The following is a 72,089-nucleotide window of genomic DNA, read 5'->3' on the forward strand; positions in this document are numbered from 1 at the left end:
GAAGGTCCAAGGGAAACAGTAAACGTGCAGAGGTGCATTGGAATGTAAAACTGGTGACACAGGAAACGCTCAAATCATAGACAGTAAGAAGACTCAGATTTAATGTATTTAAATCGGCGTTGTGTCTCTTATATTTAATTCCGATGCAATTTCTGTGTTTCATCGGCAATGGGAAGGTCCAAGGGACACAGTATACCTGCAGAGGTGCATCGGAATGTAAAACTGGTGACACAGGAAACGCTCAAAGCATAGACAGTAGGAAGACTCAACCTTCCTGTACTTAAGTCGACATTGTGTCTCTTATATTTAATTCCGATGCAATTTCTGTGTTTCATCGTCACTGTGAAGGTCCAATGGATACAGTAAACCTGCAGAGGTGCATCGGAATGTAAAACTTGGGACACAGGAAACGCTCAAAACATAGACAGTAGGAAGACTCAGTCTTCCTGTTCTTAAGTCGGCATTGTGTCTCTTATTTTTAATTCCGATGCTATTTCTGTGTTTCATCGTCAATGGGATGGTCCAATGGATACAGTAAAACTGCAGAAGTGCATCGGAATGTAAAACTCGGACACAGGAAACGATAAAAAACATAGACAGTAGGAATACTCAGTCTTCCTGTACTTAAGTCGGCATTGTGTCTCTTATATTTAAATCCGATGCAATTTCTGTGTTTCGTTGTCAATGGGAAGGTCCAAGGGATACAGTAAACCTGCAGCGGTGCATCGGAATGTAAAGCTGCTGACACTAGAAGCGGTCAAATCATAGACGCTAAGAAGACTCAGTTTTCTTGTACTGAAGTCGGCATTGTGTCTCTTATATTTAATTTAGATGCAATTTCTGTGTTTCATCGTTACTGTGAAGGTCCAAGTGATACAGTAAACTTGCAGAGGTGCATCAAAATGTAAAACTGATGACACAGGAAACGCTCAAAACATAGACAGTAGGAAGACTCAGTCTTCCTGTTCCTAAGTCGGCATTGTGACTCTTATACTTAATTCCGATGCAATTTCTGTGTTTTTTCGTCAAGGTATACAGTAAACCTGCAGAGGGGCATTGGAATGTAAAACTGGTGACACAGGAAACGCTCAAACCATAGACCGTATGAAGACTCGGTTTTCTTGTACTGAAGTCGGCGTTGTGTCTCTTATATTTAATTGCGATGCAATTGTTGCGTTTCATCGTCAATGGGAAGGTCCAATGGATACAGTAAACCTGCAGAGGTGGATCAGAATGTAAAACTGGTGACAGAGGAATCGCTCAAAACATAGACAGTAGGAAGACTCATTTTTCCTGTACTTAAGTCGGCATTGTGTCTCTTATATTTAATTCCTATGCATTTTTTGTGTTTCATCGTCAATGGGAAGGTAGAATGGATACAGTAAACCTGCAGAAGGGCATCAGAATGTAAAACTGGTGACACAGGAAACGCTCAAATATAGACAGTAGGAAGACTCAGTCTTCCTGTACTTATGTCGACATTGTGTCTCTTATATTTAATTCCGATGCAATTTCTGTGTTTCATCGTCACTGTGAAGGTCCAATGGATACAGTAAACCTGCAGAGGTGCATCGGAATGTAAAACTTGGGACACAGGAAACGCTCAAAACATAGACAGTAGGAAGACTCAGTCTTCCTGTTCTTAAGTCGGCATTGTGTGTTTTTTATTTAATTCCGATGCAATTTCTGTGTTTCATCGTCAATGGGAAGGTCCAATGGACACAGTAAACCTGCAGAGGTGCATCGGAATGTAAAACTGATGACACAGGAAACGCTCAAAACATAGACAGTAGGAAGACTCAGTCTTCCTGTACTTAAGTCGGCATTGTGTCTCTTATATATAATTCCGATTCAATTTCTGTGTTTCATCGTCAATGGGAAAGTCGAAGGGAAACAGTATACCTGCAGAGGTGCATCGGAATGTAAAACTGGTGACACACGAAACGCTCGAAACATAGACAATAGAAAGACACACTCTTCCTGTACTTAAGTCGACCTTGTGTATCTCATATTTAAATCCGATGCAATTTCTGTGTTTCATTGTCAATGGGAAGGTGCAAGGGATACAGCAATCCAGCAGAGGTGCATTGGAATGTAAAACTGGTGACACAGGAAACGCTCAAAACATAGAGAGTAGGAAGACTCAGTCTTTCTGTACTTAAGTCGACATTGTGTCTCTTATATTTAATTCCGATGCAATTTCTGTGTTTCATCGTCACTATGAAGGTCCAAGGGATACTATGGACCTGCATAGATGCATCGGAATGTCAAACTGGTGACACAGGAAACGCTCAAAACATAGACAGTAGGAAGACTCAGTCCTTCTGTACTTAAGTCGGCATTGTGTCTCTTATATTTAATTCCGATGCAATTTCTGTGTTTCATCGTCAATGGGAAGGTCCAAGGGATACAGTAACCCTGCAGAGGTGCACCGGAATGTAAAACTGGTGACACAGGAGACGCTCACAACATAGACAGTAGGAAGACTCAGTCTTCCTGTACTTAAGTCGGCATTTTGTCTCTTATATTTAATTCCGACGCAATTTCTGTGTCTCTTCGTCACTGTGAAGGTCCAAGGGATACAGTAAACCTGCAGAGGTGTATCGGAATGTAAAACTAGAGACACAGGAAACGCTCAAAACATAGACACTAGGATGACTCAGTCTTCCTCTACTTAAGACGTCATTGTGTCTCTTATATTTAATTGCGGGTCAATTTCTGTGTTTCATCGCCAATGGGAAGGTCCAATGGATACAGTAAACCTGCAGAGGTGCATCGGAATGTAAAACTGGTGACACCCGAAACGCTCACAACATAGACAGTAGGAAGACTCAGTCTTCCTGTACTTAAGTCGGCATTTTGTCTCTTATATTTAATTCCGACGCAATTTCTGTGTCTCTTCGTCACTGTGAAGGTCCAAGGGATACAGTAAACCTGCAGAGGTGCATCGGAATGTAACACTGGTGACACTGGAAACGCTCAAAACATAGACCGTAAGAAGACTCAGTTTTCTTGTACGTAAGTCGGCGCTGTGCCTCTTATATTTAATTCCGATGTCATTTCTGTGTTTCATCGTCAATGGAAAGGTCCAATGGATACAGTAAACCTGCAGAGGTGCATCGGAATGTAAAACTGGTGACACCCGAAACGCTCAAAACATAGACAATAGGAAGACTCAATATTCCTGTACTTAAGTCGGCTTTGTGTCTCTTATATTTAATTCCGATAAAATTTCTGTATTTCATCGTCAATGGGAAGATCCAAGGGATACATTAATCCTGCAGATGTGCATCGGAATGTAAAACTGGTGACACAGGAAACGCTCAAATCATAGACAGTAGGAAGACTCAGCCTTCCTGTCCTTAAGTCGGCATTGTGTCGCTTATATTTAATTCCGATGCCATTTCTGTGTTTCATCGTCAATGGGAAGGTCCAATGGATACAGTAAACCCGCAGAGGTGCATCGGAATGTAAAACTGATGACACAGGAAACGCTCAAAACATAGACAGTAGGTAGACTCTGTCTTCCTGTACTTAAGTAGGCATTGTGTCTCTTATATATAATTCCGATTCAATTTTTGTGTTTCATCGTCAATGGGAAAGTCGAAGGGAAACTGTATACCTGCAGAGGTTCATCGGAATGTAAAACTGGTGACACACGAAACGCTCAAAACATAGACAATAGAAAGACACACTCTTCCTGTACTTAAGTCGACATTGTGTCTCTTATATTTTAATCCGATGCAATTTCTGTGTTTCATTGTCAATAGGAAGGTGCAAGGTATACAGCAATCCTTCAGAGGTGCATCGGAATGTAAAACTGGTGACACAGGAAACGCTCAAAACATAGACAGTAGGAAGACTCAGTCCTTGTGTACTTAAGTCGGCTTTGTGTTTCTTATATTTAATTCCGATGCAGTTTCTGTGTTTCATCGCCAATGGGAAGGTCCAAGGGACACAGTAAACCTGCAGTGGTGCATCGGAATGTAACACTGGTGACACTGGAAACGCTCAAAACATAGACAGTAGGAAGATTCAACCTTCCTGTACTTAAGTCGGCATTGTGTGTCTTATATTTAATTCCGATCCAATTTCTGTGTTTCATCGTCAATGGGAAGATCCATGGGCTACAGTAAACCTGCAGAGGTGAATCGGAATGTAAAACTGGTGGCACATGAAACGATCAAAACATAGACAGTAGGAATACTCAGTCTTCCTGAACTTAAGTCGGCATTGTGTCATATATTTAATTCCGATGCAATTTCTGTGTTTTTTCGTCAATGGGAAGGTCCAAGGGATACAGTAAACGTGCAGAGGTGCATTGGAATGTAAAACTGGTGACACAGGAAACGCTCAAATCATAGACAGTAAGAAGACTCAGATTTAATGTATTTAAATCGGCGTTGTGTCTCTTATATTTAATTCCGATGCAATTTCTGTGTTTCATCGGCAATGGGAAGGTCCAAGGGACACAGTATACCTGCAGAGGTGCATCGGAATGTAAAACTGGTGACACAGGAAACGCTCAAAGCATAGACAGTAGGAAGACTAAACCTTCCTGTACTTAAGTCGGCATTGTGACTCTTATTATTAATTCCGATGCAATTTCTGTGTTTCATCGTCAATGGGAAGATCCATGGGATACAGTAAACCTGCAGAGGTGAATCGGAATGTAAACCTGGGGACACAGGAAACGCTCAAATCATAGACAGTAGGAAGATTCAGCCTTCCTGTTCTTAAGTCGGCATTGTGTCTCTTAATTTAATTCCGATGCTATTTCTGTGTTTCATCGTCAATGGGAAGGTCCAATGGATACAGTAAAACTGCAGAGGTGCATCGGAATGTAAAACTCGGACACAGGAAACGATAAAAAACATAGACAGTAGGAATACTCAGTCTTCCTGTACTTAAGTCGGCATTGTGTCTCTTATATTTAAATCCGATGCAATTTCTGTGTTTCGTTGTCAATGGGAAGGTCCAAGGGATACAGTAAACCTGCAGAGGTGCATCGGAATGTAAAACTGCTGACACTAGACGCGGTCAAATCATAGACGCTAAGAAGACTCAGTTTTCTTGTACTGAAGTCGGCATTGTGTCTCTTATATTTAATTTAGATGCAATTTCTGTGTTTCATCGTTACTGTGAAGGTCCAAGTGATACAGTAAACTTGCAGAGGTGCATCAAAATGTAAAACTGATGACACAGGAAACGCTCAAAACATAGACAGTAGGAAGACTCAGTCTTCCTGTTCCTAAGTCGGCATTGTGACTCTTATACTTAATTCCGATGCAATTTCTGTGTTTTTTCGTCAAGGTATACAGTAAACCTGCAGAGGGGCATTGGAATGTAAAACTGGTGACACAGGAAACGCTCAAACCATAGACCGTATGAAGACTCGGTTTTCTTGTACTGAAGTCGGCGTTGTGTCTCTTATATTTAATTGCGATGCAATTGTTGCGTTTCATCGTCAATGGGAAGGTCCAATGGATACAGTAAACCTGCAGAGGTGGATCAGAATGTAAAACTGGTGACAGAGGAATCGCTCAAAACATAGTCAGTAGGAAGACTCATTTTTCCTGTACTTAAGTCGGCATTGTGTCTCTTATATTTAATTACTATGCATTTTTTGTGTTTCATCGTCAATGGGAAGGTAGAATGGATACAGTAAACCTGCAGAAGGGCATCAGAATGTAAAACTGGTGACACAGGAAACGCTCAAACATAGACAGTAGGAAGACTCAGTCTTCCTGTACTTATGTCGACATTGTGTCTCTTATATTTAATTCCGATGCAATTTCTGTGTTTCATCGTCACTGTGAAGGTCCAATGGATACAGTAAACCTGCAGAGGTGCATCGGAATGTAAAACTTGGGACACAGGAAACGCTCAAAACATAGACAGTAGGAAGACTCAGTCTTCCTGTTCTTAAGTCGGCATTGTGTCTTTTTTATTTAATTCCGATGCAATTTCTGTGTTTCATCGTCAATGGGAAGGTCCAATGGATACAGTAAACCTGCAGAGGTGCATCGGAATGCAAAACTGATGACACAGGAAACGCTCAAAACATAGACAGTAGGAAGACTCAGTCTTCCTGTACTTAAGTCGGCATTGTGTCTCTTATATATAATTCCGATTCAATTTCTGTGTTTCATCGTCAATGGGAAAGTCGAAGGGAAACAGTATACCTGCAGAGGTGCATCGGAATGTAAAACTGGTGACACACGAAACGCTCGAAACATAGACAATAGAAAGACACACTCTTCCTGTACTTAAGTCGACCTTGTGTATCTTATATTTAAATCCGATGCAATTTCTGTGTTTCATTGTCAATGGGAAGGTGCAAGGGATACAGCAATCCAGCAGAGGTGCATTGGAATGTAAAACTGGTGACACAGGAAGCGCTCAAAACATAGAGAGTAGGAAGACTCAGTCTTTCTGTACTTAAGTCGACATTGTGTCTCTTATATTTAATTCCGATGCAATTTCTGTGTTTCATCGTCACTATGAAGGTCCAAGGGATACTATAGACCTGCATAGATGCATCGGAATGTAAAACTGGTGACACAGGAAACGCTCAAAACATAGACAGTAGGAAGACTCAGTCCTTCTGTACTTAAGTCGGCATTGTGTCTCTTATATTTAATTCCGATGCAATTTCTGTGTTTCATCGTCAATGGGAAGGTCCAAGGGATACAGTAACCCTGCAGAGGTGCACCGGAATGTAAAACTGGTGACACAGGAGACGCTCACAACATAGACAGTAGGAAGACTCAGTCTTCCTGTACTTAAGTCGGCATTTTGTCTCTTATATTTAATTCCGACGCAATTTCTGTGTCTCTTCGTCACTGTGAAGGTCCAAGGGATACAGTAAACCTGCAGAGGTGTATCGGAATGTAAAACTAGAGACACAGGAAACGCTCAAAACATAGACAGTAGGATGACTCAGTCTTCCTCTACTTAAGACGTCATTGTGTCTCTTATATTTAATTGCGGGTCAATTTCTGTGTTTCATCGCCAATGGGAAGGTCCAAGGGACACAGTAAACCTGCAGAGGTGCATCGGAATGTAACACTGGTGACACTGGAAACGCTCAAAACATAGACCGTAAGAAGACTCAGTTTTCTTGTACGTAAGTCTGGCGCTGTGCCTCTTATATTTAATTCCGATGTCATTTCTGTGTTTCATCGTCAATGGAAAGGTCCAATGGATACAGTAAACCTGCAGAGGTGCATCGGAATGTAAAACTGGTGACACCCGAAACGCTCAAAGCATAGACAATAGGAAGACTCAATATTCCTGTACTTAAGTCGGCTTTGTGTCTCTTATATTTAATTCCGATAAAATTTCTGTATTTCATCGTCAATGGGAAGATCCAAGGGATACATTAATCCTGCAGATGTGCATCGGAATGTAAAACTGGTGACACAGGAAACGCTCAAATCATAGACAGTAGGAAGACTCAGCCTTCCTGTCCTTAAGTCGGCATTGTGTCGCTTATATTTAATTCCGATGCCATTTCTGTGTTTCATCGTCAATGGGAAGGTCCAATGGATACAGTAAACCCGCAGAGGTGCATCGGAATGTAAAACTGATGACACAGGAAACGCTCAAAACATAGACAGTAGGTAGACTCTGTCTTCCTGTACTTAAGTAGGCATTGTGTCTCTTATATATAATTCCGATTCAATTTTTGTGTTTCATCGTCAATGGGAAAGTCGAAGGGAAACAGTATACCTGCAGAGGTGCATCGGAATGTAAAACTGGTGACACACGAAACGATCAAAACATAGACAGTAGGAATACTCAGTCTTCCTGAACTTAAGTCGGCATTGTGTCATATATTTAATTCCGATGCAATTTCTGTGTTTTTTCGTCAATGGGAAGGTCCAAGGGAAACAGTAAACGTGCAGAGGTGCATTGGAATGTAAAACTGGTGACACAGGAAACGCTCAAATCATAGACAGTAAGAAGACTCAGATTTAATGTATTTAAATCGGCGTTGTGTCTCTTATATTTAATTCCGATGCAATTTCTGTGTTTCATCGGCAATGGGAAGGTCCAAGGGACACAGTATACCTGCAGAGGTGCATCGGAATGTAAAACTGGTGACACAGGAAACGCTCAAAGCATAGACAGTAGGAAGACTCAACCTTCCTGTACTTAAGTCGACATTGTGTCTCTTATATTTAATTCCGATGCAATTTCTGTGTTTCATCGTCACTGTGAAGGTCCAATGGATACAGTAAACCTGCAGAGGTGCATCGGAATGTAAAACTTGGGACACAGGAAACGCTCAAAACATAGACAGTAGGAAGACTCAGTCTTCCTGTTCTTAAGTCGGCATTGTGTCTCTTATTTTTAATTCCGATGCTATTTCTGTGTTTCATCGTCAATGGGATGGTCCAATGGATACAGTAAAACTGCAGAAGTGCATCGGAATGTAAAACTCGGACACAGGAAACGATAAAAAACATAGACAGTAGGAATACTCAGTCTTCCTGTACTTAAGTCGGCATTGTGTCTCTTATATTTAAATCCGATGCAATTTCTGTGTTTCGTTGTCAATGGGAAGGTCCAAGGGATACAGTAAACCTGCAGCGGTGCATCGGAATGTAAAGCTGCTGACACTAGAAGCGGTCAAATCATAGACGCTAAGAAGACTCAGTTTTCTTGTACTGAAGTCGGCATTGTGTCTCTTATATTTAATTTAGATGCAATTTCTGTGTTTCATCGTTACTGTGAAGGTCCAAGTGATACAGTAAACTTGCAGAGGTGCATCAAAATGTAATACTGATGACACAGGAAACGCTCAAAACATAGACAGTAGGAAGACTCAGTCTTCCTGTTCCTAAGTCGGCATTGTGACTCTTATACTTAATTCCGATGCAATTTCTGTGTTTTTTCGTCAAGGTATACAGTAAACCTGCAGAGGGGCATTGGAATGTAAAACTGGTGACACAGGAAACGCTCAAACCATAGACCGTATGAAGACTCGGTTTTCTTGTACTGAAGTCGGCGTTGTGTCTCTTATATTTAATTGCGATGCAATTGTTGCGTTTCATCGTCAATGGGAAGGTCCAATGGATACAGTAAACCTGCAGAGGTGGATCAGAATGTAAAACTGGTGACAGAGGAATCGCTCAAAACATAGACAGTAGGAAGACTCATTTTTCCTGTACTTAAGTCGGCATTGTGTCTCTTATATTTAATTCCTATGCATTTTTTGTGTTTCATCGTCAATGGGAAGGTAGAATGGATACAGTAAACCTGCAGAAGGGCATCAGAATGTAAAACTGGTGACACAGGAAACGCTCAAACATAGACAGTAGGAAGACTCAGTCTTCCTGTACTTATGTCGACATTGTGTCTCTTATATTTAATTCCGATGCAATTTCTGTGTTTCATCGTCACTGTGAAGGTCCAATGGATACAGTAAACCTGCAGAGGTGCATCGGAATGTAAAACTTGGGACACAGGAAACGCTCAAAACATAGACAGTAGGAAGACTCAGTCTTCCTGTTCTTAAGTCGGCATTGTGTGTTTTTTATTTAATTCCGATGCAATTTCTGTGTTTCATCGTCAATGGGAAGGTCCAATGGACACAGTAAACCTGCAGAGGTGCATCGGAATGTAAAACTGATGACACAGGAAACGCTCAAAACATAGACAGTAGGAAGACTCAGTCTTCCTGTACTTAAGTCGGCATTGTGTCTCTTATATATAATTCCGATTCAATTTCTGTGTTTCATCGTCAATGGGAAAGTCGAAGGGAAACAGTATACCTGCAGAGGTGCATCGGAATGTAAAACTGGTGACACACGAAACGCTCGAAACATAGACAATAGAAAGACACACTCTTCCTGTACTTAAGTCGACCTTGTGTATCTCATATTTAAATCCGATGCAATTTCTGTGTTTCATTGTCAATGGGAAGGTGCAAGGGATACAGCAATCCAGCAGAGGTGCATTGGAATGTAAAACTGGTGACACAGGAAACGCTCAAAACATAGAGAGTAGGAAGACTCAGTCTTTCTGTACTTAAGTCGACATTGTGTCTCTTATATTTAATTCCGATGCAATTTCTGTGTTTCATCGTCACTATGAAGGTCCAAGGGATACTATAGACCTGCATAGATGCATCGGAATGTAAAACTGGTGACACAGGAAACGCTCAAAACATAGACAGTAGGAAGACTCAGTCCTTCTGTACTTAAGTCGGCATTGTGTCTCTTATATTTAATTCCGATGCAATTTCTGTGTTTCATCGTCAATGGGAAGGTCCAAGGGATACAGTAACCCTGCAGAGGTGCACCGGAATGTAAAACTGGTGACACAGGAGACGCTCACAACATAGACAGTAGGAAGACTCAGTCTTCCTGTACTTAAGTCGGCATTTTGTCTCTTATATTTAATTCGACGCAATTTCTGTGTCTCTTCGTCACTGTGAAGGTCCAAGGGATACAGTAAACCTGCAGAGGTGTATCGGAATGTAAAACTAGAGACACAGGAAACGCTCAAAACATAGACAGTAGGATGACTCAGTCTTCCTCTACTTAAGACGTCATTGTGTCTCTTATATTTAATTGCGGGTCAATTTCTGTGTTTCATCGCCAATGGGAAGGTCCAAGGGACACAGTAAACCTGCAGAGGTGCATCGGAATGTAACACTGGTGACACTGGAAACGCTCAAAACATAGACCGTAAGAAGACTCAGTTTTCTTGTACGTAAGTCGGCGTTGTGTCTCTTATATTTAATTCCGAAGTCATTTCTGTGTTTCATCGTCAATGGAAAGGTCCAATGGATACAGTAAACCTGCAGAGGTGCATCGGAATGTAAAACTGGTGACACAGGAAACGCTCACAACATAGACAATAGGAAGACTCAATATTCCTGTACTTAAGTCGGCTTTGTGTCTCTTATATTTAATTCCGATAAAATTTCTGTATTTCATCGTCAATGGGAAGATCCAAGGGATACATTAATCCTGCAGATGTGCATCGGAATGTAAAACTGGTGACACAGGAAACGCTCAAATCATAGACAGTAGGAAGACTCAGCCTTCCTGTCCTTAAGTCGGCATTGTGTCTCTTATATTTAATTCCGATGCCATTTCTGTGTTTCATCGTCAATGGGAAGGTCCAATGGATACAGAAACCCTGCAGAGGTGCATTGGAATGTAAAACTGGTGACACAGGAAGCGGTCAAAACATAGACCCTAAGAAGAGTCAGTTTTTTTGTACTGAAGTCGGCATTGTGCCGCTTATATTTAATTTAGATGCAATATCTGTGTTTCATCGTCACTATGAATGTCCAAGGGATACAGTAAACCTGCCGAGGTGCATCAAAATGTAAAACTGATGACATAGGAAACGCTTAAAACATAGACAGTAGGAAGACTCAGTCTTCCTGTACTTAAGTCGGCATTGTGTCTCTTATATTTAATTCCGATGCATTTTCTGTGTTTCATCGTCAATGGGAAGGTTCAATGGATACAGTAAACCTACAGATGTGCATCGGAATGTAAAACTGTTGACAAAGGAATCGCTCAAACATTGACAGTAGGAAGACTCAGTCTTCCTGTACTTAAGTCGGCATTGAGTCTCTTATATTTAATTCCGATGCAATTTCTGTGTTTCATCGTCAATGGGAAGGTCCAATGGATACAGTAAACCTGCAGAGGTGCATCGGAATGTAAAACTTGGGACACAGGAAACGCTCAAAACATAGACAGTAGGAAGACTCTGTCTTCCTGTTCTTAAGTCGGCATTGTGTCTTTTTTATTTAATTCCGATGCAATTTCTGTGTTTCATCGTCAATGGGAAGGTCCAATGGATACAGTAAACCTGCAGAGGTGCACCGGAATGTAAAACTGGTGACACAGGAGACGCTTACAACATAGACAGTAGGAAGACTCAGTCTTCCTGTACTTAAGTCGGCATTTTGTCTCTTTTATTTAATTCCAACGCAATTTCTGTGTCTCTTCGTCACTGTGAAGGTCCAAGGGATTCAGTAAACCTACAGATGTGTATCGGAATGTAAAACTAGAGACACAGGAAACGCTCAAAACATAGACAGTAGGAAGACTCAGTCTTCCTCTACTTAAGACGTCATTGTTGTCTCTTATATTTAATTGCGGGTCAATTTCTATGTTTCATCGCCAATGGGAAGGTCCAAGGGACACAGTAAACCTGCAGAGGTGCATCGGAATGTAAAACTGGTGACACTGGAAACTCTCAAACATAGACCGTAAGAAGACTCAGTTTTCTTGTACGTAAGTCGGCGTTGTGCCTCTTATATTTAATTCCGATGTCATTTCTGTGTTTCATCGTCAATGGAAAGGTCCAATGGATACAGTAAACCTGCAGAGGTGCATCGGAATGTAAAACTGGTGACACAGGAAACGCTCAAAACAGAGACAGTAGGAAGACTCAATATTCCTGTACTTAAGTCGGCTTTGTGTCTCTTATATTTAATTCCGATAAAATTTCTGTGTTTCATCGTCAATGGGAAGATCCAAGGGATACATTAATCCTGCAGATGTGCATCGGAATGTAAAACTGGTGACACAGGAAACGCTCATATCATAGACAGTAGGAAGACTCAGCCTTCCTGTCCATAAGTCGGCATTGTGTCGCTTATATTTAATACCGATGCCATTTCTGTGTTTCGTCGTCAATGGGAAGGTCCAATGGATACAGTAAACCTGCAGAGGTGCATCGGAATGTAAAACTGGTGACACAGGAAACGCTCAAATCATAGACAATAGAAAGAAACACTCTTCCTGTACTTAAGTCGACATTGTGTCTCTTTTATTTCATTCCGATGCAATTTCTGTGTTTCATCGTCAATAGGAAAGTCGAAGGGAAACAGTATTTCTGCAGAGCTGCATCGGAATGTAAAACTGGTGACACAGGAAATGCTCAAAACATAGACAGTAGGAAGACTCAGTCTTCCTGTACTTAAGTCGACATTGTGTCTCTTATATTTAATTCCGATGCAATTTCTCTGTTTCATCGTCAATGGGGGGGGGGGGGGGTCCAAGAGATACAGTAAACCTGCAGAGGTGCATCGGTATGTAACACTGGTGACACTGGAAACGCTCAAAACATAGACAGTAGGAAGACTCAGCATTCCTATTCTTATGTCGGCATTGTGTCTCTTATATTTAATTCCGATGCAATTTCTGTGTTTCACCGTCACTTTGAAGGTCCAAGGGATACAGGAAAACCTGTAGAGGTGCATGGGAATGTAAAATTGGTGACACAGGAAACGCTCAAAACATAGACAGTTGGAAGACTCTGTCTTCCTGTACTTAAGACGTCATTGTGTCCCTTATATTTAAATCCGATGCAATTTCTGTGTTTCATCGCAAATGGGAATGTCCAAGGGACACAGTAAACCTGCTGAGGTGCATCGGAATGTAAAACTGGTGAAGCAGGAAACGCTCAAAACATAGACAGTAGGAAGACTCAATGTTCCTGTACTTAAGTCGGCATTGTGTCTCTTATATTTAATTCCGATAAAATTTCGGTGTTTCATCGTCAATGGGAAGGTCCAATGGATACAGTAAACCTGCAGAGGTGCATCGGAATGTAAAATTGGTGACGCAGGAAACGCTCAAATCATAGACAGTAGGAAGACTCAATCTTCCTGTACTTAAGTCGACATTGTGTCTTTTATATTTAATTCCGATGCAATTTCTGTGTTTCATCGTCAATTGGAAGATCCAAGGGATACAGTAAACCTGCAGAGGTGCATCGGAATGTAAAACTGGTGACACAGGAAATGCTCAAAACATAGCCAGTAGGAAGACTCAGCATACCTGTTCTTATGTCGGCATTGTGCCTCTTATATTTAATTCCGATGCAATTTCTGTGTTTCATCGTCAATGGGAAGGTCCAATGGATACAGTAAACGTGCACAGGTGCATCGGAATGAAAAACTGGTGAACAAGAAACGATCAAAACATAGACAGTAGGAATACTCAGTCTTCTTGTACTTAAGTCGGCATTGTGTCTCTTACATTTAATTCCGATGCATTTTCTGTGTTTCATCGTCAATGGGAAGGTCCAATGGATACAGTAAACCTGCAGAGGTGCATCGGAATGTAAAACTGGTGACAGAGGAAACGCTCAAAGCATAGACAATAGAAAGACACGGTCTTCCTGTACTTAAGTCGACATTGTGTCTCTTTTATTTCATTCCGATGCAATTTCTGTGTTTCATCGTCACTGTGATGGTCCAATGGATACAGTAAACCTGCAGAGGTACATCGGAATGTAAAACTGGTGACACAGGAAACGCTCAAAACATAGACAGTAGAAAGACTCAGTCTTCCTGTACTTAAGTCGGCATTGTGTCTTTTATATTTAATTCCCATGCAATTTCTGTGTTTCATCGTCAATGGGGGGGGGGGGGGTCCAATGGATACAGTAAACCTGCAGAGGTGCATCGGAAAGTAGAACTGTTGACACAGGAAACGCTCAAAACATAGACAGTAGGAAGACTCAGTCTTCCTGTACTTAAGTCGGCATTGTGTCTCTTTTCCGATGCAATTTCTGTGTTTCATCGTCATTAGGAAAGTCGAAGGGAAACAGTATACCTGCAGAGCTGCATCGGAATGTAAAACTGGTGACACAGGAAAAGCTCAAAACATAGACAGTAGGAAGACTCAGTCTTCCTGTACTTAAGTCGGCATTGTGACTCTTATATTTAATTCCGATGCAATTTCTGTGTTTCATCGTCACTTTGAAGGTCCAAGGGATACAGGAAAACCTGCAGAGGTGCATGGGAATGTAAAACTGGTGACACAGGAAACGCTCAAAACGTAGACAGTTGGAAGACTCTGTCTTCCTGTACTTAAGACGTCATTGTGTCCCTTATATTTAATTCCGATGCAATTTCTGTGTTTCATCGCAAATCGGAAGGTCCAAGGGACACAGTAAACCTGCAGAGGTTCATCGGAATGTAAAACTGGTGACACTGGAAACGCTCAAAACGTAGACCGTAAGAAGACTCAGTTTTCTTGTACTTAAGTCAGCGTTGTGTCTCTTATATTTAATTCCGATGTAATTTCTGTGTTTCATTGTCAATGGGAATGTGCAACGGATACAGCAAACCTGCAGAGGTGCATCGGAATGTAAAACTGGTGACACAGGAAACGCTCAAAACATAGACAGTTGGAAGACTCTGTCTTCCTGTACTTAAGACGTCATTGAGTCCCTTATACTTAATTCCGATGCAATTTCTGTGTTTCATCGCAAATGGGAAGGTCCAAGGGACACAGTAAACCTGCAAAGGTGCATCGGAATGTAAAACTGGTGACAGAGGAAACGCTCAAAACATAGACAGTAGGAAGACTTAGCCTTCCTGTTCTTAAGTCGGCATTGTGTCTCTTATATTTAATTCCGATGCTATTTCTGTGTTTCATCGTCAATCGGACGGTCCAATGGATACAGTAAACCTGCAGAGGTGCATCGGAATGTTAAATTGGTGACGCAGGAAACGCTCAAAACATAGACAGTAGGAAGACTAAATCTTCCTGTACTTAAGTCGACATTGTGTCTCATATTTAATTCCGATGCAATTTCTGTGTTCCATCGTCAATTGGAAGATCCAAGGGATACAGTAAACCTGCAGAGGTGCATCGGAATGTAAAACAGGTGACACAGGAAATTCTCAAAACATAGACAGTAGGAAGACTCAGCATACCTGTTCTTATGTCGGCATTGTGTCTCTTATATTTAATTCCGATGCAATTTCTGTGTTTCATATCAATGGGAAGGTCCAATGGATAAATTAAACGTGCAGAGGTGCATCGGAATGAAAAACTGGTGACACAGGAAACGATCAAAACATAGACAGTAGGAATACTCAGTCTTCCTGTATTTAGTTCGGCATTTTGTCTCTTATATTTAAATCTGATGCAATTTCTGTGTTTCGTCGTCAATGGGAAGGTCCAAGGGATAGAGTAAACCTGCAGAGTTGCATCGGAATGTAAAACTGGTGACACAGGAAGCGGTCAAAACATAGACCCTAAGAAGACTCAGCTTTCTAGTACTGAAGTCGGCATTGTGTCTCTTATATTTAATGTAGATGTAATTTCTGTGTTTCATCGTCACTGTGAAGGTCCAAGGGATACAGTAAACCTGCAGAGGTGCATCAATATGTAAAACTGATGACACAGGAAACGCTCAAAACACAGGAAACGATCAAAACGTAGAGAGTAGGAATACTCAGTCTTCCTGTACTTAGTTCGGCATTTTGTCTCTTATATTTAAATCTGATGCAATATCTGTGTTTCGTCGTCAATGGGAAGGTCCAAGGGATAGAGTAAACCTGCAGAGGTGCATCGGAATGTAAAACTGGTGACACAGGAAGCGGTCAAAACATAGACCCTAAGGAGACTCAGCTTTCTAGTACTGAAGACGGCATTGTGTCTCTTATATTTAATGTAGATGTAATTTCTGTGTTTCATCGTCACTGTGAAGGTCCAAGGGATACAGTAAACCTGCAGAGGTGCATCAATATGTAAAACTGATGACACAGGAAACGCTCAAAACACAGACAGTACGAAGATTCAGTCTTCCTGTACCTCAGTCGGCATTGTATCTCTTACATTTAATTTCGATGCAATTTCATTGTTTTTTCGTCAATGGGAAGGTCCAAGGTATATAGTAAACCTGCAGAGGTGCATTGGAATGTAAAAATGGTGACACAGGAAACGCTCAAATCATAGACCGTGAGAAGACTCAGTTTTCTTGTACTTAAGTCGGCGTTGTGTCCCTTATATTTAATCCCGATGCAATTTCTGTGCTTCGTCGTCAAAGGGAAGGTCCAATGGATACAGTAAACCTGCAGAGGTGGATCGGAATGTAAAACTGGTGACACAGGAAACGCTCCAAACATAGACAGTAGGAAGACTCAGTCTTCCTGTTCTTAAGTCTGCATTGTGTTTTTTTTATTTAATACCGATGCAATTTCTGTGTTTCATCGTCAATGGGAAGGTCCAATGGATACAGTAAACCTGCAGAGGTGCATCGGAATGTAAAACTGGTGACACAGGAAACGCTCAAATCATAGACAATAGAAAGAAACACTCTTCCTGTACTTAAGTCGACATTGTGTTTCTTTTATTTCATGCCGATGCAATTTCTGTGTTTCATCGTCAATAGGAAAGTCGAAGGGAAACAGTATTTCTGCAGAGCTGCATCGGAATGTAAAACTGGTGACACAGGAAACGCTCAAAACATAGACAGTAGGAAGACTCAGTCTTCCTGTACTTAAGTCGGCATTGTGTCTCTTATATTTAATTCCGATGCAATTTCTGTGTTTCATCGTCAATGGGGGGGGTCCAAGAGATACAGTAAACCTGCAGAGGTGCATCGGTATGTAACACTGGTGACACTGGAAACGCTCAAAACATAGACAGTAGGAAGACTCAACCTTCCTGTACTTAAGTCGGCATTGTGTGTCTTATATTTAATTCCGATGCAATTTCTGTGTTTCATCGTCAATGGGAAGATCCATGGGCTACAGTAAACCTGCAGAGGTGAATCGGAATGTAAAACTGATGGCACATGAAACGATCAAAACATAGACAGTAGGAATACTTAGTCTTCCTGAACTTAAGTCGGCATTGTGTCTCTTATATTTAAATCCGATGCAATTTCTGTGTCTCGTCGTCAATGGGAAGGTCCAAGGGGTACAGTTAACCTGCAGAGGTGCATCAAAATGTAAAACTGGTGACACAGGAAACGCTCAAAACATAGACCGTAAGAAAACTCAGTTTTCTTGTACTGAAGTCGGCATTGTGTCATATATTTAATTCCGATGCTATTTATGTGTTTTTTCGTCAATGGGAAGGTCCAATGGATACAGTAAAACTGCAGAGGTGCATTGGAATGTAAAACTGGTGACACAGGAAACGCTCAAATGATAGACAGTAAGAAGACTCAGTGTTAAAGTTTTAAGTCGGCGTTGTGTCTCTAATATTTAATTCCGATGCAATTTCTGTGTTTCATCGCCAATGGGAAGGTCCAAGGGACACAGTATACGTGCAGAGGTGCATCGGAATGTAAACTGGTGACACAGGAAACGCTCAAAACATAGACAGTTGGAAGACTCAGTCTTCCTGTACTTAAGTCGGCATTGTGTCTCTTATATTTAATTCCGATGCAATTTCTGTGTTTCATCGTCAATGGGGGGGGGGGGGGTTCAAGAGATACAGTAAACCTGCAGAGGTGCATCGGAATGTAAAACTGGTGACAAAGGAAACGCTCAAGACATAGACAGTAGGAAGACTCAGTCTTCCTATACTTATGACGTCACTGTGTCTCTTATATTTAATGCCGATGCAATTTCTGTGTTTCATCGTCACTTTGAAGGTCCAAGTGATACAGTAACCTTGCAGAGGTGCATCAAAATGTAAAACTGATGACACAGGAAACGCTCAAAACATAGACAGTAGGAGGACTCAGTCTTCCTGTACCTAAGTCGGCATTGTGACTCTTATACTTAATTCCGATGCAATTTCTGTGTTTTTTCGTCAAGGTATACAGTAAACCTGCAGAGGTGCATTGGAATGTAAAACTGGTGACACAGGAAACGCTCAAACCATAGACCGTAAGAAGACTCGGTTTTCTAGTACTTAAGTCGGCGTTGTGTCTCTTATATTTAATTCCGATGCAATTTCTGCGTTTCATCGTCAATGGGAAGGTCCAATGGATACAGTAAACCTGCAGAGGTGGATCGGAATGTAAAACTGGTGACACAGGAAACGCTCAAAACATAGACAGTAGGAAGACTCATTTTTCCTGTACTTAAGTCGGCATTGTGTCTCTTATATTTAACTCCTATGCATTTTCTGTGTTTCATCGTCAATGGGCAGGTAGAATGGATCCAGTAAACCTGCAGAGGTGCATCAGAATGTAAACTGGTGACACAGGAAACGCTCAAACATAGACAGTAGGAAGACTCAGTCTTCCTGTACTTAAGTCGACATTGTGTCTCTTATATTTAATTCCGATGCAATTTCTGTGTTTCATCGTCACTCTGAAGGTCCAATGGATACAGTAAACCTGCAGAGGTGCATCGGAATGTAAAACTTGGGACACAGGAAACGCTCAAAACATAGACAGTAGGAAGACTCAGTCTTCCTGTTCTTAAGTCGGCATTGTGTCTTTTTTATTTGATTCCGATGCAATTTCTGTGTTTCATCGTCAATGGGAAGGTCCAATGGATACAGTAAATCTGCAGAGGTGCATCGGAATGTAAACCTGATGACACAGGAAACGCTCAAAACATAGACAGTAGGAAGACACAGTCTTCCTGAACTTAAGTCGGCATTGTGTCTCTTATATATAATTCCGATTCAATTTTTGTGTTTCATCGTCAATGGGAAAGTCGAAGGGAAACAGTATACCTGCAGAGGTGCATCGGAATGTAAAACTGGTGACACACGAAACGCTCAAAACATAGACAATAGAAAGACACACTCTTCCTGTACTTAAGTCGACATTGTGTCTCTTATATTTAATTCCGATGCAGTTTCTGAGTTTCATCGCCAATGGGAAGGTCCAAGGGACACAGTAAACCTGCAGTGCTGCATCGGAATGTAACACTGGTGACACTGGAAACGCTCAAAACATAGACAGTAGGAAGACTCAACTTTCCTGTACTTAAGTCGGCATTTTGTGTCTTATATTTAATTCCGATGCAATTTCTGTGTTTCATCGTCAATGGGAAGATCCATGGGCTACAGTAAACCTGCAGAGGTGAATCGCAATGTAAAACTGGTGGCACATGAAACGATCAAATCTTAGACAGTAGGAATACTCAGTCTTCCTGAACTTAAGTCGGCATTGTGTCTCTTATATTTAAATCCGATGCGATTTCTGTGTCTCGTCGCCAATGGGAAGGTCCAAGGGATACAGTTAACCTGCAGAGGTGCATCAAAATGTAAAACTGGTGACACAGGAAACGCTCAAAACATAGACCGTAAGAAAACTCAGTTTTCTTGTATTGAAGTCGACATTGTGTCATATATTTAATTCCGATGCAATTTCTGTGTTTTTTCGTCAATGGGAAGGTCCAAGGGATACAGTTAACCTGCAGAGGTGCATTGGAATGTAAAACTGGTGACACAGGAAACGCTCAAATCATAGACAGTAAGAAGACTCAGATTTAATGTATTTAAGTCGGCGTTGTGTCTCTTATATTTATTTCCGATGCAATTTCTGTGTTTCATCGTCCCTATGAAGGTCCAAGGGATACTATAGAACTGCATAGATGCATCGGAATGTAAAACTGGTGACACAGGAAACGCTCAAAACATAGACGGTAGGAAGACTCAGTCCTTCTGTACTTAAGTCGGCATTGTGTCTCTTATATTTAATTCCGACGCAATTTCTGTGTCTCTTCGTCACTGTGAAGGTCTAAGGGATACAGTAAACCTGCAGAGGTGTATCGGAATGTAAAACTAGAGACACAGGAAACGCTCAAAACATAGACAGTAGGAAGACTCAGTCTTCCTCTACTTAAGACGTCATTGTGTCTCATATTTAATTGCGGGTCAATTTCTGTGTTTCATCGCCAATGGGAGGGTCCAAGGGACACAGTAAACCTGCAGAGGTGCATCGGAATGTAACACTGGTGACACTGGAAACGCTCAAAACACAGACCGTAAGAAGACTCAGTTTTCTTGTACGTAAGTCGGCGTTGTGTCTCTTATATTTAATTCCGAAGCAATTTCTGTGTTTTTTCGTCAATGGGAAGGTCCAAGGTATATAGTAAACCTGCAGAGGTGCATTGGAATGTAAAAATGGTGACACAGGAAACGCTCAAATCATAGACCGTAAGAAGACTCAGTTTTCTTGTACTTAACTCGGCGTTGTGTCTCTTATATTTAATTCCGATGCAATTTCTGTGCTTCGTCGTCAAAGGGAAGGTTCAATGGATACAGTAAACCTGCAGAGGTGGATCGGAATGTAAAACTGGTGACACAGGAAACGCTCAAAACATAGACAGTACGAAGACTCAGTCTTCCTGTACTTAAGTCGGCATTGTGTCTCTTATATTTAATTCCGATGCATTTTCTGTGTTTCATCGTCAATGGGAAGGTTCAATGGATACAGTAAACCTACAGAGGTGCATCGGAATGTAAAACTGTTGACACAGGAATCGCTCAAACATTGACATTAGGAAGACTCAGTCTTCCTGTACTTAAGTCGTCATTGAGTCTCTTATATTTAATTCCGATGCAATTTCTGTGTTTCATCGTCAATTGGAAGGTCCAATCGATACAGTAAACCTGCATAGGTGCATCCGAATGTAAAACTGGTGACACAGGAAACGCTCAAACTATAGACAATAGAAAGACACACTCTTCCTGTACTTAAGTCGGCATTGTGTCTCTTATATTTAATTCCGATGCTATTTCTGTGTTTCATCGTCAATTGGAAGATCCAAGGGATACAGTAAACCTGCAGAGGTGCATCGGAATGTAAAACTGGTGACACAGGAAATGCTCAAAACATAGCCAGTAGGAAGACTCAGCATACCTGTTCTTATGTCGGCATTGTGCCTCTTATATTTAATTCCGATGCAATTTCTGTGTTTCATTGTCAATGGGAAGGTCCAATGGATACAGTAAACGTGCAGAGGTGCATCGGAATGAAAAACTGGTGAACAAGAAACGATCAAAACATAGACAGTAGAAAGACTCAGTCTTCCTGTACTTAAGTCGGCATTGTGTCTTTTATATTTAATTCCCATGCAAATTCTGTGTTTCATCGTCAATGGGGGGGTCCAATGGATACAGTAAACCTGCAGAGGTGCATCGGAATGTGGAACTGATGACACAGGAAACGCTCGAAACATAGACAGTAGGAAGACTCAGTCTTCCTGTACTTAAGTCAGCATTGTGTCCCTTATATTTAATTCCGATGCAATTTCTGTGTTTCATCGTCAATAGGAAAGTCGAACGGAAACAGTATACCTGCAGAGCTGCATCGGAATGTAAAACTGGTGACACAGGAAACGCTCAAAACGTAGACAGTTGGAAGACTCGGTCTTCCTGTACTTAAGACGTCATTGTGTCCCTTATATTTAATTCCGATGCAATTTCTGTGTTTCATCGCAAATCGGAAGGTCCAAGGGACACAGTAAAATTGCAGAGGTGCATCGGAATGTAAAACTGGTGACACAGGAAACGCTCAAAGCATAGACAATAGAAACACACACTCTTCCTGTACTTAAGTCGACATTGTGTCTCCTTTATTTCATTACGATGCAATTTCTGTGTTTCATCGCCACTATGAAGGTCCAAGGGATACTGTAGACCTGCATAGGTGCATCGGAATGTAAAACTGGTGACACTGGAAACGCTCAAAACATAGACAGTAGGAAGACTCAGTCTTCCTGTAATTAGGTCGGCATTGTGTCTTTTATATTTAATTCCGATGCAATTTCTGTGTTTCATCGTCAATGGGGGGGGGGGGGGCCAATGGATACAGTAAACCTGCAGAGGTGCATCGGAATGTAGAACTGATAACACAGGGAACGCTCAAAACATAGACAGTAGGAAGACTCAGTCTTTATGTACTTAAGTCGGCATTGTGTCCCTTATACTTAATTCCGATGCAATTTCTGTGTTTCATCGCAAATGGGAAGGTCCAAGGGACACAGTAAACCTGCAAAGGTGCATCGGAATGTAAAACTGGTGACAGAGGAAACGCTCAAAACATAGACAGTAGGAAGACTCAATCTTCCTGTACATAAGTCGACATTGTGTCTCATATTTAATTCCGATGCAATTTCTGTGTTTCATCGTCAATTGGAAGATCCAAGGGATACAGTAAACCTGCAGAGGTGCATCGGAATGTAAAACTGGTGACACAGGAAATGCTCAAAACATAGACAGTAAGAAGACTCAGCATACCTGTTCTAATGTCGGCATTGTGTCTCTTATATGTAATTCCGATGCAAATTCAGTGTTTCATATCAATGGGAAGGTCCTATGGATAAATTAAACGTGCAGAGGTGCATCGGAATGAAAAACTGGTGACACAGGAAACGATCAAAACATAGACAGTAGGAATACTCAGTCTTCCTGTACTTAGTTCGGCATTTTGTCTCTTATATTTAAATCTGATGCAATTTCTGTGTTTCGTCGTCAATGGGAAGGTCCAAGGGATAGAAAAAACCTGCAGAGGTGCATCGTAATGTAAAACTGGTGACACAGGAAGCGGTCAAAACATAGACCCTAAGAAGACTCAGCTTTCTAGTACTGAAGTCGGCATTGTGTCTCTTATATTTAATTTAGATCCAATTTCTGTGTTTCATCGTCACTGTGAAGGTCCAAGGGATACAGTAAACCTGCAGAGGTGCATCAAAATGTAAAACTGATGACACGGGAAACGCTCAAGACATAGACAGTAGGAAGATTCAGTCTTCCTGTACCTAAGTCGGCATTGTATCTCTTATATTTAATTTCGATGCAATTTCTGTGTTTTTTCGTCAATGGGATGGTCCAAGGTATATAGTAAACCTGCAGAGATGCATTGGAATGTAAAAATGGTCACACAGGAAACGCTCAAATCATAGACCGTGAGAAGACTCAGTTTTCTTGTACTTAAATCGGCATTGTGTCCCTTATATTTAATTCGGATGCAATTTCTGTGCTTCGTCGTCAAAGGGAAGGTCCAATGGGTACAGTAAACCTGCAGAGGTGGATCGGAATGTAAAACTGGTGACACAGGAAACGCTCAAAACATAGACAGTAGGAAGTCTCAGTCATCCTGTACTTAGGTCGGCATTGTGTCTCTTATATATAATTCCGATGCATTTTCTGTGTTTCATCGTCAATGGGAAAGTCCAATGGATACAGTAAACCTGCAGAGGTGCATCGGAATGTAAAACTGGCGACACAGGAAACGCTCAAAGCATAGACAATAGAAAGAAACACCCTTCCTGTACTTAAGACGACATTGTGTCTCTTTTATTTCATTCCGATGCAATTTCAGTGTTTCATCGTCAAAAGGGAAAGTCGAAGGGAAACAGTATTTCTGCAGAGCTGCATCGGAATGTAAAACTGATGACACAGGAAACGCTCAAAACATAGACAGTAGGAAGACTCAGTCTTCCTGTACTTAAGTCGGCATTGTGTCTCTTATATTTAATTCCGATGCAATTTCTGTGTTTCATCGTCAATGGGGGGGTCCAAGAGATACAGTAAACCTGCAGAGGTGCATCGGAATGTAGAACCGATGACACAGGAGACGCTCAAAACATAGACAGTAGGAAGACTCAGTCTTCCTGTACTTAGGTCGGCATTGTGTCTCTTATATTTAATTCCGATGCAATTTCTGTGTTTCATCGTCAATAGGAAAGTCGAAGGGAAACAGTATACCTGGAGAGCTGCATCGGAATGTAAAACTGGTGACACAGGTAACGCTCAAAACATAGACAGTAGGAAGTCTGAGTCTTCCTGTACTTAAGTCGGCATTGTGTCTCTTATATTTAATTCCGATGCAATTTCTGTGTTTCATCGTCACTTTGAAGGTCCAAGTGATACAGTAAACGTGCAGAGGTGTATCAAAATGTAAAACTGATGACACAGGAAACGCTCAAACCATAGACAGTAAGAAGACTCGGTTTTCTAGTACTTAAGTCGGCGTTGTGTCTCTTATATTTAATTCCGATGCAATTTCTGCGTTTCATCGTCAATGCGAAGGTCCAATGGATACAGTAAACCTGCAGAGGTGCATCGGAATGTAAAACTGATGACACAGGAATCGCTCAAAGCATAGACAGTAGGAAGACTCAGTCTTCCTGTACTGAAGTCGGCATTGTGTCTCTTATATATAATTCCGATTCAATTTATGTGTTTCATCGTCAATGGGAAAGTCGAAGGGAGACAGTATACCTGCAGAGGTGCATCGGAATGTAAAACTGGTGACACACGAAACGCTCAAAACATAGACAATAGAAAGACACACTCTTCCTGTACTTAAGTCGACATTGTGTCTCTTATATTAAATTCCGATGCAATTTCTGTGTTTCTTCGTCACTGTGAAGGTCCAAGGGATACAGTAAACCTGCAGAGGTGAATCGGAATGTAAAACGGGTGGCACATGAAACGATCAAAACATAGTCAGTAGGAATACTCAGTCTTCCTGAACTTAAGTCGGCATTGTGTCTCTTATATTTAAATCCGATGCAATTTCTGTGTTTCATCGTCAATGGGAAGATCCATGGGATACAGTAAACCTTCAGAGGTGAATCGGAATGTAAACCTGGTGACACAGGAAACGCTCAAATCATAGACAGTAGGAAAATTCAGCCTTCCTGTTCTTAAGTCGGCATTGTGTCTCTTATTTTTAATTCCGATGCAATTTCTGTGTTTTTTCGTTAGGTATACAGTAAACCTGCAGAGGGGCATTGGAATGTAAAACTGGTGACACAGGAAACGCTCAAACCATAGACCGTAAGAAGACTCGGTTTTCTTGTACTTCAGTCAGCGTTGTGTCTCTTATATTTAATTCCGATGCAATTTCTGCGTTTCATCGTCAATGGGAAGGTCCAATGGATACAGTAAACCTGCAGAGGTGGATCGGAATGTAAAACTGGTGACAGAGGAATCGCTCAAAGCATAGACAGTAGGAAGACTCATTTTTCCTGTACTTAAGTCGGCATTGTGTCTCTTATATTTAATTCCGATGCAATTTCTGTGTTTCATCGTCACTGTGAAGGTCCTATGGATACAGTAAACCTGCAGAGGTGCATCGGAATGTAAAACTTGGGACACAGGAAACGCTCAAAACATAGACAGTCGGAAGACTCAGTCTTCCTCTTCTTAAGTCGGCATTGTGTCTCTTATATATAATTCCGATTCTATTTCTGTGTTTCATCGTCAATGGGAAAGTCGAAGGGAAACAGTATACCTGCAGAGGTGCATCGGAATGTAAAACTGGTGACACACGAAACGCTCAAAACGTAGACAATAGAAAGACACACTCTTCCTGTACTTCAGTCGACCTTGTGTATCTTATATTTAAATCCGATGCAATTTCTGTGTTTCATTGTCAATGGGAAGGTCCAAGGGATACAGTAACCCTGCAGAGGTGCACCGGAATGTAAAACTGGTGACACAGGAGACGCTCAAAACATAGACAGTAGGAAGACTCAGTCTTCCTGTACTTAAGTCGGCATTTTGTCTCTTATATTTAATTCCGACGCAATTTCTGTGTCTCTTCGTCACTGTGAAGGTCCAAGGGATACAGTAAACCTGCAGAGGTGTATCGGAATGTAAAACTAGAGACACAGGCAACGCTCAAAACATAGACAGTAGGAAGACTCAGTCTTCCTCTACTTAAGACGTCATTGTGTCTCTTATATTTAATTGCGGGTCAATTTCTGTGTTTCATCGCCAATGGGAAGGTCCAAGGGACACAGTAAACCTGCAGAGGTGCATCGGAATGTAACACTGGTGACACTGGAAACGCTCAAAACATAGACCGTATGAAGACTCAGTTTTCTTGTACGTAAGTCGGCGTTGTGTCTCTTATATTTAATTCCGATGTCATTTCTGTGTTTCATCGTCAATGGAAAGGTCCAATGGATACAGTAAACCTGCAGAGGTGCATCGGAATGTAAAACTGGTGACACAGCAAACGCTCAAAACATAGACATTAGGAAGACTCAATATTCCTGTACTTAAGTCGGCATTGTGTCTCTTATATTTAATTCCTATAAAATTTCTGTGTTTCATCGCCAATGGGAAGATCCAAGGGATACATTAATCCTGCAGAGGTGCGTCGGAATGTAAAACTGGTGACACAGGAAACGCTCAAATCATAGACAGTAGGAAGACTCAGCCTTCCTGTCCTTAAGTCGGCATTGTGTCTCTTATATTTAATTCCGATGCCATTTCTGTGTTTCATCGTCAATGGGAAGGTCCAATGGATACAGAAACCCTGCAGAGCTGCATTGGAATGTAATAACTGGTGACACAGGAAGCGGTCAAAACATAGACCCTAACAAGAGTCAGTTTTTTTGTACTAAAGTCGGCATTGTGCCGCTTATATTTAATTTAGATGCAATATCTTTGTTTCATCGTCACTGTGAATGTCCAAGGGATACAGTAAACCTGCCGAGGTGCATCAAAATGTAAAACTGATGACATAGGAAACGCTCAAAACATAGACAGTAGGAAGACTCAGTCTTCCTGTACCTAAGTCGGCATTGCATCTCTTATATTTAATTCCGATGCAATTTCTGTGTTTTTTCGTCAATGGGAAGGTCCAAGGTATATAGTAAACCTGCAGAGGTGCATTGGAATGTAAAAATGGTGACACAGGAAACGCTCAAATCATAGACCGTAAGAAGACTCAGTTTTCTTGTACTTAACTCGACGTTGTGTCTCTTATATTTAATTCCGATGCAATAACTGTGCTTCCTCGTCAAAGGGAAGGTTCAATGGATACAGTAAACCTGCATAGGTGCATCGGAATGTAAAACTGGTGACACAGGAAACGCTCAAATGATAGACAATAGAAAGACACACTCTTCCTGTACTTAAGTCGGCATTGTGTCCCTTATATTTAATTCCGATGCTATTTCTGTGTTTCATCGCCAATGGGATGGTCCAAGGGACACAGTAAACCTGCAGAGGTGCATCGGAATGTAATACTGGTGACACTGGAATCGCTCAAACATAGACAGTAGGAAGACTCAGCATTCCTGTTCTTTTGTCGGCATTGTGTCTCTTATATTTAATTCCGATGCAATTTCTGTGTTTCACCGTCACTTTGAAGGTCCAAGGGATACAGGAAGACCTGCAGAGGTGCATGGGAATGTAAAATTGGTGACACAGGAAACGCTCAAGACATAGACAGTTGGAAGACTCTGTCTTCCTGTACTTAAGACGTCATTGTGTCCCTTATATTTAAATCCGATGCAATATCTGTGTTTCATCGCAAATGGGAAGGTCCAAGGGACACAGTAAACCTGCAGAGGTGCATCGGAATTTAAAACTGGTGACAGAGGAAACGCTCAAAGCATAGACAATAGAAAGACACACTCTTCCTGTACTTAAGTCGACATTGTGTCTCTTTTATTTCATTCCGATGCAATTTCTGTGTTTCATCGTCACTGTGATGGTCCAATGGATACAGTAAACCTGCAGAGGTGCATCGGAATGTAAAACTGGTGACACAGGAAACGCTCAAAACATAGACAGTATCAAGACTCAGTCTTCCTGTACTTAAGTCGGCTTTGTGTCTTTTATATTTAATTCCCATGCAATTTCTGTGTTTCATCGTCAATGGGGGGGTCCAATGGATACAGTAAACCTGCAGAGGTGCATCGGAATGTAGAACTGATGACACAGGAAACGCTCAAAACATAGACAGTAGGAAGACTCAGTCTTCCTGTACTTAAGTCGGCATTGTGTCTCTTATATTTAATGCCGATGCAATTTCTGTGTTTCATCGTCAATAGGAAAGTCGAAGGGAAACAGTATACCTGCAGAGCTGCATCGGAATGTAAAACTGGTGACACAGGAAAAGCTCAAAGCATAGACAGTAGGAAGACTCAGTCTTCCTGTACTTAAGTCGGCATTGTGTCTCTTATATTTAATTCCGATGCAATTTCTGTGTTTCATCGTCACTTTGAGGTCCAGGGGATACAGGAAAACCTGCAGAGGTGCATGGGAATGTAAAACTGGTGACACAGGAAACGCTCAAAACGTAGACAGTTGGAAGACTCTGTCTTCCTGTACTTAAGACGTCATTGTGTCCCTTATATTTAATTCCGATGCAATTTCTGTGTTTCATCGCAAATCGGAAGGTCCAAGGGACACAGTAAACCTGCAGAGGTGCATCGGAATGTAAAACTGGTGACACAGGAAACGCTCAAAACATAGACAGTAGAAAGACTCATTTTTCCTGTACTTAAATCGGCATTGTGTCTCTTATATTTAACTCCTCCGCATTTTCTGTGTTTCATCGTCAATGGGAAGGTAGAATGGATACAGTAAACCTGCAGAGGTGCATCAGAATGTAAAACTGGTGACACAGGAAACGCTCAAACATAGACAGTAGGAAGACTCAGTCTTCCTGTACTTAAGTCGGCGTTGTGTCTGTTATAATTAATTCCGATGTAATTTCTGTGTTTCATTGTCAATGGGAAGGTGCAAGGGATACAGCAAACCTGCAGAGGTGCATCGGAATGTTAAACTGGTGACACAGGAAACGCTCTAAGCATAGACAATAGAAAGACACACTCTTCCTGTACTTAAGTCGACATTGTGTCTCCTTTATTTCATTACGATGCAATTTCTGTGTTTCATCGTCACTATGAAGGTCCAAGGGATACTGTAGACCTGCATAGGTGCATCGGAATGTAAAACTGGTGACACTGGAAACGCTCAAAACATAGACAGTAGGAAGACTCAGTCTTCCTGTACTTAGGTCGGCATTGTGTCCCTTATATTTAATTCCGATGCAATTTCTGTGTTTCATCGCAAATCGGAAGGACCAAGGGACACAGTAAACCTGCAGAAGTGCATCGGAATGTAAAACTGGTGACACAGGAAATGCTCAAAACATAGTTAGTAGGAAGACTCATTTTTCCTGTACTTAAATCGGCATTGTGTCTCTTATATTTAACTCCTACGCATTTTCTGTGTTTCATCGTCAATGGGAAGGTAGAATGGATACAGTAAACCTGCAGAGGTGCATCGGAATGTAGAACTGATACCACAGGGAACGCTCAAAACATAGATAGTAGGAAGACTCAGTCTTTATGTACTTAAGTCGGCATTGTGTCTCTTATATTTAATTCCGATGCAATTTCTGTGTTTCCTCGTCAATGGGAAAGTCGAAGGGAAACTGTATTCCTGCAGAGGTGCATCGGAATGTAAAACTGGTGACACAGGAAACGCTCAAAACATAGGCAGTAGGAAGACTCAGTCTTCCTGTACTTAAGTCGGCACTGTGGATCTTATATTTAATTCCGATTCAATTTCTGTGTTTCATCGTCAATGGGAAGGTCCAAGGGATACAGGAAAACCTGCAGAGGGCATGGGAATGTAAAACTGGTGTCGCAGGAAACGCTAAAAACATAGACAGTAGTAAGACTTAGGCTTCCTGCACTTAAGTCGGCATTGTGTCTGTTATATTTAATTCCGATGTAATTTCTGTGTTTCATCGTCAATGGGAATGTGCAAGGGATACAGCAAACCTGCAGAGGTGCATCGGAATGTAAAACTGATGACACAGGAAACGCTCAAAACATAGACAGTTGGAAGACTCTGTCTTCCTGTACTTAAGACATCATTGTGTCTCTTACATTTAATTCCGATGCAATTTCTGTGTTTCATCGCAAATGGGAAGGTCCAAGGGACACAGTAAACCTGCAAAGGTGCATCGGAATGTAAAACTGGTGACAGAGGAAACGCTCAAAACATAGACAGTAGGAAGACTCAGCCTTCCTGTTCTTAAGTCGGCATTGTGTCTCTTATATTTAATTCCGATGCTATTTCTGTGTTTCATCGTCAATGGGACCGTCCAATGGATACAGTAAACCTGCAGAGGTGCATCGGAATGTAAAATTGGTGACGCAGGAAACGCTCAAAACAAAGACAGTAGGAAGACTCAATCTTCATGTACTTAAGTCGACATTGTGTCTCATATTTAATTCCGATGCAATTTCTGTGTTTCATCGTCAATTGGAAGATCCAAGGGATACAGAAAACCTGCAGAGGTGCATCGGAATGTAAAACTGGTGACACAGGAAATGCTCAAAACATAGACAGTAGGAAGACTCAGCTTACCTGTTCTTATGTCGGCATTGTGTCTCTTATATTTAATTCCGATGCAATTTATGTTTTTCATATCAATGGGAAGGTCCAATGGATAAATTAAACGTGCAGAGGTGCATCGGAATGAAAAACTGGTGACACAGGAAACGATCAAAACATAGACAGTAGGAATAATCAGTCTTCCTGTACTTAGTTCGGCATTTTGTCTCTTATATTTAAATCTGATGCAATTTCTGTGTTTCGTCGTCAATGGGAAGGTCCAAGGGGTAGAGTAAACCTGCAGAGGTGCATCGGAATGTAAAACTGGTGACACAGGAAGCGGTCAAAACATAGACCCTAAGAAGACTCAGCTTTCTAGTACTGAAGTCGGCATTGTGTCTCTTATATTTAATTTAGATGCAATTTCTGTGTTTCATCGTCACTGTGAAGGTACAAGGGATACAGTAAACCTGCAGAGGTGCATTAAAATATAAAACTGATGACACAGGAAACGCTCAAAACATAGACAGTAGGAAGATTCAGTCTTCCTGTACCTAAGTCGGCATTGTATCTCTTATATTTAATTTCGATGCAATTTCTGTGTTTTTTCGTCAATGGGAAGGTCCAAGGTATATAGTAAAACTGCAGAGGTGCATTGGAATGTAAAAATGGTGACACAGGAAACGCTCAAATGATAGACAATAGAAAGACACACTCTTCCTGTACTTAAGTCGGCATTGTGTCCCTTATATTTAATTCCGATGCTATTTCTGTGTTTCATCGCCAATGGGATGGTCCAAGGGACACAGTAAACCTGCAGAGGTGCATCGGAATGTAAAACTGGTGACACTGGAATCGCTCAAACATAGACAGTAGGAAGACTCAGCATTCCTGTTCTTTTGTCGGCATTGTGTCTCTTATATTTAATTCCGATGCAATTTCTGTGTTTCACCGTCACTTTGAAGGTCCAAGGGATACAGGAAGACCTGCAGAGGTGCATGGGAATGTAAAATTGGTGACACAGGAAACGCTCAAGACATAGACAGTTGGAAGACTCTGTCTTCCTGTACTTAAGACGTCATTGTGTCCCTTATATTTAAATCCGATGCAATATCTGTGTTTCATCGCAAATGGGAAGGTCCAAGGGACACAGTAAACCTGCAGAGGTGCATCGGAATTTAAAACTGGTGACAGAGGAAACGCTCAAAGCATAGACAATAGAAAGACACACTCTTCCTGTACTTAAGTCGACATTGTGTCTCTTTTATTTCATTCCGATGCAATTTCTGTGTTTCATCGTCACTGTGATGGTCCAATGGATACAGTAAACCTGCAGAGGTGCATCGGAATGTAAAACTGGTGACACAGGAAACGCTCAAAACATAGACAGTATCAAGACTCAGTCTTCCTGTACTTAAGTCGGCTTTGTGTCTTTTATATTTAATTCCCATGCAATTTCTGTGTTTCATCGTCAATGGGGGGGTCCAATGGATACAGTAAACCTGCAGAGGTGCATCGGAATGTAGAACTGATGACACAGGAAACGCTCAAAACATAGACAGTAGGAAGACTCAGTCTTCCTGTACTTAAGTCGGCATTGTGTCTCTTATATTTAATGCCGATGCAATTTCTGTGTTTCATCGTCAATAGGAAAGTCGAAGGGAAACAGTATACCTGCAGAGCTGCATCGGAATGTAAAACTGGTGACACAGGAAAAGCTCAAAGCATAGACAGTAGGAAGACTCAGTCTTCCTGTACTTAAGTCGGCATTGTGTCTCTTATATTTAATTCCGATGCAATTTCTGTGTTTCATCGTCACTTTGAGGTCCAGGGGATACAGGAAAACCTGCAGAGGTGCATGGGAATGTAAAACTGGTGACACAGGAAACGCTCAAAACGTAGACAGTTGGAAGACTCTGTCTTCCTGTACTTAAGACGTCATTGTGTCCCTTATATTTAATTCCGATGCAATTTCTGTGTTTCATCGCAAATCGGAAGGTCCAAGGGACACAGTAAACCTGCAGAGGTGCATCGGAATGTAAAACTGGTGACACAGGAAACGCTCAAAACATAGACAGTAGAAAGACTCATTTTTCCTGTACTTAAATCGGCATTGTGTCTCTTATATTTAACTCCTCCGCATTTTCTGTGTTTCATCGTCAATGGGAAGGTAGAATGGATACAGTAAACCTGCAGAGGTGCATCAGAATGTAAAACTGGTGACACAGGAAACGCTCAAACATAGACAGTAGGAAGACTCAGTCTTCCTGTACTTAAGTCGGCGTTGTGTCTGTTATAATTAATTCCGATGTAATTTCTGTGTTTCATTGTCAATGGGAAGGTGCAAGGGATACAGCAAACCTGCAGAGGTGCATCGGAATGTTAAACTGGTGACACAGGAAACGCTCTAAGCATAGACAATAGAAAGACACACTCTTCCTGTACTTAAGTCGACATTGTGTCTCCTTTATTTCATTACGATGCAATTTCTGTGTTTCATCGTCACTATGAAGGTCCAAGGGATACTGTAGACCTGCATAGGTGCATCGGAATGTAAAACTGGTGACACTGGAAACGCTCAAAACATAGACAGTAGGAAGACTCAGTCTTCCTGTACTTAGGTCGGCATTGTGTCCCTTATATTTAATTCCGATGCAATTTCTGTGTTTCATCGCAAATCGGAAGGACCAAGGGACACAGTAAACCTGCAGAGGTGCATCGGAATGTAAAACTGGTGACACAGGAAATGCTCAAAACATAGTTAGTAGGAAGACTCATTTTTCCTGTACTTAAATCGGCATTGTGTCTCTTATATTTAACTCCTACGCATTTTCTGTGTTTCATCGTCAATGGGAAGGTAGAATGGATACAGTAAACCTGCAGAGGTGCATCGGAATGTAGAACTGATACCACAGGGAACGCTCAAAACATAGATAGTAGGAAGACTCAGTCTTTATGTACTTAAGTCGGCATTGTGTCTCTTATATTTAATTCCGATGCAATTTCTGTGTTTCCTCGTCAATGGGAAAGTCGAAGGGAAACTGTATTCCTGCAGAGGTGCATCGGAATGTAAAACTGGTGACACAGGAAACGCTCAAAACATAGGCAGTAGGAAGACTCAGTCTTCCTGTACTTAAGTCGGCACTGTGGATCTTATATTTAATTCCGATTCAATTTCTGTGTTTCATCGTCAATGGGAAGGTCCAAGGGATACAGGAAAACCTGCAGAGGGCATGGGAATGTAAAACTGGTGTCGCAGGAAACGCTAAAAACATAGACAGTAGTAAGACTTAGGCTTCCTGTACTTAAGTCGGCATTGTGTCTGTTATATTTAATTCCGATGTAATTTCTGTGTTTCATCGTCAATGGGAATGTGCAAGGGATACAGCAAACCTGCAGAGGTGCATCGGAATGTAAAACTGATGACACAGGAAACGCTCAAAACATAGACAGTTGGAAGACTCTGTCTTCCTGTACTTAAGACATCATTGTGTCTCTTACATTTAATTCCGATGCAATTTCTGTGTTTCATCGCAAATGGGAAGGTCCAAGGGACACAGTAAACCTGCAAAGGTGCATCGGAATGTAAAACTGGTGACAGAGGAAACGCTCAAAACATAGACAGTAGGAAGACTCAGCCTTCCTGTTCTTAAGTCGGCATTGTGTCTCTTATATTTAATTCCGATGCTATTTCTGTGTTTCATCGTCAATGGGACCGTCCAATGGATACAGTAAACCTGCAGAGGTGCATCGGAATGTAAAATTGGTGACGCAGGAAACGCTCAAAACAAAGACAGTAGGAAGACTCAATCTTCATGTACTTAAGTCGACATTGTGTCTCATATTTAATTCCGATGCAATTTCTGTGTTTCATCGTCAATTGGAAGATCCAAGGGATACAGAAAACCTGCAGAGGTGCATCGGAATGTAAAACTGGTGACACAGGAAATGCTCAAAACATAGACAGTAGGAAGACTCAGCTTACCTGTTCTTATGTCGGCATTGTGTCTCTTATATTTAATTCCGATGCAATTTATGTTTTTCATATCAATGGGAAGGTCCAATGGATAAATTAAACGTGCAGAGGTGCATCGGAATGAAAAACTGGTGACACAGGAAACGATCAAAACATAGACAGTAGGAATAATCAGTCTTCCTGTACTTAGTTCGGCATTTTGTCTCTTATATTTAAATCTGATGCAATTTCTGTGTTTCGTCGTCAATGGGAAGGTCCAAGGGGTAGAGTAAACCTGCAGAGGTGCATCGGAATGTAAAACTGGTGACACAGGAAGCGGTCAAAACATAGACCCTAAGAAGACTCAGCTTTCTAGTACTGAAGTCGGCATTGTGTCTCTTATATTTAATTTAGATGCAATTTCTGTGTTTCATCGTCACTGTGAAGGTACAAGGGATACAGTAAACCTGCAGAGGTGCATTAAAATATAAAACTGATGACACAGGAAACGCTCAAAACATAGACAGTAGGAAGATTCAGTCTTCCTGTACCTAAGTCGGCATTGTATCTCTTATATTTAATTTCGATGCAATTTCTGTGTTTTTTCGTCAATGGGAAGGTCCAAGGTATATAGTAAAACTGCAGAGGTGCATTGGAATGTAAAAATGGTGACACAGGAAACGCTCAAATCATAGACCGTGAGAAGACTCAGTTTTCTTGTACTTAAGTCGGCATTGTGTCTCTTATATTTAATTTAGATGCAAATTCTGTGTTTCATCGTCGCTGTGAAGGTCCAAGGGATACAGTAAACCTGCAGAGGTGCATTAAAATATAAAACTGATGACACAGGAAACGCTCAAAACATAGACAGTAGGAAGACTCAACCTTCTTGTACTTAAGTCGGCATTGTGTGTCTTATATTTAATTCCGATGCAATTTCTGTGTTTCATCGTCAATAGGAAGATCCATGGGCTACAATAAACCTGCAGAGGTGAATCGGAATGTAAAACTGGTGGCACATGAAACGATCAAAACATAGTCGGTAGGAATACTCAGTCTTCCTGAACTTAAGTCAGCATTGTGTCTCTTATATTTAAATCCGATGCAATTTCTGTGTCTCGTCGTCAATGGGAAGGTCCAAGGGATACAGTTAACCTGCAGAGGTGCATCAAAATGTAAAACTGGTGACACAGGTAACGCTCAAAACGTAGACCGTAAGAAAACTCAGTTTTCTTGTACTGAAGTCGGCATTGTGTCTCTTATATTTAATTTGATGCAATTTCTGTGTTTCAGCGTTACTGTGAAGGTCCAAGTGATACAGTAAACTTGCAGAGGTGCATCAAAATGTAAAACTGATGACACAGGAAACGCTCAAAACATAGACAGTAGGAAGACTCAGACTTCCTGTTCCTAAGTCGGCATTGTGACTCTTATACTTAATTCCGATGCAATTTCTGTGTTTTTTCGTCAAGGATACAGTAAACCTGCAGAGGGGCATTGGAATGTAAAACTTGGGACACGGGAAACGCTCAAAACATAGACAGTAGGAAGACTCAGTCTTCCTGTTCTTAAGTCGGCATTGCGTCTTTTTTATTTAATTCCGATGCAATTTCTGTGTTTCATCGCCAATGGGAAGGTCCAAGGGACTCAGTATACCTGCAGAGGTGCATCGGAATGTAAAGCTGGTGACACAGGAAACGCTCAAAACATAGACAGTAGGAAGACTCAACCTTCCTGTACTTAAGTCGGCATTGTGACTCTTATTATTAATTCCGATGCAATTTCTGTGTATTATCGTCAATGGGAAGATCCATGGGATACAGTAAACCTGCAGAGGTGAATCGGAATGTAAACCTGGTGACACAGGTAACGCTCAAATCATAGACATTAGGAAGATTCAGCCTTCCTGTTCTTAAGTCGACATTGTGTCTCTTATTTTTAAATCCGATGCCATTTCTGTGTTTCATCGTCAATGGGAAGGTCCAATGGATACAGTAAAACTGCAGAGGTGCATCGGAATGTAAAACTCGGACACAGGAAACGATCAAAACATAGACAGTAGGAATACTCAGTCTTTCTGTACTTAAGACGGCATTGTGTCTCTTATATTTAAATCCGATGCAATTTCTGTGTTTCGTCGTCAATGGGAAGGTCCAAGGGATACAGTAAACCTCAGAGGTGCATCGGAATGTAAAACTGGTGACACTAGAACCGGTCAAAACATAGACGCTAAGAAGACTCAGTTTTCTTGTACTTAAGTCGGCGTTGTGTCTCTTATATTTAATTCCGATGCAATTTCTGCGTTTCATCGTCAATGGGAAGGTCCAATGGATACAGTAAACCTGCAGAGGTGGATCGGAATGTAAAACTGGTGACAGAGGAATCGCTCAAAACATAGACAGTAGGAAGACTCAGTTTTCCTGTACTTAAGTCGGCATTTTGTCTCTTATATTTAATTCCTATGCATTTTCTGTGTTTCATCGTCAATGGGAAGGTAGAATGGATACAGTAAACCTGCAGAGGTGCATCCGAATGTAAAACTGGTGACACAGGAAACGCTCAAACATAGACAGTTGGAAGACTCAGTCTTCCTGTACTTATTTCGACATTGTGCCTCTTATATTTAATTCCGATGCAATTTCTGTGTTTCATCGTCACTGTGAAGGTCCAATGGATACAGTAAACCTGCAGAGGTGCATCGGAATGTAAAACTTGGGACACAGTAAACGCTCAAAACACAGACAGTAGGAAGACTCAGTCCTCCTGTTCTTAAGTCGGCATTGCGTCTTTTTTATTTAATTCCGATGCAATTTCTGTGTTTCATCGTCAATGGGAAGGTCCAAATGATACAGTAAGCCTGCAGAGGTGCAACGGAATGTAAAACTTGGGACACAGGAAACGCTCAAAACATAGACAATAGAAGGACACATTCTTCCTGTACTTAAGTCGACCTTGTGTCTCTTATATTTAAATCCGATGAAATTTCTGTGTTTCATTGTCAATGGGAAAGTGCAAGGGATACAGCAATCCTGCTAAGGTGCATTGGAATGTAAAACTGGTGACACAGGAAACGCTCAAAACATAGAGAGTAGGAAGACTCAGTCTTTCTGTACTTAAGTCGACATTGTGTCTCTTATATTTAATTCCGATGCAATTTCTGTGTTTCATCGTCACTATGAAGGTCCAAGGGATACTGTAGACCTGCATAGGTGCATCGGAATGTACAACTGGTGACACAGGAAACGCTCAAAACATAGACAGTAGGAAGACTCAGTCCTTCTGTACTTAAGTCGGCATTGTGTCTCTTTTATTTAATTCCGATGCAATTTCTGTGTTTCATCGTCAATGGGAAGGTCCAAGGGATACAGTAACCCTGCAGAGGTGCATCGGAATGTAAAACTGGTGACACAGGAGATGCTCAAAACATAGACAGTAGGAAGACTCAGTCTTCCTGTACTTAAGTCGGCATTTTGTCTCTTATATTAAATTCCGACGCAATTTCTGTGTCTCTTCGTCACTGTGAAGGTCCAAGGGATACAGTAAACCTGCAGAGGTGTAACGGAATGTAAAACTAGAGACACAGGAAACACTCAAAACATAGACAGTAGGAGGACTCTGTCTTCCTCTACTTAAGACGTCATTGTGTCTCTTATATTTAATTGCGGGTCAATTTCTGTGTTTCATCGCCAATGGGAAAGTCCAAGGGACACAGTAAACCTGCAGAGGTGCATCGGAATGTAACACTGGTGACACTGGAAACGCTCAAAACATAGACCGTAAGAAGACTCAGTTTTCTTGTACTTAAGTCGGCGTTGTGTCTCTTATATTTAATTCCGATGTCATTTCTGTGTTTCATCGTCAATGGAAAGGTCCAATGGATACAGTAAACCTGCAGAGGTGCATCGGAATGTAAAACTGGTGACACAGGAAACGCTCAAAACATAGACAGTAGGAAGACTCAATATTCCTGTACTTAAGTCGGCATTGTGTCTCTTACATTTAATTCCGATGCATTTTCTGTGTTTCATCGTCAATGGGAAGCTTCAATGGATACAGTAAACCTGCAGAGGTGCATCGGAATGTAAAACTGTTGACACAGGAAACGCTCAAACATTGACAGTAGGAAGACTCAGTCTTTCTGTACTTAAGTCGGCATTGTGTCTCTTATATTTTATTCCGATGCAATTTCTGTGTTTCATCGTCAATGGGAAGGTCCAATGGATACAGAAAACCTCCATAGGTGCATCGGAATGTAAAACTGGTGACACAGGAAGCGCTCAAATGATAGACAATAGAAAGACACACTCTTCCTGTACTTAAGTCGACATTGTGTCTCTTTTATTTCATTCCGATGCAATTTCTGTGTTTCATCGTCACTGTGTAGGTCCAATGGATACAGTAAACCTGCAGAGATGCTTCGGAATGTAAAACTGGTGACACAGGAAACGCTCAAACTAGACAGTAGAAAGACTCAGTCTTCCTGTACTTAAGTCTTCATTGGGTCTTTTACATTTAATTCCGATGCAATTTCTGTGTTTCATCGTCAATGGGGGGGGGGGGGGGGTCCAATGGATACAGTAAACCTGCAGAGGTGCATCGGAATGTACAACTGAAGACACAGGAAACGCTCAAAACATAGACAGTAGGAAGACTCAGTCTTCCTCTACTTAAGTCGGCATTGTGTCTCTTATATTTAATTCCGATGCTAATACTGTGTTCAATCGTCAATGGGAAAGTCGATGGGAAACAGTATACCTGCAGAGGTGCATGATAATGTAAAACTGGTGACACAGGAAACGCTCAAATCAAAGACAGTAGGAAGACTCAGTCTTCCTGTACTTAAGTCGGCATTGGGCCTCTTATATTTAATTCTGATGCAATTTCTGTGTCTCATCGTCACTTTGAAGGTCCAAGGGATTCAGGAAAACCTGCAGAGGTGCATGGGAATGTAAAACTGGTGACACAGGAAACGCTCAAAACACAGACAGTTGGGAGACTCTGTCTTCCTGTACTTAAGACGTCATTGTGTCTCTTATATTTAATTCCGATGCAATTTCTGTGTTTCATCGCCAATGGGATGGTCCAAGGGACACAGTACACCTGCAGAGGTGCATCGGAATGTGAAACTGGTGACACTGGAAACGCTCAAAACGTAGACCGTAAGAAGACTCAGTTTTCTTATACTTAAGTCGGCGTTGTGTCTCTTATATTTAATTCCGATGCAATTTCTGTGCTTCGTCGTCAAAGGGAAGGTCGAATGGATACAGTAAACCTGCAGAGGTGGATCGGAGTGTAAAACTGGTGACACACGAAACGCTCAAAACATAGGCAGTAGGAAGACTCAGTCTTCCTGTACTGAAATCGGCATTGTGTCTCTTATATTTAATTCCGATGCATTTTCTGTGTTTCGTCATCAATGGGAAGGTCCAATGGATACAGTAAACCTGCAGAGGTGCAGCGGAATGTAAAACTGTTGACACAGGAAACGCTCAAACATTGACAGTAGTAAGACTCAGTCTTCCTGTACTTAAGTCGGCATTGTGTCTCTTATATTTAATTCCGATGCAATTTCTGTGTTTCATCGTCACTTTGAAGGTCCAAGGGATACAGGAAAACCTGCAGAGGTGCATGTGAATGTAAAACTGGTGACACAGGAAACGCTCAAAACATAGACAGTTGGAAGACTCTGTCTTCCTGTACTTAAGACGTCATTGTGTCTCTTATATTTAATTCCGATGCAATTTCTGTGTTTCATCGCAAATGGGAAGGTCCAAGGGACACAGTAAACCCGCAGAGGTGCATCGGAAAGTAAAACTGGTGACACTGGAAACGCTCAAAACGTAGACCGTAAGAAGACTCAGTTTTCATGTACTTAAGTCGGCGTTGTGTCTCTTATATTTAATTCCGATGCATTTTCTGTGTTTCATCGTCAATGGGAAGGTCCAATGGATACAGTTAACCTGCAGAGATGCTTCGGAATGTAAAACTGGTGACACAGGAAACGCTCAAACATAGACAGTAGAAAGACTCAGTCTTCCTGTACTTAAGTCTTCATTGGGTCTTTTACATTTAATTCCGATGCAATTTCTGTGTTTCATCGTCAATGGGAAGGTCCAATGGATACAGTTAACCTGCAAAGGTGCATCGGAATGTAAAACTGGTGACACAGGAAACGCTCAAATCATAGACAGTAGAAAGACTCAGTCTTCCTGTACTTAAGTCGATATTGTGTCTTTTATATTTAATTCCGATGCAATTTCTGTGTTTCATCGTCACTATGAAGGTCCAAGGGATACTATGGACCTGCATAGGGGCATCGGAATGTAAAACTGGTGACACAGGAAACGCTCAAAACATAGAGAGTAGGAAGACTCAGTCCTTCTGTACTTAAGTCGGCATTGTGTCTCTTATATTTAATTCCGATGGAATTTCTGTGTTTCGTCGTCAATGGGAAGATCCAAGGGATACAGTAAGCCTGCAGAGGTCCATCGGAATGTAAAACTGGCGACACAGGAGACGCTCAAAACATAGAGAGTAGAAAGATTCAGTCTTCCAGTACTTAAATCTGCATTGTGTCTCTTATATTTAATTCCGATGCAATTTCTCTGCTTCATCGTCAATGGGAAGCTCCAAGGGATACAGTAACCCTGCAGAGGTGCATCGGAATGTAAGACGGGTGACACAGGAAACGCTCAAAACATAGACAGTAAGAAGACTCAGCCTTCCTGTTCTTAAGTCGGCATTGTGTCTCTTACATTGAATTCCGATGCAATTTCTGTGTTTCATCGCCGCAGTGATGGTCCAATGGATACAGTAAACCTGCAGAGGTGCATCAAAATGGAAAACTGATGACACAGGAAACGCTCAAAGCATAGACAGTAGGAAGACTCAGTCTTCCTGTACCTAAGTTGGCATTGTGTCTTTTATATTTAATTCCGATGCAATTTCTGTGTTTCATCGTCAATGGGGGGGTCCAATGGATACAGTAAACCTGCAGAGGTGCATCGGAATGTAGAACTGATGACACAGGAAACGCTCAAAACATAGACAGTAGGAAGACTCAGTCTTCCTGTACTTAAGTCGGCGTTGTGTCTCTTACATATCATTCCGATGTAATATCTGTGTTTCATTGTCAATGGGAAGGTCCAATGGATACAGTAAACAAGCAGAGGTGCATCGGAATGTAAAACTGGTGACGCAGGAAACGCTCAAAAAATAGACAGTAGGAAGACTCAATCTTCCTGTACATAAGTCGGCATTGTGTCTCTTATATTTAATTCCGGTGCAATTTCTGTGTTTCATCGTCAATGGGAAGGTCAAAGGGATACAGTAAACCTGCAGAGGTGCATCGGAATGTAAAACTGGTGACACAGGAAACGCTCAAAACATAGACAGTAGTAAGACTCAGTCTTCCTGTACTTATGTCGGCATTGTGTCCGATATATTTAATTCCGATCTAATTTCTGTGTTTCATAGTCAATTGGAAGGTGCAGGGGATACAGCAAACCTGCAGAGGTGCATCGGAATGTAAAACTGGTGACACAGGAATCGCTCAAAACATAGAGTGTAGGAAGACTCAGTCTTTCTGTACTTAAGTCGACATTGTGTCTCTTATACTTAATTCCGATGCAATTTCTGTGTTTCATCGTCACTATGAAGGTCCAAGGCATACTGTAGACCTGCATAGGGGCATTGGAATGTAAAACTGGTGACACAGGAAACGCTCAAAACATAGACGGTAGGAAGACTCAGTCTTCCTCTACTTAAGACGTCATTGTGTCTCTTATATTTAATTGCGGTGCAATTTCTGTGTTTCATCGCCAATGGGAAGGTCCAAGGGGCACAGTAAACCTGCAGAGGAGCATCGGAATGTAACACTGGTGACACTGGAAACGCTCAAACATAGACCGTAAGATGACTCAGTTTTCTTGTACTTAAGTCAGCGTTGTGTCTCTTATATTTAATTCCGATGTAATTACTGTGTTTCATCGTCAATGGGAAGGTCCGATGGATACAGTATACCTGCAGAGGTGCATCGGAATGTAAAACTGGTGACGCAGGAAACGCTCAAAAAATAGACAGTAGGACGACTCAATCTTCCTATACTTAAGTCGGCATTGTGTCTCTTATATTTAATTCCGATGCAATTTGTGTGATTCATCGTCAATGGGAAGGTCCAATGGATACAGTAAACCTGCAGAGGTGCATCGGAATGTAACACTGGCGACGCAGCAAACGCGCAAAGTATAGACAGAAGGAAGCCTCAATGTTCCTCTACTTCAGTCGGCATTGTGTCTCTTATATTTAATTCCGATGCAATATCTGTGTTTCATCGTCAATGGGAAGATCCAAGGGATACAGTAAACCTGCAGAGGTGCATCGGAATGTAAAACTGGTGACACAGGAAACGCTCAAAGCATAGACAGTAGTAAGACTCAGTCTTCCTGTACTTAAATCGGCATTGTGTCTGTTATATTTAATTCCGATGTAATTTCTGTGTTTCATTGTCAATGGGAAGGTGCAAGGGATACAGCAAACCTGCAGAGGTGCATCGGAATGTAAAACTGGTGACACAGGAACCGCTCAAAACTTAGAGAGTAGGAAGACTCAGTCTTTCTTTACTTAAGTCGACATTGTGTCTCTTATATTTAAATCCGATGCAATTTCTGTGTTTCATCGTCACTATGAAGGTCCAAGGGATACTGTAGACCTGCATAGGTGCATCGGAATGTAAAACTGGTGACACAGGAAACGCTCAAATAATAGACAGTAGGAAGACTCAGTCCTTCTGTACTTAAGTCGGCATTGTGTCTCCTATATTTAATTCCGATGCAATTTTTGTGTTTCATCGTCATTGGGAAGGTCCAAGGGAAACAGTAACCCTGCAGAGGTGCATCGGAATGTAAGACTGATGACACAGGAGACGCTCAAAACATAGACAGTAGGATGACTCAGTCTTCATGTACTTAAGTCGGCATTGTGTCTCATATATTTAATTCCATGCAATTTCTGTGTTTCTTCGTCACTGTTAAGGTCCAAGGGATACAGTAAACCTGCAGAGGTGCATCGGAATGTAAAACTGGAGACACAGGAAAAGCTCATTACATAGACAGTAGGAAGACTCAGCCTTCCTCTACTTAAGACGTCATTGTGTCTCTTATATTTAATTGCGGTGCAATTTCTGTGTTTCATCGCCAATGGGAAGGTCCAAGGGACACAGTAAACCTGCAGAGGTGCATCGGAATGTAAAACTGGTGACGCTGGAAACGCTCAAAACATAGACAGTAGGAAGACTCAATGTTCCTGTACTTAAGTCGGCCTTGTGTCTCTTATATTTAATTCCGATAAAATTTCTGTGTTTCATAGTCAATTGGAAGATCCAAGGGATACAGTAAACCTGCAGAGGTGCATCGGAATGTAAAACTGGTGACACAGGAAACGCTCAAATCATAGACAGTAGGAAGACTCAGCCTTCCTGTTCTTATGTCGGCATTGTGTCTCTTATATTTAATTTTGATGCAATTTCTGTGTTTCATCGTCACTCTGAAGGTCCAAGGGATACAGTAAACCTGCAGAGGTGCATCGGAATGTAAAACTGTTGACACAGGAAACGCTCATACATTGACAGTAGGAAGACTCAGTCTACCTGTACTTAAGTCGGCATTGTGTCTCTTATATTTAATGCCGATGCAATTTCCGTGTTTCATCGTCAATGGGAAGGTCCAATGGATACAGTAAACCTGCAGAGGTGCATCGGAATGTAAAACTGTTGACACAGGAAACGCTCATACATTGACAGTAGGAAGACTCAGTCTACCTGTACTTAAGTCGGCATTGTGTCTCTTATATTTAATGCCGATGCAATTTCCGTGTTTCATCGTCACTGTGAAGGTCCAATGGATACAGTAAACCTGCAGAGGTGCAAAGGAATGTAAAACTGGTGACACAGGAAGCGGCTCAAAACATAGACAGTAGAAAGACTCAGTCTTCCTGTACTTAAGTCGGCATTGTGTCTTTTATATTTAATTCCGATGCAATATCTGTGTTTCATCGTCAATGGGGGGGTCCAATGGATACAGTAAACCTGCAGAGGTGCATCGGGATGTCGAACTGATGACACAGGAAACGCTCAAAACATAGACAGTAGGTAGACTCAGTCTTCCTGTACTTAAGTCGGCATTGTGTCTCTTATATTTAATTCCGATGCATATTCTGTGTTTCATCGTCAATGGGAAAGTCGAAGGGAAACAGTATACCTGGAGAGGTGCATCGCAATGTAGAACTGATGACACAGGAAACGCTCAAATCATAGACAGTAGGAAGACTCAGTGTTCCTGTACTTAAGTTGGCATTGTGTCTCTTATATTTAATTCCGATGCAATTTCTGTGTTTCATCGTCACTTTGAAGGTCCAAGGGATACAGGAAAACCTGCAGAGGTGCATGGGAATGTAAAACTGGTGACACAGGAAACGCTCAAAACATAGACAGTTGGAAGACTCTGTCTTCCTGTACTTAAGGCGTCATTGAGACCCTTATATTTAATTCCGATGCAATTTCTGTGTTTCATCGCAAATGGGAAGGTCCAAGGGACACAGGAAACCTGCAAAGGTGCATCGGAATATAAAACTGGTGACACTGGAAACGCTCAAAACGTAGACCGTTAGAAGACTCAGTTTTCTTGTACTTAAGTCGGCGTTGTGTCTCTTATATTTAATTATGATGTAATTTCTGTGTTTCATCGTCAATGGGAAGGTCCGATGGATACAGTAAACCTGCAGAGGTGCATGGGAATGTAAAACTGGTGACACAGGAAGCGGTCCAAACATAGACCCTAAGAAGACTCGGTTTTCTTGTACTGAAGTCGGCATTGTGTCTCTTATATTTAATTTAGATGCAATTTCTGTGTTTCATCGTCACTGTGAAGGTCCAAGGGATACAGTAAACCTGCAGAGGTGCATCAGAATGTAAAACTGATGACGCAGGAAACGCTCAAAACATAGACAGTAGGAAGACTCAGTCTTCCTGTACCTAAGTCGGCATTGTATCTCTTATAGTTAATTCCGATGCAATTTCTGTGTTTTTTCGTCAATGGGAAGGTCCAAGGTATATAGTAAACCTGCAGAGGCGCATTGGAATGTAAATATGGTGACACAGGAACCGCTCAAATCATAGACCGTAAGAAGACTCAGTTTTCTTGTACTTAAGTCTGCGTTGTGTCTCTTATATTTAATTCCGATGCAATTTCTGTGCTTCGTCGTCAAAGGGAAGGTCCAATGGATACAGTAAACCTGCAGAAGTGGATCGGAATGTAAAACTGGTGACACAGGAAACGCTCAAAACATAGACAGTAGGACGACTCAGTCTTCCTGTACTTTGTTGGCATTGAGTCTCTTACATTTAATTCGATACATTTTCTGTGTTTCACCGTCAATGGGAAGGTCCAATGGATACAGTAAACCTGCAGAGGTGCATCGGAATGTAAAACTGTTGACACAGGAATCGCTCAAACATTGACAGTAGGAAGACTCAGTCTTCCTGTACTTAAGTCGGCATTGGGTCTCTTATATTTAATTCCGATGCAATTTCTGTGTTTCATCGTCAATGGGAAGGTCCAATGGATACAGTAAACCTGCAGAGGCGCATCGGAATGTAGAAATGGTGACACAGGAAACGCTCAAAGCATGGACAATAGAAAGACACACTCTTCCTGTACTTAAGTCGACATTGTGTCTCTTTTATTTCATTCCGATGCAATTTCTGTGTTTCATCGTCACTGTGAAGGTCCAATGGATACAGTAAACCTGCAGAGGTGCATCGGAATGTAAAACTGGTGACACAGGAAACGCTCAAAACATAGACAGTAGGAAGATTCAATGTTCCTGTACTTAAGTCGGCATTGTGTCTCTTATATTTAATTCCGATAAAATTTCTGTGTTTCAGCGTCAATGGGAAGATCCAAGGGATACAGTAAAACTGCAGAGGTGCATCGGAATGTAAAACTGTTGACACAGGAAACGCTCAAACATTGACAGTAGGAAGACTCAGTCTTCCTGTTCTTAAGTCGGCATTGTGTCTCTTATATTTAATTCCGATGCAATTTCTGTGTTTCATCGTCAATGGGAAGGTCCAATGGATACAGTAAACCTGCAGAGGCGCATCGGAATGTAAAACTGGTGACACAGGAAACGCTCAAAGCATAGACAATAGAAAGACACACTCTTCCTGTACTTAAGTCGACATTGTGTCTCTTTTATTTCATTCCGATGCAATTTCTGTGTTTCATCGTCACTGTGAAGGTCCAATGGATACAGTAAACCTGCAGAGGTGCATCGGAATGTAAAACTGGTGACACAGGAAACGCTCAAAACATAGACAGTAGAAAGACTCAGTCTTCCTGTACTTAAGTCGGCATTGTGTCTTTTATATTTAATTCCGATGCAATTTCTGTGTTTCATCGTCAATGGGGGGGTCCAATGGATACAGTAAACCTGCAGAGGTGCATCGGAATGTAGAACTGATGACACAGGAAACGCTCATAACATAGACAGTAGGAAGACTCAGTCTTCCTGTACTTAAGTCGGCATTGGGTCTCTTATATTTAATTCCGAAGCAATTTCTGTGTTTCATCGTCAATCGGAAATTCGAAGGGAAACAGTACACCTGCAGAGGTGCATCAAAATGTAAAACTGATGACACAGGAAACGCTCAAAACATAGACAGTAGGAAGACTCAGTCTTCCTGTACTTAAGTCGACATTGTGTCTCTTTTATTTCATTCCGATGCAATTTCTGTGTTTCATCGTCAATGGGAGGGTCCAATGGATACAGTAAACCTGCAGAAGTGCATCGGAATGCAAAACTGGTGACACCGGAAACGCTCAAAACATAGACAGTAGGAAGACTCAGCCTTCCTGTTCTTAAGTCGGCATTGTGTCTCTTATATTTAATTCCGATGCTATTTCTGTGTTTCATCGTCAATGGGAAGGTCCAATGGATACAGTAAACCTGCAGAGGTGCATCGGAATGTAAAATTGGTGACACAGGAAACGCTCAAAATGTAGACAGTAGGAAGACTCAGTCTTCCTGTACTTAGGTCGGCATTGTGTCTCTTACATTTAATTCCGATGCAATCTCTGTGTTTCACCGTCACTTTGAAGGTCCAAGGGATACAGTAAACCTGCAGAGGTGCATCGGATTGTAAAACTGGTGACACAGGAAATGCTCAAAACATAGACAGTAGGAAGACTCAGCATTCCTGTTCTTATGTCGGCATTGTGTCTCTTATATTTAATTCCGATGCAATATCTGTGTTTCATCGTCAATGGGAAGGTCCAATGGATACAGTAGACGTGCAGAGGTGCATCGGAATGAAAAACAGGTGACAAAGGAAACGATCAAAACATAGACAGTAGGAAGACTCAGTCTTCCTGTACCTAAGTCGGCATTGTATCTCTTATAGTTAATTCCGATGCAATTTCTGTGTTTTTTCGTCAATGGGAAGGACCAAGGTAAATAGTAAACCTGCAGAGGTGCTTCGGAATGTAATACTGGTGACACAGGAAGCGGTCAAAACATAGACCCTAAGAAGACTCAGTTTTCTTGTACTAAAGTCGGCATTGTGCCTCTTATATTTAATTTAGATGCAATTTCTGTGTTTCATCGTCACTGTGAAGGTCCAAGGGATACAGTAAACCTGCAGAGGTGCATTGGAATGTAAAACTGATGACACAGGAATCGCTCAAAACATAGACAGTAGGAAGACTCAGTCTTCCTGTACCTAAGTCGGCATTGTATCTCTTATAGTTAATTCCGATGCAATTTCTGTGTTTTTTCGTCAATGGGAAGGTCCAAGGTATATAGTAAACCTGCAGAGGTGCATTGGAGTGTAAAAATGGTGACACAGGAAGCGCTCAAATCATAGACCGTAAGAAGACTCAGTTTTCTTGTACTTTAGTCGGCGTTGTGTCTCTTGTATTTAATTCCGATGCAATTTCTGTGCTTCGACGTCAAAGGGAAGGTCCAATGGATACAGTAAAACCTGCAGATGTTAATCGGAATATAAATCTGGTGACGCAGGAAACGCTCATAACATAGACAGTAGGAAGACTCAATGTTCCTGTACTTAAGTCGGCATTGTGTCTCTTATATTTAATTATGATAAAATTTCTGTGTTTCATCGTCAATTGAAAGATCCAAGGGATACAGTAAACCTGCAGAGGTGCATCGGAATGTAAAACTGGTGACACATGAAACGCTCAAAGCATAGACAGTAGGAAGACTCAGCCTTCCTGTTCATAAGTCGGCATTGTGTCTCTTATATTTAATTCCGATGCTATTTCTGTGTTTCATCGTCAATGGGAAGGTCCAATGGATACAGTGAACCTGCAGAGGTGCATCGGAATGTAAAACTGTTGACACAGGAAACGCTCAAACATTGACAGTAGGAAGACTCAGTCTTCCTGTTCTTAAGTCGGCATTGTGTCTCTTATATTTAATTCCGATGCAATTTCTGTGTTTCATCGTCAATGGGAAGGTCCAATGGATACAGTAAACCTGCAGAGGCGCATCGGAATGTAAAACTGGTGACACAGGAAACGCTCAAAGCATAGACAATAGAAAGACTCACTCTTCCTGTACTTAAGTCGACATTGTGTCTCTTTTATTTCATTCCGATGCAATTTCTGTGTTTCATCGTCACTGTGAAGGTCCAATGGATACAGTAAACCTGCAGAGGTGCATCGGAATGTAAAACTGGTGACACAGGAAACGCTCAAAACATAGACAGTAGAAAGACTCAGTCTTCCTGTACTTAAGTCGGCATTTTGTCTTTTATATTTAATTCCGATGCAATTTCTGTGTTTCATCGTCAATGGGGGGGTCCAATGGATACAGTAAACCTGCAGAGGTGCATCGGAATGTAGAACTGATGACACAGGAAACGCTCATAACATAGACAGTAGGAAGACTCAGTCTTCCTGTACTTAAGTCGGCATTGGGTCTCTTATATTTAATTCCGAAGCAATTTCTGTGTTTCATCGTCAATCGGAAAGTCGAAGGGAAACAGTACACCTGCAGAGGTGCATCAAAATGTAAAACTGATGACACAGGAAACGCTCAAAACATAGACAGTAGGAAGACTCAGTCTTCCTGTACTTAAGTCGACATAGTGTCTCTTTTATTTCATTCCGATGCAATTTCTGTGTTTCATCGTCAATGGGAGGGTCCAATGGATACAGTAAACCTGCAGAAGTGCATCGGAATGTAAAACTGGTGACACCGGAAACGCTCAAAACATAGACAGTAGGAAGACTCAGCCTTCCTGTTCTTAAGTCGGCATTGTGTCTCTTATATTTAATTCCGATGCTATTTCTGTGTTTCATCGTCAATGGGAAGGTCCAATGGATACAGTAAACCTGCAGAGGTGCATCGGAATGTAAAATTGGTGACACAGGAAACGCTCAAAATGTAGACAGTAGGAAGACTCAGTCTTCCTGTACTTAGGTCGGCATTGTGTCTCTTACATTTAATTCCGATGCAATCTCTGTGTTTCACCGTCACTTTGAAGGTCCAAGGGATACAGTAAACCTGCAGAGGTGCATCGGATTGTAAAACTGGTGACACAGGAAATGCTCAAAACATAGACAGTAGGAAGACTCAGCATTCCTGTTCTTATGTCGGCATTGTGTCTCTTATATTTAATTCCGATGCAATATCTGTGTTTCATCGTCAATGGGAAGGTCCAATGGATACAGTAGACGTGCAGAGGTGCATCGGAATGAAAAACAGGTGACACAGGAAACGATCAAAACATAGACAGTAGGAAGACTCAGTCTTCCTGTACCTAAGTCGGCATTGTATCTCTTATAGTTAATTCCGATGCAATTTCTGTGTTTTTTCGTCAATGGGAAGGACCAAGGTAAATAGTAAACCTGCAGAGGTGCTTCGGAATGTAAAACTGGTGACACAGGAAGCGGTCAAAACATAGACCCTAAGAAGACTCAGTTTTCTTGTACTAAAGTCGGCATTGTGCCTCTTATATTTAATTTAGATGCAATTTCTGTGTTTCATCGTCACTGTGAAGGTCCAAGGGATACAGTAAATCTGCAGAGGTGCATTGGAATGTAAAACTGATGACACAGGAAACGCTCAAAACATAGACAGTAGGAAGACTCAGTCTTCCTGTACCTAAGTCGGCATTGTATCTCTTATAGTTAATTCCGATGCAATTTCTGTGTTTTTTCGTCAATCGGAAGGTCCAAGGTATATAGTAAACCTGCAGAGGTGCATTGGAGTGTAAAAATGGTGACACAGGAAGCGCTCAAATCATAGACCGTAAGAAGACTCAGTTTTCTTGTACTTTAGTCGGCGTTGTGTCTCTTGTATTTAATTCCGATGCAATTTCTGTGCTTCGACGTCAAAGGGAAGCTCCAATGGATACAGTAAAACCTGCAGATGTTAATCGGAATGTAAAACTGGTGACACAGGAAACGCTCAAAACATAGACAGTAGGAAGACTCAGTCTTCCTGTTCTTAAGTCTGCTTTGGGTCCCTTACATTTAATTCCGATATATTTTCTGTGTTTCATCGTCAATGGGAAGGTCCAATGGATACAGTAAACCTGCAGAGGTGCATGGGAATGTAAAACTGTTGACACAGGAAACGCTCAAACATTGACAGTAGGAATACTCAGTCTTCCTGTACTTAAGTCGGCATTGTGTCTTTTATATTTAATACCGATGCAATTTCTGTGTTTCATCGTCAATGGGAAGGTCCAATGGATACAGTAAACTTGCAGAGGTGCATCGTAATATAAATCTGGTGACGCAGGAAACGCTCATAACATAGACAGTAGGAAGACTCAATGTTCCTGTAATTAAGTCGGCATTGTGTCTCTTATATTTAATTATGATAAAATTATTGTGTTTCATCGTCAATTGAAAGATCCAAGGGATACAGTAAACCTGCAGAGGTGCATCGGAATGTAAAACTGGTGACACATGAAACGCTCAAAGCATAGACAGTAGGAAGACTCAGCCTTCCTGTTCATAAGTCGGCATTGTGTCTCTTATATTTAATTCCGATGCTATTTCTGTGTTTCATCGTCAATGGGAAGGTCCAATGGATACAGTAAACCTGCAGAGGTGCATCGGAATGTAAAATTGGTGACGCAGGAAACGCTCAAAACATAGACAGTAGGAAGACTCAATCTTCCTGAACTTACGTCGACATTGTGTCTCTTATATTTAATTCCGATGCAATTTCTGTGTTTCATCGTCAATGGGAAGATCCAAGGGATACAGTAAACCTGCAGAGGTGCATCGGAATGTAAAACTGGTGACACAGGAAATGCTCAAAACATAGACAGTAGGAAGACTCAGCATACCTGTTCTTATGTCGGCATTGTGTCTCTTATATTTAATTCCGATGCAATTTCTGTGTTTCATCGTCAATGGGAAGGTCCAATGGATACAGTAAACGTGCAGAGGTGTATCGGAATGAAAAACTGGTGACACAGGAAACGATCAAAACATTGACAGTAGGAATACTCAGTCTTCCTGTACTTAAGTCGGCACTGTGTCTCTTATATTTAAATCTGATGCAATTTCTGTGCTTCGTCGTCAAAGGGAAGGTCCAATGTATACAGTAAACCTCCAGAGGGGGATCGGAATGTAAAACTGGTGACACAGGATACGCTCGAAACGTAGACAGTAGGAAGACTCTGTCTTCCTGTACTTAGGTCTGCATTGTGCCTCTTACATTAAATTCCGATGCAATTTCTGTGTATCATCGTCAATGGGAAGGTCCAATGGATACAGTAAACCTGCAGAGGTGCATCGGAATGTAAAACTGGTGACACACGAAACGCTCAAAGCATAGACAATAGAAAGTCACACTCTTCCTGTACTTAAGTCGGCATTGTGTCTCTTATATTTAATACCGATGCAATTTCTGTGTTTCATCGTCAATGAGAATGTCCAATGGATACAGTAAACTTGCAGACGTGCATCGGAATGTAAAACTGGTGACACAGGAAACGCTCAAAGCATAGACAATAGAAAGACACACTCTTCCTGTACTTAAGTCGACATTGTGTCTCTTTTATTTCATTCCGATGCAATTTCTGTGTTTCATCGTCAATGGGGGGGTCCAATGGATACAGTATACCTGCAGAGGTGCATCGGAATGTAGAACTGATGACACAGGAAACGCTCAAAACATAGACAGTAGGAAGACTCAGTCTTCCTGTACTTAAGTCGGCATTGGGTCTCCTATATTTAATTCCGATGCTATTTCTGGGTTTCATCGTCAATGGGAAGGTCCAATGGATACAGTACACCTGCAGAGGTGCATCGGAATGTAAAATTGGTGACACAGGAAACGATCAAAACGTAGACAGTAGGAAGACTCAGTCTTCCTGTACTTAGGTCGGCATTGTGTCTCTTACATTGAATTCCATTGCAATTTCTGTGTTTCACCGTCACTTTGAAGGTCCAAGGGATACAGGAAAACCTGCAGAAATGCATGGGAATGTAAAATTGGAGACACAGGAAACGCTCAAAACATAGACCGTTGGAAGACTCTGTCTTCCTGTACTTAAGACGTCATTGTGTCCCTTATATTTAATTCCGATGCAATTTCTGTGTTTCATCGCAAATGGGAAGGTCCAAGCGATACAGTAAACCTGCAGAGGTGCATCGGAATGTAAAACTGGTGACACCGGAAACGCTCAAAACATAGACAGTAGGAAGACTCAGACTTTCTGTTCTTAAGTCGGCATTGTGTCTCTTATATTTAATTCCGATGCTATTTCTGTGTTTCATCGTCAATGAGAAGGTCCAATGGATACAGTAAAGCTGCAGATGTGGATCGGAATGTAAAACTAGTGACACAGGAAACGCTCAAAACATAGACAGTAGGAAGACTCAGTCTTCCTGTACTTAATTCGGCATTGTGTCTCTTATATTTAATTATGATAAAATCTCTGTGTTTCATCGTCAATGGGAAGATCCAAGGGATACAGTAAACCTGCAGAGGTGCATCGGAATGTAAAACTGGTGACACAGGAAACGCTCAAAACATAGACAGTAGGAATACTCAGCCTTCCTGTTCTTAAGTCGGCATTGTGTCTCTTATATTTAATTCCGATGCTATTTCTGTGTTTCATCGTCAATGGGAAGGTCCAATGGATACAGTAAACCTGCAGAGGTGCATCGGAATGTAAAACTGGTGACACAGGAAACGCTCAAAGCATAGACAATAGAAAGACACACTCTTCCTGTACTTAAGTCGGCATTGTGTCTCTCATATCTAATACCGATACAATTTCTGTGTTTCATCGTCAATGGGAAGGTCCAATGGATACAGTAAACTTGCAAACGTGCATCGGAATGAAGACTGGTGACACAGGAAACGCTCAAAGCATAGACAATAGAAAGACACACTCTTCCTGTACTTAAGTCGACATTGTGTCTCTTTTATTTCATTCCGATGCAATTTCTGTGTTTGATCGTCTATGGGGGGGTCCAATGGATACAGTATACCTGCAGTGGTGCAACGGAATGTAGAACTGATGACACAGGAAACGCTCAAAACATAGACAGTAGGAAGACTCAGTCTTCCTGTACTTAAGTCGACATTGGGTCTCTTATATTTAATTCCGATGCAATTTCTGTGTTTCATCGTCAATGGGAAAGTCGAAGGGAAACAGTATACCTGCAGAGGTGCATCGGAATGTAAAACTGATGACACAGGAAACGCTCAAAACATGGACAGTAGAGAGACTCAGTCTTCATGTACTTAAGTCGGCATTGTGTCACTAATATTTAATTCCGATGCAATTTCTGTGTTTCACCGTCACTTTGAGGTCCAAGGGATACAGGAAAACCTGCAGAGGTGCATGGGAATGTAAAATTGGTGACACAGGAAACGCTCAAAACATAGACAGTTGGAAGACTCTGTCTTCCTGTACTTAAGACGTCATTGGGTCCCTTATATTTAAATCCGATGCAATTTCTGTGTTTCATAGCAAATGGGAATGTCCAAGGGACACAGTAAACCTGCAGAGGTGCATCGTAATGTAAAACTGGTGACGCAGGAAACGCTCATAACATAGACAGTAGGAAGACTCAATGTTCCTGTACTTAAGTCGGCATTTTGTCTCTTATATTTAATTATGATAAAATTTCTGTGTTTCATCGTCAATGGGAAGATCCAAGGGATACAGTAAACCTGCAGAGGTGCATCGGAATGTAAAACTGGTGACACAGGAAACGCTCAAAGCAAAGACAGTAGGAAGACTCAGCCTTCCTGTTCTTAAGTCGGCATTGTGTCTCTTATATTTAATTCCGATGCTATTTCTCTGTTTCATCGTCAATGGGAAGGTCCAATGGATACAGTAAACCTGCAGAGGCGCATCGGAATGTAAAATTGGTGACGCAGGAAACGCTCAAAACATAGACAGTAGGAAGACTCAATCTTCCTGTACTTAAGTCGACATTGTGTCTCTTATATTTAATTCCGATGCAATTTCTGTGTTTCATCGTCAATTAGAAGATCCAAGGGATAAAGTAAACCTGCAGAGGTGCATCGGAATGTAAAACTGGTGACACAGGAAATGCTCAAAACATAGACAGTAGGAAGACTCAGCATACCTGTTCTTATGTCGGCATTGTGTCTCTTATATTTAATTCCGATGCAATTTCTGTGTTTCTTCGTCAATGGGAAGGTCCAATGGATACAGTAAACGTGCAGAGGTGCATGGGAATGAAAAACTGGTGACACAGGAAACGATCAAAACATAGACAGTAGGAATACTCAGTCTTCCTGTACTTAAGTCGGCATTGTGTCTCTTATATTTAAATCTGATGCAATTTCTGTGCTTCGTCGTCAAAGGGAAGGTCCAGTGGATACAGTAAACCTCCAGAGGGGGATCGGAATGTATAACTGGTGACACAGGAAACGCTCAAAACATAGACAGTAGGAGGACTCAGTCTTCCTGTACTTAGGTCGGCATTGTGCCTCTTACATTATATTCCGATGCAGTTTCTGTGTTTCATCGTCAATGGGAAGGTCCAATGGATACAGTAAACCTGCAGAGGTGCATCGGAATGTAAAACTGGTGACACAGGAAACGCTCAAAGCATAGACAATTGAAAGACACACTGTTCCTGTACTTAAGTCGACATTGTGTCTCTTTTATTTCATTCCGATGCAATTTCTGTGTTTCATCGTCACTGGAAGGTCCAATGGATACAGTATACCTGCAGAGGTGCATCGGAATGTAAAACTGGTGACACAGGAAACGCTCAAAACATAGACAGTAGGAAGACTCAGCCTTCCTGTACTTAAGTCGGCATTGTGTCTCTTATATTTAATTCCGATGCAATTTCTGTGTTTCATCGTCAATGGGAAGGTCCAAGGGATACAGGAAAACCTGTAGACGTGCGTGGGAATGTAAAACTGGTGACACAGGAAACGCTCAAGACATAGACAGTTGGAAGACTCTGTCTTCCTGTACTTATAACGTCACTGTGTCTCTTATATTTAATTCCGATGCAATTTCTGTGTTTCATCGTCAATCAGAAGATCCAAGGGATACAGTAAACCTGCAGAGGTGCATCGGAATGTAAAACTGGTGACACAGGAAATGCTCAAAACATAGACATTAGGAAGACTCAGCATACCTGTTCTTATGTCGGCATTGTGTCTCTTATATTTAATTCCGATGCAATTTCTGAGTTTCTTCGTCAATGGGAAGGTCCAATGGATACAGTAAACGTGCAGAGGTTCATGGGAAAGAAACACTGGTGACACAGGAAACGATCAAAACATAGAGAGTAGGAAGACTCAATCTTTCTGTACTTAAGTCGACATTGTGTCTCTTATATTTCGATGCAATTTCTGTGTTTCATCGTCACTATGAAGGTCCAAGGGATACTGTAGACCTGCATAGGTGCATCAGAATGTAAAACTGGTGACACTGGAAACGCTCAAAACATAGACAGTAGTAAGACTCAGTCCTTCTGTACTTAAGTCGGTATTGTGTCTCTTATATTTAATTCCGATGCAATTTCTGTGTTTCATCGTCAATGGGAAAGTCGAAGGGAAACAGTATACCTGCAGAGGTGCATCGGAATTTAAAACTGATGACACAGGAAACGCTCAAAACAAAGACAGTAGGAGGACTCAGTCTTCCTGTACTTAAGTCGGCATTGTGTCTCTTATAATTAATTCCGATGCAAATTCTGTGTTTCACCGCCACTTTGAAGGTCCAAGGGATACAGGAAAACCTGCAGAGGTGCATGGTAATGTAAAACTGGTGACACAGGAAACGCTCAAAACATAGACAGTTGGAAGACTCTGTCTTCCTGTACTTAAGACGTCATTGTGTCCCTTCTATTCAATTCCGATGCAATTTCAGTGTTTCATCGCAAATGGGAAGGTCCAAGGAACACAGTAAACCTGCAGAGGTACATCGGAATGTAAAACTGGTGACACTGGAAACGCTCAATACGTAGACCGTAAGAAGACTCAGTTTTCTTGTACCTAAGTCGGCGATGTGTCTCTTATATTTAATTCCGATGTAATTTCTGTGTTTCATCGGCAATGGGAAGGTCCGATGCATACAGTAAACCTACAGAGGTGCATCGGAATGTAAAACTGGTGACGCAGGAAACGCTCAAAAAATAGACAGTAGGAATACTCAATCTTCCTGTACTTAAGTCGGCATTGTGAATCTTATATTTAATTCCGACGCAATTTGTGTGATTCATCGTCAATAAGAAGGTCAAAGGGAAACAGTAAACCTGCAGAGGTGGATCGGAATGTAAAACTAGTGACACAGGAAACGCTTAAAACATAGATAGTAGTAAGATTCAGTCTTCCTGTACTTAAGTAGGCATTGTGTCTGTTATATTTAATTCCGATGTAATTTCTGTGTTTCATTGTCAATGGGAATGTGCAAGGGATACAGCAAACCTGCAGAGGTGTATCGGAATGTAAAACTGGTGACAGAGGAAACGCTCAATACATAGAGAGTAGGAAGCCTCAATCTCTCTGTACTTAAGTCGACATTGTGTCTCTTATATTTAATTCCGATGCAATTTTTGTTTTTCATCGTCACTATGGAGGTCCAAGGGATACTGTAGACCTGCATAGGTGCATCGGAATGTAAAAATAGTGACACAGGAAACGCTAAAAACATAGACAGTAGGAAGACTCAGTCTTCCTGTACATAAGTCGCCATTGTGTCTATTATATTTAATTCCGTTGCAATTTCTGTGTTTCATCGTCAATGGGGGGGTCCAATGGATACAGTAAACCTGCAGAGGTGCATCGGAATGTAGAACTGATGACACAGGAAACGCTCAAAACATAGACAGTAGGAAGACTCAGTCTTCCTGTACTTAAGTCGGCATTGAGTCTCTTATATTTAATTCCGATGCAATTTCTGTGTTTCATCGTCAATGGGAAGTCAAAGGGAAACAGTATACCTGCAGAGGTGCATCGGAATGTAAAACTGGTGACACAGGAAACGCTCAAAACATAGACAGTAGGAAGACTCTGTCTTCCTGTACTTAAGTCGGAATTGTGTCTCTTATATATAATTCCGATGCAATTTCTGTGTTTCATCGTCACTTTGAAGGTCAAGGGATACAGGAAAACCTGCAGAGGTGCATGGGAATGTAAAACTGGTGACACAGGAAACGCTCAAAACGAAGACAGTAGGAAGACTCAGCCAACCTGTTCTTAAGTCGGTATTGTGTCTCTTATATTTAATTCCGATGATATTTCTGTGTTTCATCGTCAATGGGACGGTCCAAGGTATATAGTAAACCTGCAGAGGTGCATTGGAATGTAAAAATGGTGACACAGGAAACGCTCAAATCATAGACCGTAAGAAGACTCAGTTTTCTTGTTTTTAAGTCGGCGTTGTGTCCCTTATATTTAATTCCGATGCAATTTCTGTGCTTCGTCGTCAAAGGGAAGGTCCAATGGATACAGTAAACCTGCAGAGGTGGATCGAAATGTAAAACTGGTGACACAGGAAACGCTCAAAACATAGACAGTAGGAAGACTCAGTCTTCCTGTACTTAGGTCTGCATTGTGTCTCTTCTATTTAATTCCGATGCATTTTCTGTGTCTCATCGTCAATGGGAAGGTCCAATGGATGCAGTAAACCTGCAGAGGTGCATCGGAACGTAAAACTGGTGACACAGGAAACGCTCAAAGCATAGACAATAGAAAGACACACTCTTCCTGTACTTAAGTCGACATTGTGTTTCTTTTATTTCATTCTGATGCAATTTCTGTGTTTCATCGTCAATAGGAAAGTCGAAGGGAAACAGTAGACCTGCACAGCTGCATCGGAATGTAAAACTGGTGACACTGGAAACGCTCAAAACGTAGACCGTAAGAAGACTCAGTTTTCTTGTACTTATGTCGGCGTTGTGTCTCTTATATTTAATTCCGATGTAATTTCTGTGTTTCATCGCCAATGGGAAGGTCCGATGGATACAGTAAACCTGCAGAGGTGCATCGGAATGTAACACTGGTGACGCAGGAAACGCTCAAAAAATAGACAGCAGGAAGACTCAATCTTCCTGGACTTAAGTCGGCATTGTGTCTCTTATATTTAATTCCGACGCAATTTCTGTGATTCATCGTCAATGGGAAGGACAAAAGGATACAGTGAACCTGCAGAGGTGCATCGGAACGTAAAACTGGTGACACAGGAAACGCTCAAAACATAGACAGTAGTAAGACTCAGTCTTCCTGTACTTAAGTCGGCATTGTGTCTCTTATAATTAATTCCGATGCGGTTTCTGTGTTTCATCGTCAATGGGAAGGTCCAAGGGATACAGGAAAACCTGCAGAGGTGCATGTGAATGTAAAACTGGTGACGCAGGAAACGATCAAATCATATACCCTCAGAAGACTCAGTTTTCTTGTACTGAAGTCGGCGTTGTGTCTCTTATATTTAATTCCGATGCAATTTCTGTATTTCATCACATTGGGAAGGTCCATAGGATACAGTAAAGCTGCAGAGGTGCATCGGAATGTAAAACTGGTGACACAGGAAACGCTCAAAACATAGACAGTAGAAAGACTCAGTCTTCCTGTACTTAAGTCGGCATTGTGTCTTTTATATTTAATTCCGATGCAATTTCTGTGTTTCATCGTCAATGGGGGGGTCCAATGGATACAGTAAACCTTCATAGGTGCATCGGAATGTAGAACTGATGACACAGGGAACGCTCAAAGCATAGACAGTAGGAAGACTCAGTCTTCATGTACTTAAGTCGGCATTGTGTCTCTTATATTTAATTCCGATGCAATTTCTGTGATTCATCGTCAATGGGAAAGTCGAAGGGAAACATGATTCCTGCAGAGGTGCATCGGAATGTAAAACTGGTGACACAGGAAACGCTCAACACATAGACAGTAGGAAGACTCAGTCTTCCTGTACTTAAGTCGGCATTGTGTCTCTTTTATTTAATTCCGATGAAATTTCTGTGTTTCATCGTCAATGGGAAGGTCCAATGGATACAGTAAACCTGCAGAGGTGTATCGGAATGTAAAACTGGTGACACAGGAAACGCGCAAAGCATAGACAATAGAAAGACACACTCTTCCTGTACTTAAGTCGCCATTGTGTCTCTTTTATTTCATTCCGAGGCAATTTCTGTATTTCATCGTCACTGTGAAGGTCCAATGGAGACAGTAAAAGCTGCAGAGGTGCATCGGAATGTAAAACTGGTGACACAGGAAACTCTCAAAACATAGACAGTAGGAAGACTCAATCTTCCTGTACTTAAGTCGGCATTGTGTCTCTTATATTTAATTCCGACGCAATTTCTGTGAATCATCGTCAACGGGAAGGTCAAAGGGATACAGTAAACCTGCAGAGGTGCATCGGAATGTAAAATTGGTGACACAGGAAACGCTCAAATCATAGACCGTAGTAAGACTCAGTCTTCCTGTACTTAAGTCGGCATTGTGTCTGTTATATTTAATTCCGAAGTAATTTCTGTGTTTCATTGTCAATGGGAAGGTGCAAGGGATACAGCAAACCTGCAGAGGTGCATTGGAATGTAAAACTGGTGGCACAGGAAACGCTCAAAACATAGAGAGTAGGAAGACTCAATCTTTCTGTACTTAAGTCGACATTGTGTCTCTTATATTTAATTACGATGCAATTTCTTTGTTTCATCGTCACTATGAAGGTCCAAGGGATACTGTAGACCTGCATAGGTGCATCGGAATGTAATACTGGTGACACAGGAAACGCTCACAACATAGACAGTAGGAAGACTCAGTCCTTCTGTACTTAAGTCGGCATTGTGTCTCTTATATTTAAAACCGATGCAATTTCTGTGTTTCGTCATCAATGGGAAGGTCCAAGGGATACAGTAACCCTGCAGAGGTGCATCGGAATGTAAAACTGGTGACACAGGAGACGCTCAAAACATAGACAGTAGGAAGACTCAGTCTTCCTGTACTTAAGTCGGCATTGTGTCTCTTATATTTAGTTCCGATGCTATTTCTGTGTTTCATCGTCAATGGGAAGGTCCAATGGATACAGTAAACCTGCAGAGGTGCATCGGAATGTAAAATTGGTGACGCAGGATACGCCCAAAACATAGACAGTAGGAAGACTCAATCTTCCTGTACTTAAGTCGGCATTGTGTCTCTTATATTTAATTCCGACGCAATTTCTGTGTTTCATCGTCAATTGGAAGATCCAAGGGATACAGTAAACCTGCAGAGGTGCATCGGAATGTAAAACTGGTGATACAGGAAGCGGTCAAAACATAGACCCTAAGAAGACTCAGTTTTCTTGTACTGAAGTCGGCATTGTGGCTCTTATATTTAATTTAGATGCAATTTCTGTGTTTCATCATCAATGGGAAGGTCCAAGGGATACAGTAACCCTGCAGAGGTGCATCGGAATGTAAAACTGGTGACACAGGAAGCGCTCATAACATAGACCCTAAGAAGACTCACTTTTCTTGTACTTAAGTCGGCATTGTGTTTTTTATATTTAATTCCGATGCAATTTCTGTGTTTCATCGTCAATTGGAAGATCCAAGGGATACAGTAATCCTGCAGAGGTGCATCGGAATGTAAAACTGGTGAAGCAGGAATTGCTCAAAACAGAGACAGTAGGAAGACTCAGCATTCCTGTCCTTATGTCGGCATTATGTCTCTTATATTTAATTCCGATGCAATTTCTGTGTTATATCGTCAATGGGAAGGTCCAATGGATACAGTAAACGTGCAGAGGTGCATCGGAATGTAAAACTGGTGACACAGGAAACGATCAAAACATAGACAGTAGGAATATTCAGTCTTCCTGTACTTAAGTCGGCATTGTGTCTCTTATATTTAAATCCAATGCAATTTCTGTGTTTCGTCGTCAATGGGAAGGACCAAGGGATAGAGTAAACCTGCAGAGGTGCATCGGGATGTAAAACTGGTGATACAGGAAGCGGTCAAAACATAGACCCTAAGAAGACTCAGTTTTCTTGTACTGAAGCCGGCATTGTGTCTCTTATATTTAATTCCGATGCAATTTCTGTGTTTCATCGTCAATGGGAAGGTCCAAGGGATACAGTAACCCTGCAGAGGTGCATCGGAATGTAGAACTGACGACACAGGGAACGCTCAAAGCATAGACAGTAGGAAGACTCAGTCTTCATGTACTTAAGTCGGCATTGTGCCCCTTATATTTAATTCCGATGCAATTTCTGTGATTCATCGTCAATGGGAAAGTCGAGGGGAAACAGTATTCCTGCAGAGGTGCATCGGAATGTAAAACTGGTGACACAGGAAACGCTCAAAACGTAGACAGTAGGAAGACTCAGTCTTCCTGTATTTAAGTCGGCATTGTGTCTCTTATATTTAATTCCGACGCAATTTCTGTGATTCATCGTCAATGGGAAGGACAAAAGGATACACTAAACCTGCAGAGGTGCATCGGAACGTAAAACTGGTGACACAGGAAACGCTCAAAACATAGACAGTAGTAAGACTCAGTCTTCCTGTACTTAAGTCGGCATTGTGTCTCTTATATTTAATTCCGATGCAGTTTCTGTGTTTCATCGTCAATGGGAAGGTCCAAGGGATACAGGAAAACCTGCAGAGGTGCAAGTGAATGTAAAACTGGTGACGCAGGAAACGCTCAAAACATAGACAGTAGGAAGACTCAGTCTTCCCTTACTTAAGTTGGCATTGTGTCTCTTATATTTAATTCCGATGCAATTTCTGTGTTTCATCGTCACTGTGAAGATCCTGTACTTAAGTCGGCATTGTGTCTCTTATATTTAAATCCAATGCAATTTCTGTGTTTCGTCGTCAATGGGAAGGACCAAGGGATACAGAAAACCTGCAGAGGTGTATCGGAATGTAAAACTGGTGACACAGGAAACGATCAAATCATATACCGTCATAAGACTCAGTTTTCTTGTACTGAAGTCGGCGTTGTGTCTCTTATATTTAATTCCGATGCAATTTCTGTATTTCATCACAATGGGAAGGTCCATAGGATACAGTAAAGCTGCAGAGGTGCATCGGAATGTAAAACTGGTGACACAGGAAACGCTCAAAGCATAGACAGTAGAAAGACTCAGTCTTCCTGTACTTAAGTCGGCATTGTGTCTTTTATATTTAATTCCGATGCAATTTCTGTGTTTCATCGTCAATGGGGGGGTCCAATGGATACAGTAAACCTTCATAGGTGCATCGGAATGTAGAACTGATGACACAGGGAACGCTCAAAGCATAGACAGTAGGAAGACTCAGTCTTCATGTACTTAAGTCGGCATTGTGTCTCTTATATTTAATTCCGATGCAATTTCTGTGATTCATCGTCAATGGGAAAGTCGAAGGGAAACATGATTCCTGCAGAGGTGCATCGGAATGTAAAACTGGTGACACAGGAAACGCTCAAAACATAGACAGTAGGAAGACTCAGACTTCCTGTACTTATGTCGGCATTGTGTCTCTTTTATTTAATTCCGATGAAATTTCTGTGTTTCATCGTCAATGGGAAGGTCCAATGGATACAGTAAACCTGCAGAGGTGTATCGGAATGTAAAACTGGTGACACAGGAAACGCGCAAAGCATAGACAATAGAAAGACACACTCTTCCTGTACTTAAGTCGCCATTGTGTCTCTTTTATTTCATTCCGAGGCAATTTCTGTATTTCATCGTCACTGTGAAGGTCCAATGGAGACAGTAAAAGCTGCAGAGGTGCATCGGAATGTAAAACTGGTGACACAGGAAACGCTCAGAACATAGACAGTAGAAAGACTCAGTCTTCCTGTACTTAAGTCGGCATTGTGTCTCTTATATTTAAAACCGATGCAATTTCTGTGTTTCGTCATCAATGGGAAGGTCCAAGGGATACAGTAACCCTGCAGAGGTGCATCGGAATGTAAAACTGGTTACACAGGAGACGCTCAAAACATAGACAGTAGGAAGACTCAGCATTCCTGTCCTTATGTCGGCATTATGTCTCTTATATTTAATTCCGATGCAATTTCTGTGTTATATCGTCAATGGGAAGGTCCAATGGATACAGTAAACGTGCAGAGGTGCATCGGAATGTAAATCTGGTGACACAGGAAACGATCAAAGCATAGACAGTAGGAATATTCAGTCATCCTGTACTTAAGTCGGCATTGTGTCTCTTATATTTAAATCCAATGCAATTTCTGTGTTTCGTCGTCAATGGGAAGGACCAAGGGATAGAGTAAACCTGCAGAGGTGCATCGGGATGTAAAACTGGTGATACAGGAAGCGGTCAAAACATAGACCCTAAGAAGACTCAGTTCTCTTGTACTGAAGCCGGCATTGTGTCTCTTATATTTAATTCCGATGCAATTTCTGTGTTTCATCGTCAATGGGAAGGTCCAAGGGATACAGTAACCCTGCAGAGGTGCATCGGAATGTAGAACTGATGACACAGGGAACGCTCAAAGCATAGACAGTAGGAAGACTCAGTCTTAAGTCGGCATTGTGCCCCTTATATTTAATTCCGATGCAATTTCTGTGATTCATCGTCAATGGGAAAGTCGAAGGGAAACAGTATTCCTGCAGAGGTGCATCGGAATGTAAAACTGGTGACACAGGAAACGCTCAAAACGTAGACAGTAGGAAGACTCAGTCTTCCTGTATTTAAGTCGGCATTGTGTCTCTTATATTTAATTCCGATGCAATTTCTGTGTTTCATCGTCAATGGGAAGGTCCAATGCATACAGTAACCCTGCAGAGGTGTATCGGAGTGTAAAACTGGTGACACAGGAAACGCTCAAAGTATAGACAATAGAAAGACACACTCTTCCTGTACTTAAGTCGACATTGTGTCTCTTTTATTTCATTCCGAGTCAATTTCTGTATTTCATCCTCACTGTGAAGGTCCAATGGAGACAGTAAACCTGCAAAGGTGCATCGGAATGTAAAACTGGTGACACAGGAAACGCTCAAAACATAGAAAGTAGAAAGACTCAGTCTTCCTGTACTTTAGTCGGCATTGTGTCTTTGATATTTAATTCCGATGCAATTTCTGTGTTTCATCGTCAATGGGGTGGTCCAATGGATACAGTAAACCTGCAGAGGTGCATCGGAATGTAGAACTGATGACACAGGGAACGCTCAAAGCATAGACAGTAGGAAGACTCGGTCTTCATGTACTTAAGTCAGCATTGTGTCTCTTATATTTAATTCCGATGCAATTTCTGTGTTTCAACGTCAATGGGTAAGTCGAAGGGAAACAGTATTCCTGCAGAGGTGCATCGGAATGTAAAACTGGTGACACAGGAAACGCTCAAAACATAGACAGTAGGAAGACTCAGTGTTCCTGTACTTAAGTCGGCATTGGGTGTCTTATATTTAATTCCGATGCTATTTCTGTGTTTCATCGTCAATGGGAAGGTCCAATGGAAACAGGAAAATCTGCAGAGGTGCATGGGAATGTAAAACTGCTGACGCAGGAAACGCTCAAAAAATAGACAGTGGGAAGACTCAATCTTCCTGTACTTAAGTCGGCATTGTGTCTCTTATATTTAATTCCGACGCAATTTCTGTGAATCATCGTTAATGGGAAGGTCAAAGGGATACAGTAAACCTGCAGAGGTGCATCGGAATGTAAAACTGATGACGCATTGTGTCTGTCATATTTAATTCCCATGTAATTTCTGTGTTTCATTGTCAATGGGAAGGTGCAAGGGATACAGCAACCTGCAGAGATGCATCGGAATGTAAAACTGGTGGCACAGGAAACGCTCAAAACATAGGGAGTAGGAAGACTCAATCTTTCTGTACTTAAGTCGACCTTGTGTCTCTTATATTTAATTCCGATGCAATTTCGGTGTTTCATCGTCAATGGGAAGGTCCAAGGGATACAGTAACCCTGTAGAGGTGCATCGGAATGTAAAACTGGTGACACAGGAGACGCTCAAAACATAGACAGTAGGAAGACTCAGTCTTCCTGTACTTAAGTAGGCATTGTGTCTCTTATATTTAATTCCGATGCTATTTCTGTGTTTCATCGTCAATGGGAACTTCCAATGGATACAGTAAACCTGCAGAGGTGCATCGGAATGTAAAATTGGTGACGCAGGATACGCTCAAAACATGGACAGTAGGAAGACTCAATCTTCCTGTACTTAAGTCGTCATTGTGTCTCTTATATTTAATTCCGATGCAATTTCTGTGTTTCATCGTCAATGGGAAGGTCCAACTGATAGAGTAAACCTGCAGAGGTGCATCGGGATGTAAAACTGGTGATACAGGAAGCGGTCTAAACATAGACCCTAAGAAGACTCAGTTTTCTTGTACTGAAGTCGGCATTGTGTCTCTTATATTTAATTTAGATGCAATATCTGTGTTTCATCGTCAATGGGAAGGTCCAAGGGATACAGTAACCCTGCAGAGGTGCATCGGAATGTAAAACTGGTGATACAGGAAGAGGTCAAAACATAGACCCTAAGAAGACTCAGTTTTCTTGTACTGAAGTCGGCATTGTGTCTCTTGTATTTAATTTAGATGCAATTTCTGTGTTTCATCGTCAATGGGAAGGTCCAAGGGATACAGTAACCCTGCAGAGGTGCATCGGAATGTAAAACTGGCGACACAGGAAGCGCTCATAACATAAACCCTTAGAAGACTCAGTTTTCTTGAAGTCGGCATTGTGTCAAATATATTTAATTCCGAACAAATTTCTGTGTTTCATCGTCACTGTGAAGGTGCAAGCGATACAGTAAACCTGCAGAGGTGCATCGGAATGTAAAACTGGTGACACAGGACACGCTCAAAACATAGACAGTAGGAAGACTCAGTCTTTCTGTACTTAAGTCGTCATTGTGTCTCTTATATTTAATTCCGATGCAATTTCTGTGTTTCATCGTCAATGGGAAGGTCCAAGGGATACAGTAACCCTGCAGAGATGCATCGGAATGTAAAACTGGTGACACAGGAAGCGCTCATAACATAGACCCTAAGAAGACTCAGTTTTCTTGTACTTAAGTCGGCATTGTGTCTTTTATATTTAATTCCGATGCAATTTCTGTGTTTCATCGTCACTGTGAAGGTGCAAGGGATACAGTAAACCTGCAGAGGTGCATCAGAATGTAAAACTGGTGACACTGGAAACGCTCAAAACATAGACCGTAAGAAGACTTAGTTTTCTTGTACTTAAGTCAACGTTGTGTCTCTTATATTTAATTCCGATGTAATTTCTGTGTTTCATCGTCAATGGGAAGGTCCAATGGGTACAGTAAACCTGCAGAGGTGCATCGGAATGTAAAACTGGTGAAGCAGGAAACGATCAAAACATAGACAGTAGGGAGACTCACTATTCCTGTACTTAAGTCGGCATTGTGTCTCTTATATTTAATACCGATGCAATTTCTGTGTTTCATCGTCAATGGGAAGATCCAAGTGATACAGTAAACCTACAGAGGTGCATCGGAATGAAAAACTGGTGACACAGGAAACGCTCAAATCATAGACAGTAGGAAGACTCAGCCTTCCTGTTCTTATGTCGGCATTGTGTCTCTTATATTTAATTCCGATGCTATTTCTGTGTTTCATCGTCAATGGGACGGTCCAATGGTTACAGTAAACCTGCAGAGGTGCATCGGAATGTAAAATTGGTGACGCAGGAAACGCTCAAAACATACACAGTAGTAAGACTCAATCTTCCTGTACTTATGTCGGCATTGTGTCTCTTATATTTAATTCCTATGCAATTTCTGTGTTTCATCGTCAATGGGAAGATCCAAGGGATAGAGTAAACCTGCAGAGGTGCATCGGAATGTAGCACTGGTGACACAGGAAACGCTCAAAAGCATACATAGTAGGAAGACTTAGTCTTTCTGTACTTAAGTCGGCATTGTGTCTCTTATATTTAATTCCGATGCAATTTCTGTGCTTCGATGTCATTGGGAAGGTCCAAGGGATACAGTAACCCTGCAGAGGTGCATCGGAATGTAAAACTGGTGACACAGGAAGCGCTCATAACATAGACCCTAAGAAGACTCAGTTTTCTTGTACTTAAGTCGGCATTGTGTCTTTTATATTTAATTCCGATGCAATTTCTGTGTTTCATTGTCACTGTGAAGGTGCAAGGGATACAGTAAACCTACAGAGGTGCATCGGAATGTAAAACTGGTGACACAGGACACGCTCAAAACATGGACAGTAGGAAGACTCAGTCTTTCTGTACTTAAGTCGGCATTGTGTCTCTTATATTTAATTCCGATGCAATTTCTGTGTTTCATCGTCAATGGGAAGGTCCAAGGGATACCGTAACCCTGCAGAGGTGCATCGGAAAGTAAAACTGGTGACACAGGAAGCGCTCATAACATAGACCCTAAGAAGACTCAGTTTTCTTGTACTTAAGTCGGCATTGTGTCTTTTATATTTAATTCCGATGCAATTTACGTGTTTCATCGTCACTGTGAAGGTGCAAGGGATACAGTAAACCAGCAGAGGTGCATCGGAATGTAAAACTGGTAACACAGGACACGCTCAAAACATAGACAGTAGGAAGACTCAGTCTTTCTGTACTTAAGTCGGCATTGTGTCTCTTATATTTAATTCCGATGCAATTTCTGTGTTTCTTCGTCAATGGGAAGGTCCAAGGGATACAGTAACACGGCAGAGGTGCATCGGAATGTAAAACTGGTGACACAGGAAGCGCTCATAACATAGACCCTAAAAAGACTCAGTTTTCTTGTACTTAAGTCGGCATTGTGTCTTTTATATTTAATTCCGATGCAATTTCTGTGTTTCATCGTCACTGTGAAGGTGCAAGGGTACAGTAAACCTACAGAGATGCATCGGAATGAAAAACTGGTGACACAGGACACGCTCAAAACATAGACAGTAGGAAGACTCAGTCTTCCTGTACCTAGGTCGACATTGTGTCTCTTATATTTAATTCCGATGCAATTTCTGTGTTTCATCGTCCATGGGAAGGTCCAATGGATACAGTAAACCTGCAGAGGTGCATCAGAATGTAAAACTGGTGACACTGGAAACGCTCAAAACATAGACCGTAAGAAGACACGGTTTTCTTGTACTTAAGTCAACGTTGTGTCTCTTATATTTAATTCCGATGTAATATCTGTGTTTCATCGTCAATGGGAAGGTCCAATGGATACAGTAAACGTGCAGTGGTGCATCGGAATGTAAAACTGGTAACGCAGGAATCGCTCAAAACATAGACAGTAGGAAGACTCGATGTTCCTGTACTTAAGCCGGCATTGTGTCTCTTATATTTAATACCGATGCAATTTCTATGTTTCATCGTCAATGGAAAGATACAAGGGATACAGTAAACCTGCAGAGGTGCACCGGAATGTAAAACTGGTGACACAGGAAACGCTCAAAACATAGACAGTAGGAATACTCAGCCTTCCTGTTCTTAAGTCGGCTTTGTGTCTCTTATATTTATTTCCGATGCTATTTCTGTGTTTCATCGTCAATGGGAAGGTCCAATGGATACAGTAAACCTGCAGAGGTGCATCGGAATGTAAAATTGGTGACGCAGGAAACGCTCAAAACATACAGAGTAGGAAGACTCAATCTTCCTGTACTTAAGTCGGCATTGTGTCTCTTATACTTAATTCCGATGCAATTTCTGTGTTTCATCGTCAATGGGATTATCCAAGGGATACAGTAAACCTGCAGAGGTGCATCGGAATGTAAAACTGGTGACACAGGAAGCGCTCATAACATAGACCCTAAGAAGACTCAGTTTTCTTGTACTTAAGTCGGCATTGTGTCTTTTATATTTAATTCCGATGCAATTTCTGTGTTTCATCGTCACTGTGAAGGTGCAAGGGATACAGTAAACCTGCAGAGGTGCATCAGAATGTAAAACTGGTGACACTGGAAACGCTCAAAACATAGACCGTAAGAAGACTTAGTTTTCTTGTACTTAAGTCAACGTTGTGTCTCTTATATTTAATTCCGATGTAATTTCTGTGTTTCATCGTCAATGGGAAGGTCCCATGGGTACAGTAAACCTGCAGAGGTGCATCGGAATGTAAAACTGGTGAAGCAGGAAACGATCAAAACATAGACAGTAGGGAGACTCACTATTCCTGTACTTAAGTCGGCATTGTGTCTCTTATATTTAATACCGATGCAATTTCTGTGTTTCATCGACAATGGGAAGATCCAAGTGATACAGTAAACCTACAGAGGTGCATCGGAATGAAAAACTGGTGACACAGGAAACGCTCAAAACATAGACAGTAGTAAGACTCAATCTTCCTGTACTTATGTCGGCATTGTGTCTCTTATATTTAATTCCTATGCAATTTCTGTGTTTCATCGTCATGGGAAGATCCAAGGGATAGAGTAAACCTGCAGAGGTGCATCGGAATGTAGCACTGGTGACACAGGAAACGCTCAAAAGTATACATAGTAGGAAGACTTAGTCTTTCTGTACTTAAGTCGGCATTGTGTCTCTTATATTTAATTCCGATGCAATTTCTGTGCTTCATTGTCATTGGGAAGGTCCAAGGGATACAGTAACCCTGCAGAGGTGCATCGGAATGTAAAACTGGTGACACAGGAAGCGCTCATAATATAGACCCTAAGAAGACTCAGTTTTCTTGTACTTAAGTCGGCATTGTGTCTTTTATATTTAATTCCGATGCAATTTCTGTGTTTCATCGTCACTGTGAAGGTGCAAGGGATACAGTAAACCTACAGAGGTGCATCGGAATGTAAAACTGGTGACACAGGACACGCTCAAAACATGGACAGTAGGAAGACTCAGTCTTTCTGTACTTAAGTCGGCATTGTGTCTCTTATATTTAATTCCGATGCAATTTCTGTGTTTCATCGTCAATGGGAAGGTCCAAGGGATACCGTAACCCTGCAGAGGTGCATCGGAAAGTAAAACTGGTGACACAGGAAGCGCTCATAACATAGACCCTAAGAAGACTCAGTTTTCTTGTACTTAAGTCGGCATTGTGTCTTTTATATTTAATTCCGATGCAATTTACGTGTTTCATCGTCACTGTGAAGGTGCAAGGGATACAGTAAACCAGCAGAGGTGCATCGGAATGTAAAACTGGTAACACAGGACACGCTCAAAACATAGACAGTAGGAAGACTCAGTCTTTCTGTACTTAAGTCGGCATTGTGTCTCTTATATTTAATTCCGATGCAATTTCTGTGTTTCTTCGTCAATGGGAAGGTCCAAGGGATACAGTAACACGGCAGAGGTGCATCGGAATGTAAAACTGGTGACACAGGAAGCGCTCATAACATAGACCCTAAGAAGACTCAGTTTTCTTGTACTTAAGTCGGCAATTTGTCTTTTATATATAATTCCGATGCAATTTCTGTGTTTCATCGTCACTGTGAAGGTGCAAGGGATACAGTAAACCTACAGAGGTGCATCGGAATGAAAAACTGGTGACACAGGACACGCTCAAAACATAGACAGTAGGAAGACTCAGTCTTCCTGTACCTAGGTCGACATTGTGTCTCTTATATTTAATTCCGATGCAATTTCTGTGTTTCATCGTCCATGGGAAGGTCCAATGGATACAGTAAACCTGCAGAGGTGCATCAGAATGTAAAACCGGTGACACTGGAAACGCTCAAAGCATAGACCGTAAGAAGACACAGTTTTCTTGTACTTAAGTCAACGTTGTGTCTCTTATATTTAATTCCGATGTAATATCTGTGTTTCATCGTCAATGGGAAGGTCCAATGGATACAGTAAACCTGCAGTGGTGCATCGGAATGTAAAACTGGTGACGCAGGAATCGCTCAAAACATAGACAGTAGGAAGACTCG

This window comes from Schistocerca nitens, chromosome 2, assembly GCF_023898315.1.
Source record: "Schistocerca nitens isolate TAMUIC-IGC-003100 chromosome 2, iqSchNite1.1, whole genome shotgun sequence".
Classification (NCBI taxonomy): Eukaryota; Metazoa; Arthropoda; class Insecta; order Orthoptera; family Acrididae; genus Schistocerca; species Schistocerca nitens.